The sequence below is a fragment of the Apium graveolens genome, chromosome 7 (assembly GCF_009905375.1).
Source record: "Apium graveolens cultivar Ventura chromosome 7, ASM990537v1, whole genome shotgun sequence".
In the NCBI taxonomy this organism is placed as follows: domain Eukaryota; kingdom Viridiplantae; phylum Streptophyta; class Magnoliopsida; order Apiales; family Apiaceae; genus Apium; species Apium graveolens.
In genome coordinates this window covers 145,404,150-145,476,238 of record NC_133653.1, presented here as the reverse complement: position 1 = coordinate 145,476,238, position 72,089 = coordinate 145,404,150, and the positions used below count along the sequence as shown (strand labels likewise).

Here is a 72,089-nt window from a genome sequence, read left to right as displayed (position 1 = left end):
CGGCTCTGTGGTGTATTTTATATTTGCAACGAGGTTGCTGTTTTGAGAAAACATTTTGATTACTTGCCCAACGTTCAGGAAGTAAGTCCATCTATTTGAGTCGGCATAAGCAACATGGGCTCAGTGGGCGTCCATGAAAGTATAAGTGGCTCAGTGGGAGTCCATCAATGCGTAAGTGGCTGAGTGGCAGTCCAACATAGGTCCTATTACGGCCAGGGTGATGACCAGTGGGGAATTTGTCCATCTACTAGTAGAAAAGGTTACTTATTGGTATCTTTGCCTGATCAACAAGATATCAGGTTTATGCCAAAATTCTTTTCTTCCAAATTCATTGGATATTGCAACTCTTTTCATACTTTTCATGACACAGGTTTTCAGGGAATGTATGAGATATATATATATGGGTGTATATATATATCGGGACTTAAATGAAGTATCTCGTAACTTCATTTCTTTTGAATGATATTTCAAAGATTGAATCTATTCAAATCTTATCTTGTAGTCTCATCTATGTGATGAACTTTTGAAACTGATTATAGCTTGAACCGTGGTAGTTCGAGTAGTATTCGGAAAAGATATAAGTATATTGGAGTATCTTGTAACTTCATATTTTCAACTTATATCTAGTAAATGATTATCTTATGCATGCCAAAGATTTTCAGAAAAATGTTGAGACAAGGTTAGATATATGAGATCACCTTGCAACGATATTTTTATACAGTTATAAACTTGAACTCTGTGTATATTATGCATAAAAGAGGACTTCCAAGATTTTAAAAAGTATATGTACATATATACCGAATATTTTGCGACTTCGTCGCGTTAAGATATCAAACTTGGTTCATTTCTTTTTGACCAAGACATTCATGAGTACTATGTGAATGCTCATATATAGTTAATTATTATACATATTATTTCGGTGGGCTTGTTGCTCACCCTTGCTTTCTTCTTTCATCACACAACAACAGATAGAAAAGATGAACAGGACCAAGCTCCCAATTCGCAAGCGGTTAGGAAATGTTCCGTAGTTTTCTGGAGTCGCTGATGCCGCAGTAGCTGAGGTAGGAATTACCAATAGGCTAGGCTTTCAACTTTTGGTGTTCCAGACTTATGTATCTATATGAATTGTAATAATGGCAAGGAAATGTAAATTTATTCAGAAACCCTTTCGAGGTATAACGACTTATAATTGTGGAATGAACTGACTTGTGTTATTTTTGGCATTCATCTCTGAGACTATAACTTGTGGTGTGTGTGTGTATATTGTGGGGTCAGTACGCAGTAGTTGATTATTTATTAAGATTAAGTGTTATTAAGGGAAATGGAACTCGTGACAACCCGGATCCCCGACCCCGGATTTGGGGGTGTTACACTGTTCTACAACAGCTCATGGCCAGTTTGGGATATGAGACAAGTTTGGGAAAGCTTGGATATTTGAAAAGAACAAATATCAGGAAGGAATGGAGTTTTTTCTTCGATTGTATCACTAAGGCATTCGCCAATAAGTGCTCCAACTTTGATGCCATTCCAATCATGAGTCAACAAATTAGGTATGCTCTTATTCATCAAACTCACTTTGATTTTGCAAGTGCTGTGTTAGGTTTCATAGGGGATAGGATGACAGAGGATAGGAATTTAGTATACTTTGCTAGATTCTGTCAGCTTATATATTCTTTTTGTTGTGCTGATGAGCCCCAACCTACCACTGATTTAATTCAACCCTTTAAGATTGCAAAAAAGGCTTTTAATGACTTGCTAAATGCTGACACAAAGAAACAAGTGGTTAGACCCTTACAGATACCTCGTTTAGTGAAATAGATACTGGTAAATGCTGATCCTCAAACCTACACATCTGTTTACCCTGATGTTCAACCCACCAACACATCCCAGCCACTATAACAGCCATCAGAACATACCACATCTACACAAATACCTCAAACTTCTCAACCTCAACCTGCTCAACCCTCAATCAGGACATATTTCAAACCATCACAGTCATCTCAACCTTCAGCACATCCAGTGCAGCCTTCTTCTGCTAGAGCAACAGCATCAAGATCTAAGAAAGTTTCACAGCAGAAAAGAAGGAGGATCATCTTGAGAGATGAATCAGATGATGAGGCACAGGTTCAACCTATAGAACCTGTTGTTTCTGCAGCTGAGAAAGTCTCTTCTCAGAAAGCTACAGAGACTGGGAGTTCTAGGTCCCTGAAAAGGCCTAGAACAATTAATTCTGATGATGCAGCTCATATAGTCTCTTCAAAAGCAAAAAGATTTTAAAACATTAGCAAAAAGGCCTGCAGATTCTGGTAAAGGAATGGAAGCAGCAGCTAAGGAAGGGGGTTAGGAATCTCTGATCTCACAAGACCCTGTTGAAGCTCACAATTCTCCAAGTGCTGATCCAGACCTTCATGCAACTCATTACACTCCACTTCATGAGCCAGAAACAACTCATATTCCCACACCTCTAGTATCTCCAGTACATGCTGATAACCAGGGGCCAAGTGATGAAATTGACATCCATAACTTGCAAGTGCCTCAGGTTTTGTATCTAGAAGCTCCACCAACTACACAACTTTCTCAGCACACTCCTCCAGCCACTCCAGTGCTAAATTCTGATGATCTTGGAGATGAATCTCAAATTGCTTCTCATACAGTCATTTTATCAGAAGATGATGATAGTGAAGATTCTGCCACTTCTGCTGCACTGCCTGCTGTAAATTCTGATGAAGCTGATGTTAATGTAGATGCTGATGCAGCTGGTCCTTCTGGACATGCTCCTCTACCACCAGCTTCTAAGGCTGTTTTTATCGAGAAGTTTGTAGAAAGGGCTCCTCCAGTTCCTTGGAGTGAGACTAAAAGAGGGCAAGAGTGGATCCAAGACTGGAATAATGTTGAATTTGTCCCTAATGCAGCCGTTCTTTCTGAGCATCTGACAAAGGCTGGTGAGATGTTTGCCAATGATGATTTCAAGAAATATCTTAGAGTTACAGCACTGAGTACAAGGCACCTTCAAGGTCAACACTCAGCAACTCACACCCAGCTGGACAAAATTCGAAATACATTGCTAGAGGATGCAGAGAAGATCAAAGTAGAGAAGCAGAGGTTTTTCAAGCTTAACTTTGACTGTTTAGCAAATATTGAAAAGTCTCAAGACAAGCAGCAAGCTCAAATTTCTCAAATTCTATAAAATCAAGCTGCTCAACAAGTTCAGCTTAATGAACTTCAAAATTCTGTGGAATTGCTTGTCTCCCTACTTCTTCCTGATGATGCCAAAAAGGGGGATAAAGTAATTAAGTCCAAATGCAAGTCTACTACATCACAGAAATGCTTCTTTGATGAAGAGATCTCAAAGAAGCTGTTTCTTAAAGAAAATCCAGGGATGGATCTTGAAATGCTTGAAGAAGAAGCTAGACTGAAAGCTGCAATTGATAAGTCACAATCTAAGTCTAAAGTTTCTGCAACAGCAAAAACACCTCCACAGGCTAAAGGCATTGTGATTAAATAAAGAACAAGTGTTGAGGCATCTAAAGCCAAATCACAAGTGGAGTATGATCCAAAGTTTAAGGGCAAAGGTAAAGTTGATGAACCTGTAAGGGTTTACATGCCAACTATGGATGGACAAATAGATGTTGATGAAGATACTGATCTAATTTTGAAGAATAAGAAAGATTCTCAAACAACCTCTGACAGAGCTCAAGTTTTTGAAAGTCAGGAGTTAGTAAATTCAGATGCTACAAGGAAGCAAGCAACCTCTGACACAGCTCAAGTTAGATTGACATCAGAAGATAAGGGAATAACCTCTGATATTTCTCATATTAAACCTTCAACTACTCTACCAGGATTCACCCAAGCTAAACAATCTGCTCAAACTCTAAAGAGTACATCAAGAGGTTTTCAGAGTAGATTGCTTCTAGGAAAGGAGGCAAGAGATAAAACTGGTTTGGGAAATGCTGATGAAAGAAGAGTAAGCAACACAACTCTAGATCCTACATCTCTGTCTGAACCAGGAATAGGCACAACTCCTGAAAGATTAGATCAATTGGAGTCTGTACAAATGATTTACCACTCTGCACTGAAAGAACAGGTTATGTTATATTTCATGACAGATGGGAGGGTATTCCAGATTAGGAAGGATGTTATTAACTTGAAGTACTATGAAGAATTGGAACATGTGTTATATTTGCTTCAAGTAAAGAACAAGTCTACAGGTGATGCTGCCAAATTCTTAAGGTCTAATATTGAGAGACAGAAGAAACTTTCCAGGATAAAATCTGACAGCTCATACTATCCTAAGTACAGGGCTCATAATGGAAAAATTGTTGAAATGAAGTCTAACACTGCAAAGATTGTTACTACCTTTCTGGGTTATAGGGCTGTTGAATTCAACATAGAATCAGAAAAAGCCTATTATATCAGAATTAGTGAGGATATAAGAAAGGCAAAGATCAATGATCTCAGAGCTGCTATCTTTCAGACAAGTGAAGATACAGCTGAGCTAAAAGAAGCCAAAAGGTGGATGTTGAATGAACTTGCATATGCTGAGAGATGTCTTTTGAAGAATTATCTCAGGACAACTCCTGATGCTAAAGAGATCACATAATGAAGCCAAGTTAGGGACTGCAACTGCTAAATTCTGAAGAACATACAGGCTAAAGCTGATATCAGACTTTAAGGATGGTAAAAGCTACAAGTACTGTACGTTGTAGTTTCTTAGTCAAATTCTCATGTGCATTTATACTTAATGTTTTTGACATCATCAAATATATATTGAACTTGTATATTATGCTAATTTACAAGTTGGGGGAGATTGTTAGATATATTTGAGATGTCATGTCTAATATGTTTCATGTTTAGTTTTCAGATCTTAACAGAGAGGAAATATCAGTACTTACTGAAATCAGCACTCACTGAAAGTCAGAACTTAAGGATATCAGTACTTCAATTATCAGGAGATAATTATCAGAAGATGGATATTAGAACTTAAGTGCGGGAGGTCGAACAGTTAAGGAAAGGCTGATTAAAAGGAAAGAAGATCAAGACTAAATAAAGAAGAGATATGCATAGAGAAGATTTCTATGGAAGATAGAAGACTTGGAAAAGATGATATATAATTGATATATTTTAGGATACAGAATCATATTCAATATCAATTAGCGATTATCATGTAACCGTGTAGTATATAAACACAGACATAGGGTTTATACTATATGTGTTATCATAATCGAAGTTATTATTTATTGTAACCCTAGCAGCTCTCGTGATAATTTGTTCATCACTGATAGAGGATAATTCCATATTGTAATAGAGTTTATTTTGTTGAATAAAATCTTTTTTCTATTACTTGAATTCTTTAATTCGATTTGATTGTGATAAACACTGTATTCAACCCTCTTCTACAGTATGTGTGTGACCTAACATTGTTTAATATCAAAGGTGGTATTAGTATAGATGATTGATGTTGACTTCAGTATGGGTGTTGTGAGCATCAAGGTTTGTATTGATATCTATTTTGATATGACAGCAAAATAAGTATTAATTTCAAGAGTTCGGTTTTGAGTAAAGTTTATTATTCAATCCATAATCATTGTTTCATGTTATTGTGGTTTACGATATTTCCGTAAACACTATTTTACGAGTTTTATTCTCGACAAGATTCAAAGTATTGCTGAAGCATTTCGCTCAAAATTATCAAAGGTGCTTTTGAATACAATTAAGGAATCAATTATGGGATTCCTCAACTAAATTTTTCTGTTTCAGCAATTATGTTTTTAAAATGATCTGCGCTATTGCAGATGTCGGGTTTATATCAAAACGACCCTATATTTACTATAATGATCTTGCTGAGTATTTATTCCGCTCATACTTGCCTATTTTTAAATCTAACCTCCAATGAGGATTAGCTTGCGTTGTTTAGCTGCGTAATTCGAGGAAGCAAAGAAGAAGCTTTTGGAAGGTGGTTGGTCCAGGGTTTACAAACTAGTGTAAGTTTTATTGTGTAAAGTTGTTTATATTATATTATATTATAGTTGTGTATTTTATTTGGGCCTAGTATACTTCATTTAGAAGTTATACTAGTGGGTTTAGTTTTGAGTTGGAATTTATTGAAAAGAGTTTTAAAAGAAAGTGAAAAATTTATTGATGAAATTTGGAATTCTTGTTTCTAGAACTGTAACCTTAAAAGATCTTGGATTAGTTTGGGGTCATTTATGATAAATATCTTCCGCTGGCATTTAATTATTGATTAAACAGGTTAATTTGGATTGAAGTTTTATAGTGACGACCAAATCCTTTGACCCCGGATTTGGGGGCGTTACAAAAATACTATTGAATGGAGTATTTAATGAAGTTAAAATCCCATATTTGTCATATATATTAATTCAACCAGTCTTATTCTCTTAATTATAATTGTTAGTTTAATTCTTATTTATAAAACAACCTCAATTTGTTATTCGTCTTAGCATTGAATAATAGCCATATCATTGTAGCATAAGTGCATAAATTACAAAGTTAACCTAAATCAGCCTCTGTGGGAAAGAATCTGATTTATATCTTATACTACTTGTGAACACGTATACTTGCATGAATTTTAGCGCGTGTTTAGCGATTAACAAGTTTTTGGCGCTGCTGCCGGGGACTCGGTGTTAATTTTTAGTTTATGTTTGTCATCAGTGGTCGTTAAAGTTCATTGACTAGGACATTGTTACTTATCTGTTTCCTTGTCTTATTTCAGGTACTCTAGCAAGTGTGTAAGCATACGCGTTCGCGGTCTCATAAGAGAACTCTAGATAACGCCGAGGAAGAAGTTGTAGTGGTTCAAAGGGAAGTTTTTGAGGACGAAGAGAAGGTAGAATAAGAAGAGAAAGTCGAGGAACCAGCTTTAGTAGTGATGGAAGATCAAGCAGAAATTCCTAAGGCTTTGATGGAATATTCTCAGCCTAAGATCAATGATATTCAGTCAAGCATCATCAGACCAGCCATTTCGGCTAACGCTTTTGAGATCAAGTCAAGCACGATTCAGATGATACAGAACTCAGTTCAGTTTAGGGGTTCTCCTACAGAATAACCCAACATGCACATCAGGGATTTCATCGAGATCTGCGACACTTTCAAGTTCAATGGTGTGACTGAAGATGCCATAAAGCTGCGACTCTTCCCATTCTCTCTAAGGGATAAAGTAAAGTGTTGGTTACATTCTCTACCACTAGGGTCTATCACCGCATGGGAGGATCTGGCTCAAAAGTTTCCCACTAAATTCTTCCCTATGGCGAAGACTGTTGCAACCAAGAATGCTCAACAAACTGGAGAATCTCTGTGTGAGGCTTGGGATCGATATAAGGAGATGCTAAGGAAGTGCCCATGTTATGACCGGTATTTATAAAACTTATCTATATATAATTGTGTGTTTATAATTGAGATTTAAATTATGTTGAATTATAAATGTGGATGATCTATATATTGAGTGCCTATAATTAAGTGTTTAATGTATTAGTTTATATAAAAAAAATTTGAAAGGAAAATCTTATTATTTAGTATTTTTAAATGTAATCAAAAGTATTTCATTCTATATGAAAAATCGATTTTTAAAATCTCTTAACAACAAATTTTCAAATTTTATATCATGAAATTTCTAAGATCATAAGCTATTTTATAATATTTATTTTGTGATTTATGGAAGTGTATTTATTTTTATAGCAATTGTTTTATATAAATTAGTTGATTTTTAATTTGCAATTTACTTAGTTGCCCATGAATGCATTTTGCTCCCAAACACAAGTTAAGGGTAAACTTGGAAATTCCAACCCCACTAACTACTACTTTACTAGCCAAATTACTACCTTATCCTTGCATGCAAAATGACACAAGCTTGCTTGAGGGTTTCTCTTGTCAATTCTCACTTCCACTCACTTTCTAGTCAAATTAAAACCATAAAAATTAAGTACAAGTTGTCATAATCATACTCACTTCACTCCACTCCACCCTCACCTCTAATCTCCCTCTCCCTCTCTCGACCCTCTCTTTCTCTCGGCCTTCACTCTCGGCCGAAGCCCCCCACCCCCCCTCTTTCTTCATTTTTCATTCAAACATCCATCTTCCATTTAAGTAATATTACTTCCCATATCTTGTTCTTTAATAATCCAAAGAGTTTATGGTGAAAAATCTATGTTTTGATGTTGAATGGTAGTGTTTTGTTAAAATCAAAGTGAACACCCATGATTCTTGTGAATCTAAGGCTTTCACCATGAGATATATTATCATAGGGTTGAGAATGGCTAGACATGAGTGTGTCACACTCATAAAAATGTTGTTTTCACCCTAATCCATTCGGCCATGACTTGTTAGGAGCCGAATGGATGGTGTTCTTGTTACCTTGTTGATTTTTGTGTGTTTATGTGATAATAGCTTGGTTTTGGAAATATAAACTTGATAAAACTCTTTGCATGCTAAGTGATCACATTAGTAATGGTTAATGCTAGGCTTGCATGTTGATTCTATGATGAAATTTATATGGAAACCATATTGTTTTTGGCTTGTAAGTTCGAAAGCATGCATGCATAGGTTCAACTCATGATCTTCGAAAGTTCTTGATTATTTGAATTGAATTTTGTTAATAATCTCTAATTTCAGTTAAGTTAGGATATTAATTATGATATGTGCTCCTTGTTATGTGTTTTTGATTCGTATACATATATGGAGGATTTAAGTTGTTATTTTCGAAATTGAGATGACTTGTAATTAGTATATTATTTTGACTCTTGTTTTGCTATATTGCACTCTAGGTAAGGATGATCTCCACTAAGACAATGTTGTGTGTGGGAGTGTTAGTTCAGTAGGTTTCCTTGGTTGAGGTTTGGTTTGGGTTATGATTGATGTTTGGTTTGGTTTGTCGAGTGGGAAACATGGTGGAAAGGGGTACATTAGATTCTGTAGAATTTCAGTTTGCTCCCATGAGGTTTAGAGTGAGATTTGACCTTGTCATTGTAATGCACTTTGAGGCCCAAGTCACAGAAGCAATTACTAGGGGTATACTTCAGATTTTAGGTGTTTGTTAGAGGTCTGTAGGTTGTTTGGTTAGGTGCACGAGTGAAAACACTAAATCTGTCCAGCAGGGAACATTTACCGCAACCTAGAAATGGGGAGTTGTGACCATGTCATGGGTAGGCCCTCACTAGTCCTTGGTGGCCGTAGTTAGAGGGAGTGTTTGAGGTGTTTTTGCAGCCATAGTTAATAGTAATTGAGTTAGGATCATGTGTCACAAGTTAGTGCAAAACAGGACACTTTTCTATCCAGAAAATAGGAGAACATTGGACTTTAAGCTTAGGCCTAGGTAGGCCCATGCTAGGCCTTTGAGTCACACCAAGTTTGGGAGTTACCTTATGATCAAAAGAGTCTAGTATAGAAGTTTGGGAGGTAAACTTGAGGAGTAATGATGTCAATTGTTCTCATAAACCCATTGGTGTCATCCTGAAATCACTATAATAAGCACATTCACTCAACATTTAGTTTTAGAGCACTTATGAGTGAGGCCTAGGTTGACCATCATAGTTATAGGATAGTATAAGGTCAGTAGAGTGTAGGGCCTAGGTCAGGGTTAATAGGAACTTGATGGTTTAGAAAAGGCACTTCGAGTTCCGAGGTCAATATTAGGAGTTTTGACTAGTTTAGCATAACTAAGTGATTTGAGTAAGTGGAGTGAGATCATCCAAGCTTAGTAATGCAATATAGTGTGTTGATGTATTATTATATATTTAAATGTGTTATGTGAGCATATGTGGCTATGTGACCTAGTATGCTTATAAGATAATTGTAAGCATGTATGTGTATATTGGCCTAAGTGCCAATGTGCTTACTTTCAGTTTATAAATAATTTGAGTTGGTGAGAATATATTATAATGAGGTTATTATTATTATTATTTTGTGTAGGCTCTCGAGACGAGGGTAAATTTCCATTAAAATCGAGTAAAGCTCCCAGTTGCTCCCACCTACCAGTCAAGTCAAGCCTTTATCAAGGCAAGTGTTTCAACCTATCTTTTTGTGTTTACACTGCGAGTATGTGTTAACCTAGATTTTATATATGATGCGAGTATTCTAATTCACCTTGATACACATGTATACATGACCCAAGTGGTTTTAAATATATCTTTCATATTGCATGCAAATGCCATGAACCCTCAAGTATCTATTGCAAGTAGTTTAACTTTACTTGGAGATTGCTATGCAAGTAATTCAAAAGTCATACCATGCTAGTATACCAAAATAATTGTGATGCTTAACCCTGTGTAAGTTGTATTTAGTAACCTTATCTTGACACCTAATAGTCAGTTATTCCTCAAAGTTTTTCATATATGCTTCATAACTCCATTCTTATCCTTAAACCATGAGACCCTATTATAATTTGAATTGATACTCACCTTCTTTATATTTTAAATACATATGTCTTATCTGGAACCACTACATTGAACCTAGTTTGACTTAGTTCCTTTATACTATCCAATAACCCTGTTAAACCATAATACCAAATCCCTTATGAATAGAAACTTTGCAATTCCATTCGATAAGTTATCAGTCTAATCGATCATGGCCTTAAAGTTTATTGAACCTATTCCATGTGCTTCGAAGTTGATCTAGAACCCTCGATAAAGACGTTCGCTGTTTAAGAAATTTACGGTCACTTGACATCGGTTTTTAAAATAAAAAGTTAAAAGTGGATTTTCAGTCCCAAAGGGGGACTAATTTTTTCTTTAGATAGTGCATTTGGACTGAGATGCAAGTCCTTTCCGCTTTTAAATTATAGGCTTAAAGGTTGCCTAGGGATCCCATTAATGTTCTAGAACCCAGCGAGGTTCGGGATTACTTTGCGGCTTATCACCGGCTGTAATCCGTAGCGTCATAAAATGATTTTTGATAAAGAAATGGTTTTTAATTATTTTGTTACAAATAAATGATGCCATCACCCTGAAAGTTTATCTCTTTTTATTATATTATTGGATCTTTCATTTCCACTGTTATCCTTTCATTTTTGTTTATGTATTATATACCACTTGTTGATCATTTGGCTCACTACTAGCTTTCAACCTGATATTTCAGCTAGCAGATATGGTTAGATTCAAGCAGACCGCGCGTATGACATTTGATGTCGATTCGTATGTTCGAGCTCAGGTAGATTAGTGATCGTTTTGCGTAACGACTCGATATTGAAATCAGGTTGTAATAGTTAATAGTATTGGGTTGTTCCAAACCCTAAACTGGTAAGATCTTGGATTCAGTGTATTTATTTTCCCTTTGTTAACTATTGTAATTATTCGTATAGTTTTATTTTGTTAAAGTTGGGGTGTGACAGGTTTTGGTATCAGAGCTATGGTTTAGAGTCCCTGGACATCCCTAATAGGTTATATACTATATACATAGGTTATAGAATATTATGCGAGAGTGTGAGTATAGGTTAGGCGAATCCATTGTTAATAATTCTCTTATCTATGCCCTGTTTTGCAGCAAAGGGCGCATTCCTCATTATCCTTTGAACGGTCTGACACAATTGCTTTCTTCGTGTATGCTGAGTTGAGGTGTGAGTTCGACAGGCTTCAGGGCAAGTACGATCGGCTGTTAGAGCGACTGAAGAACGTGTATCCTGACAGCCGAAATTATGTAGGAAAGCCTAATGAGCAGATGAGTGCATGAATTGAGACTTTAGTTTAGTACATTAACACTAAGCTTGATGAGATGCCATCACACCGAGACCGTACCAGCCAGTATACTATCCAGATGATTGCGGATGAGCTCCAGAGTATTGTGAAGACACTTCATGAAGAGAAGACTACCGGACCCCGTTCTGATGGAGTGGAGCCTTAGTTCTTTCCATTATCCACTTTTCATGATGTTGTGTTGGATTTTGTAGAAATCCCTGTTGTTTTCCTTTAAATTAAGCATGTTATCCCTAAATTCAGACTTTATTTTGATCTTGATGTACCTTGACCTTAATTTCGATGATTATGCACTATCGTTCTATTTGCTTTCAATTGTTCATATGCCTTATATGCATCACCCTTATTGTTTAATTTGAAACCCGATCATATATGTGAATATAATGACTTGTGACACCCTAACCTTGAATTATCTGCATTGTTCATACCTCTTTTAATATAACTTTCATTTTAGGATCATGCCACCTAAAAAGAAGAACCCGACAACAACTTCTACCATAGATCCTAATATTCTTTGATTGTTGGAAACCTTACAACATCAAACAAATGTTATAGCTCAACAACAAAGAACTCTTCAACAACAATTTGAAAACCAAGATAACCATGAACCAGACCAACCACCTGATCCACCAGTACCACCTTGATAAATTGTCACTTTCAAAGCTTTTCAGAATGTGAATCCACCTACATTTCATGATACCACTGACCCAGTAATAGCTAACACATGGATTAAGGAAATGGAAAGAGCTTTTGAATTGGTTCAACTAGGAGAAGATCAGAAGACGACATATGCTCCTTACTTTCTAAAAGGTGAAGTCATCTATTGGTGGGATTCAGTGAAAGCTATGGAGGCAAATCAGCCGGTTTCGTGGGAAAGGTTTAAGAAGTTATTTCTGGAAAAGTATTACTTAAGTACATGCAGAATCAGATGGAGCTTAAATTTATTGAATTGAAGCAAGGAAGTTTGTCTGTATTGGAGTACGAGAAGAAGTTTACGAAGCTGTTAAGGTTTGTGACGAAGTATGTGAACACTGAGGAGGAAAAAGCAAAAAGGTTCCAACAAGGATTAGAGCCTTGGATCAGAGATAGAGTGGCCATGTTTGAGCTTGATACTTATGCTGGAGTAGTACAGAAAGTTGCTCTGATTGAGAGTAATGGGATGCCGTCAAGGAAAGAAAAGGATAACAAGAAGAGAAAGATTCCATTTTATGGAGAGAAGACTAAAGCTAGAAGCTCACAAGAAAGGAGTGTGAAAAGGGTTGGATTCCAAAAAGGTGGAAATTTTCAGAAGAAGGGAAATTTGAATAAGAGACAAGATCCTAAGGGGAACAACCAGTCAATCCAAGGACAAGTTAGAGAAAATAGATTTCAGAGACCAGAGTGCAAACATTGTGGAAAAAGACACCCAAGAGTGTGTAATAAGCTGAACATGACATGTTATAGATGCAACCAGAAGGGACACTTAGCTAATGTATGTAAGGTACCGAAGCCGGGAGTTACATGCTATAAGTATGGAAAGGCTGGATATATAGCTAGGGAATGCAAGTCAACTGGACCAGTCAAGGCTTTGATGAATGTGGCAAGTACTAGTGCACACGTGCCAGCTGAGGTATTGGCATTACCTCCACCATCTACAATAACAACTCCATAAGCAATAACAAGGACATTTGATTTAAAGATGAAGGACGTTGTTCAGAATTCTGAGGTGATAGCGGGTAAACTTTTAATGAATAATGTTGAAGCTAAGGTATTGATTGATTCTGGAGCTACGAGATCTTTTATATCAGATACTTTTGTTGATAAACTTAAATGTGATAAAATGACCTTGAACGAGGTAATAGATGTGGTAATTGTGAACCAAGAAAAGATTCATGTGAGTCAATTATGTCCTAAGTGTGAGATAGATATTTCGGGGCATAAATATTCAACAGACTTGATACTTTTCAAGTTAGGGGAGTTTGATATAATCTTAGGCATGGATTGGTTAGGAGAGAATAATGATCAAATAAATTTTAAATCTAAGAAAGTGTATTTAAAGATGGAGAATGGAGAGAAAGTAATATTTAAGGGTCAAAGGAAAGAGCGACTGTTTCTTACAATCGTCCAAGCTAAGAAACTGCTTATGAAAGGTTGCCAATCATTCCTAGCCTATGTAGTAGATTCAGAAAGAGAGAGCCTCAGCATGGAAGATATTCCCGTAGTCAATGAATTTCCATATGTGTTTCCAGATGAACTACCAGGTTTACCGCCCGATCGACAAATTGAGTTTGAGATCAACCTTGCTCCAGGCACGGAACCAGTTTCGAAGGCACCTTATAGAATGGCACCAACAGAAATGAAAGAGTTGGCAAACTAGCTGCAAGAATTGTTAGACAAAGGAGTGATATGGCCAAGTACATCGCCATGGGGAGCACTTGTTTTATTTGTAAAGAAGAAGGATGGAAGCATGAGGTTATACATAAACTATCAGGAGTTGAATAAGATGACGATTAAGAACCGTTACCCGCTACGAAGGATAGATGATTTATTTGATCAGCTGAAAGGAGCTAAGTGTTTTTCCAAGATTGATTTAAGATCAGGATACCATCAATTAAAGATCAAAGCAGACGACATCCTGAAGACAGTATTCAGGACAAGATACGGATATTATGAATTCTTGGTGATGCCTTTTGGGTTGACTAATGCCCCTGCAGCATTTATGGATCTGATGAACCAGGTATTTAAAAAGTATTTGGACAAATTTGTAGTGGTATTCATTGATGATATTCTTATATATTCAAAATCAGAAGAAGAAGATATGCAGCATCTATGGATAGCATTGGAGATACTCCGACAAGAGAAGTTGTATGCCAAGTTTTCTAAATGTGAGTTCTGGTTAAAGGAAGTTCAATTTTTGGGACATGTTATTGGAAGTGAAAGAGTCAAATTGGATCCGGCAAAGATTGAGGCAATTATGAGTTGGGAGAGACCAAAGACACCTACGGAAGTGTGAAGTTTTCTAGGATTGGAGGGATACTATAGAAGATTTGTTAAAGATTTCTCAAAAATTGCCACGCCATTGACTAAGTTGACTAGGAAGAATCAGAACTTTGAATGGAGCAGAATGTGAAGATAGTTTTCAAGAATTGAAGCAGAGGTTGGTTACTGCTCCGGTGTTAGTATCACCAGACAATCAAGGAGACTTTGTGATTTTTAGTAATGCCTCACATAAAGGTCTGGGTTGTGTGCTAATGCAACACAACAAGGTGATTGTGTATGCATCAAGACAGCTGAAACCACATGAATTGAAGTATCCTATACATGATTTGGAATTAGCATCTATAGTATATGCACTTAAGATTTGGAGACATTACCTTTACGGAGAAAGGTGTGAGATCTACACGGATCATAAGAGTTTAAAGTATATTTTCACTCAGAAGGGGCTCAACATGAGGCAAAGGAGATGGTTGGAGTTAATTAAGGACTATGATTGCTCGATAAATTATCATCCGGGAAAGGCGAACGTGGTAGCTAATGCTTTGAGTAGGAAAGAGAGGTTGAATATGGTAGCAATACCAAAGGAATTATCTGAATAAATTAAGAGATTTGAATTAGAACTTTGTGTTTGCGGAAAAGTTGAAGAGATTTGTCATACTATGAATTTTCAGCCAACATTGTTGGAAAAGATAAGGAAATGTCAGGAAGAAGTGATAAAACAGGAGAATAATCAACTGACCGGAGAAGTGATTTGTACTCAAAGGGATTAACAAAGTATACTAAGGTTTTCCTAAAGAATTTGGATTCCTCATGTGACTGAATTGAAGAATGAGATATTGCAAGAAGCTCACAATTCTAGATTTTCAATCCATCCGGGAAGCACCAAGATGTACCAGGACTTGAAGCAGGACTTTTGGTGGCCAAGTATGAAGCGAGAAGTAGCAGAATGAGTTGCGAAGTGCTATACTTGTCAGAAAGTGAAGGCGAAACATCAAAGACCAAGTGGATTAATTCAGCCCTTAAAGATTCTAGAATGGAAGTGGGAAAACATTGGCATGGACTTTATGGTAGGATTACCACGAACGAAATCCGGACATGACGCTATATGGGTGTTGATCGCCTTACGAAGTCGGCACATTTTCTTCCAATTAATGAAAGGTCTTCATTGGAAAGATTGGTCCATCTGTATGTGCGTGAAATCGTATTACAACATGGCGTGCCTGTATTGATAGTTTCAGATAGAGATCCACGATTTAACTCAAGATTATGGAAGCAATTTTAAGAAAATCTTGGCATAAAGTTAAACATGAGTATGGCATATCATCCGCAGACTGATGGTCAAAGCGAAAGGACAATTCAAACAATTGAAAACATGTTGCGTAGTTGTGTGATTGATTTTGCAGGAAGTTGGGACGACCACTTGCCATTGGTAGAGTTCTTCTATAAAAACAACTATCACTCCAGTATTGGCATGCCACCATACGAATCCTTATACGGATGGAAGTGCAGATCACCAACCAGTTGTGATGAAGTGAGAGAAGGAAAGATTCTAGGCCCGGAATTGGTGCAACAAATGCATGAGACAGTCAAATTGATTCAGAAGAGATTACTTGTTGCTTAAGATAGGCAAAGAAAGTATGCAGACCCTGCTCGTATGGACATCAGATTCCAAGTAGGTGAAGCCGTATTACTGAAGGTATCACTGAGGAAAGAATTGTCTAGATTTGGCAAGAAAGGGAAGTTAGCACCTAGATATATTGGTCCTTTTGAAATTTTGAGTCAAGTAGGGAAGGTGGCCTATGAGTTAGCTTTGCCGCCTCAGTATCAACATGTGCATAATGTGTTTCATATGTCATTGCTTAAGAAGTATAATCTTGATGCCAACCATGTGATAGAGTATGAACCTATAGAGATTCAGACAGACCTGTCATTTTTGGAGCAACCTGTCAAAATACTCGACTGGAAAGAGAAGAGTCTTAGAAATAAGTTGTTTAAATTGGTAGAGTACTTTGGAGAAATCCCAAGGTTGAGGAATCAACGTGGCAACTAGAGTCGGATATGCGTAGCCGGTATCCTCACTTATTCTCCTAGATTCTGAGGACGGAATCCTTTAAGGGGGAGAGGATGTTACGACAGGTATTTCTAAAACTTATCTATATATAATTGTGTGTTTATAATTAAGATTTAAATTATGTTGAATTATAAATGTGGATGATCTATATGTTGAGTGCCTATAAATTAAGTGTTTGATTTATTAGTTTATATAAAAAAAATTGAAAGGAAAATCTTATTATTTGGTATTTTAAATGATAATCAAAAGTATTTCATTCTATATGAAAAATTGATTTTTAAAATCTTTTAATAACAAATTTTCAAATTTTATATCATTAAATTTCTAAGATCATAAACTATTTTATAATATTTATTTTGTGATTTATGGAAGTGTATTTATTTTTATAGCAATTGTTTTATATAAATTAGTTGATTTTTAATTTGCAATTTACTTAGTTGCCGATGCATGCATTCTTCTCCCAAACACAAGTTAAGGGCAAACTTGGTAATTCCAACCCCACTAACTACTACTTTACTAGCCAAATTACTACCTTATCCTTGCATGCAAAATGACACAAGCTTGCTTGAGGGTTACTCTTGTCAATTATCACTTCCACTCACTTTCTAATCAAATCAAAACCATAAAAATCAAGTACAAGTTGTCATATTCACACTCACTTCACTCCACCCTCACCTCTCTTCTCCCTCTCCCTCTCTCGGCCCTCTCTCTCTCTCTTGGCCTTCACTCTCGGCCGAAGCCCCCCACCCCCCCCCTTTCTTTATTTTTCATTCAAACATCCATCTTCCATTTAAGTAATCTTACTTCTTATATCTTGTTCTTTAATAATCCAAAAATTTTAGGGTGAAAAATCTAGGTTTTGATCTTGTATGGTAGTGTTTTGTTAAACTCAAAGTGAAAACCCTTGATTCTTGTGAATCTAAGGCTTTCACCATGAGATATAATATCATAGGGTTGAGAATGGCTAGACATGAGTGTGTCACACTCATGGAAATGTTGTTTTCACCATAATCCATTCGGCTATGACTTGTTAGGAGCCGAATGGATGGTGTTCTTGTTACCTTGTTGATTTTTATGTGTTTATGTGATAATAGCTTGGTTTTGGAAATAAAAACTTGATAAAACTCTTTGCATGCTAAATGATCACATTAGTTATGGTTAACTCTAGTCTTGCATGTTGATTTTATGATGAAATTTTTATGAAAACCATATTTTTTTGGCTTGTAAGTTCGAAAGCATGCATGCATAGGTTCAACTCATGATCTTCGAAAGTTCTTGATTATTTGGATTGATTTTTGTTAATAATCTCTAATTTCAGTTAATTTAGGATATTACTTATGATATGTGCTCCTTGTTATGTGTTTTTGATTCGTATATATACGGAGGATTTAAGTTATTATTTTCGAAATTGAGATGACTTGTAATTAGTATATTATTTTGACTCTTGTTTTGCTATATTACACTCTAAGTAAGGATGATCTCCACTAAGCCAGTGTTATGTGTGGGAGTGTTAGTTCAGTAGGTTTCCTTGGTTGAGGTTTGGTTTGGGTTTTGATTGATGTTTGGTTTGGTTTATCAAGTGGGAAATATGGTGGAAAGGGGTACATTAGATTCTGTAGAATTTCAGTGTGGTCCCATGAGGTTTAGAGTGAGATTTGACCTTGTCATTGTAATGCACTTTGAGGCCCAAGTCACCAGAATCTAGTACTAGGGGTATACTTCTGATTTTGGGTGTTTGTTAGAGGTTTTTAGGTTTTTTGGTTAGGTATACGAGTGAAAAAACTAAATCTGTCTAACATGGGACAGTTTTACCGCAACCTATAAATGGGGAGTTTTGACCATGTAATGGGTAGGCCATCACTAGGCCTTGGTTGGCCCTAGTTAGAGGGAGTGTTTGAGGTGTTTTTACAGTCATAGTTCATAGGAATTGAGTTAGGATCATGTGTCGCAAGTTAGTTCAAAACAGGTCACTTTTCTGTCCAGAAAATAGGGGAACATTGGACATTAAGCTTATGCATAGGTAGGCCCAATCTAGGCCTTTCAGTCACACCAAGTTTGGGAGTTACCTTATAATCTGAAGAGTCTAGTGTAGAAGTTTGGGAGGTAAACTTGAGGAGTAAGGGTGTCAATTGTTCTCATAAACCTATTGGTGTCATCCTGAAATCACTATAATGAGCACATTCACTTGACATTTAGTTTTAGAGCACTTATGAGTGAGGCCTAGGTTGACCATCATAGTTGTAGGATAGTATAAGGACAGTAGAGTGTAGGTCCTTGGTCAGGGTCAATAGGAACTTGATGGTTTAGAAAAGGCACTTCGAGTTTCGAGGTCAATATTAGGAGTTTTGACTAGTTTAGCATAATTAAGTGATTTGAGTAAATGGAGTGCGATCATCCAAGATTAGTAATGCAATATAGTGTGTTGATGTATTATTGTATATATAAATGTGTTATGCGAGCATATGTGGCTATGCGATCTAGTATGCTTATAAGATAATTGTAAGCATGTATCTGTATATAGGCCTCAGTGCCAATGTGCTTACTTTCGGTTTATAAATAGGTTGAGTTGGTGAGAATATATTATAATGAAGTTATTATTATTATTTTATGTGGGCTCTCTAGATGAGGGTAAACTTTCCATTAAAGTCGAGTAAAGCTCCCAGTTGCTCCCACCTGCCAGTCAAGTCAAACCTTTATCAAGGCAAGTGTTTCAACCTATCTTTTTGTGTTTACACTGCAAGTGTGTGTTAACCTAGCTTTTATATATAATGCGAGTATTATAATTCACCTTGATATACATGTATACATGACCCAAGTGGTTTCAAATCTATCTTTTATATTGCATGTAAATGCCATGAACCCTCAAGTATCTATTGTAAGTAGTTTAACTTTACTTGGAGATTGCTATGCAAGTAATTCAGAAGTCATACCATGCTAGTATACCAAAATAATTGTGATGCTTAACCCTATATAAGTTGTATTTGGTAACCTTATCTTGACACCTAATAGTCAGTTATTCCTCAAAGTTGTTCACATATGCTTGATAACTCCATTCTTATCCTTAAACTATGAGACCCTATTATACTTTGAACTGATACTCACCTTCTTTATATTTTAAATACCTATGTCTTATCTGGAACCACTAAATTGAACCTAGTTTGATTTAGTTCCTTTATACTATCCAATAACCCTGTTAAACCACAATACCAAATCACATTTGAATAGAAACTTTATAATTCCATTCGATAAGTTATCAGTCTAATTGATTATGCCCTTAAAGTTTACTGAACTTATTCCATGTGCTTCGAAGTCGATCTAGAACCCTCGATAAAGACGTTCATTGTTTAAGAAATTAACCGTCACTTGGCATCGGTTTTTAAAATAAAAAGTTAAAAGTGGATTTCCAGTCCCAAAGGGGGACAAATGTTTTCTTTAGATGGTGGATCTGGACTGAGACGCAAGTCCTTTCCGCTTTTAAATTATAGGCTTAAAGGTTGCCTAGGGATCCCATTAATGTTCTAGAACCCAGTGAGGTTCGGGATTATTTCGCGGCTGATCACCGGCTGTAATTCGTAGCGTCATAAAATGGTTTTTGATAAAGAAATGGTTTTTAATTGTTTTTTTACAAATAAATGATGCCATCACCCTGAAAGTTTATCTTTTTTTATTATATTATTGGATCTTTCATTTCCACTGTTATCTTTTCATTTTTGTTTATGTATTATATAGCACTTGTTGAGCATTTGGCTCACTACTTGCTTTCAACCTAATATTTCAGCTAGTAGATATGGTTAGATTCAAGCAGACCGCGCGTAAGACTTGTGATGCCGATTTATATGTTCGAGCTCAGGTAGATTAGTGATCGTTTTGCGTGAGGGCTCGATATTGAAATCAGTTTGTAATAGTTAATATTATTGGGTTGTTCCAAACCCTAAGCTATAAGATCTTGGATTCGGTGTATTTATTTTCCTTTTGTTAACTTTTGTAATTATTAGTGTAGTTTTCTTTTGTTAAAGTTGGGGTGTGATAGCCCACACCACGGCATGCCTGATTGGATGATTATAAATTATTTCTACAATGGACTGGGTGCTACTTCTAGACCCATGCTCGATATAGCATCAGGAGGAGCCTTGTGGGCTAAGAGCTACAATGAAGCTTATGAATTGATTGAACTGATGGCTGCCAATGAATACCAGAATCCTTCTCAGAGACTGACTCAGGGAAAAGTAGCAGGAATTCTGGAGGTGGATGCATCAACTGTTATAGCTGCCCAACTTAAGGTTTTAACGATGAAGGTGGACATTTTGACTAATTATGGAGTTAATCAAATCACTAGTGTCTGTGAGCTTTGTGCTGGTACCCATGAGACTGATCAGTGTGCTATATATAGTGAATTAGCTCAGTTCATGAGCAACTTTCAATGTTCGCAGCAACCTGTGCCAACCACTTATCCTCCCAACAACCGTTATCATCCTAATTTCAGCTGGAGCAACGCTCACAATGCGGTTTAACAGCCTTATCAGCAGTACCCAGCTAAGCAGTACAACCCCCTGGTTTTCAGCAACCATAATATACATCAAGGCAGCAACTTCGGCTGCAACAAGCTAATGAAAATTCTGAATTAGAGGAGTTGAAGCTTATGTGCAAGAGTCAAGTTGTTTTCATCAAGACCTTGGAGAATCAAATTGGACAAATTTCCAATGCTTTGCTAAATCGTCAACCTGGTACACTACCTAGTAACACTGAAGTGCCAGGAAAGAGGGAAGTTAAGGAGCAGGTGAAGGCAATCACTTTGAGGTCTGGAAAGGTTGCGAATCCCAAACAAACTCAAGTTTTGAATGAAGAAGCTGGGGCTGAAGAAGAAGTAGAGCAACAGGAAGCAGAAGTGGAACCAAGGAAGAATACTGTTGAGCACACTCCTCCAGATGGTAATATAGGGGAGAAACAAATCTATCCTCCACCACCTTTTCCTAAGCGGCTATAGAAGAAAAAGATGGATAAGCAATTTGAGAAGTTTCTAGAGGTATTCAAGAAACTTCATATCAACATACCTTTCGCTGAGGCTCTTGAGCAGATGCCTAGTTACGCTAGGTTTATGAAAGGTATTCTCTCTCGGAAAGTGAAGCTAGATGATTTAGAGACTGTCACTCTCACGGAAGAATACGGTGTTGTGCTGCAATAGAAGTTGCCTCCGAAGCTTAAAGATCCAGGAAGCTTCACTCTTCCATGCACTATTGGAAAAGTGTCTTTTGACAGATGCTTATGTGACTTGGCAGCTAGCATCAATCTGATGCCTTTGTCAATCTTCAAGAAGTTAAACTTTCCTCATCCAAAACTGACTTATATGACTTTACAGTTGGCCGACCGTTCTATTATATATCCGTGAGGTATTGTGGAGGATGTCTTTATCAAGGTTGATAAACTCATCTTTCCTGCTAATTTCATAATTCTTGATTTCAAGGAGGATAAGAAGATTCCCATAATTTTGGGAAGACCTTTCTTGGTGACTGGCCGAACCTTGATAGATGTGCAGAAGGGTGAGCTTACAATGTGAGTGTTGGATCAGGATATAACTTTTAATATGTTAAATGCTATGAAGTTTCCTACGGAAAATGAGGAGTGCTTAAAAGTGGAGCTAGTCTATTATGTGGTTACTTCAGAACTTGATCAATTGCTAAGGTCTGATGCCTTAGAGAAGGCCTTATTGGGGAATTCAGACAATAAAGATGATGAAAGTGAAGAACAATTGTAATATCTGAATGCTTCTCCATGGAAGAGGAAGATTGATATTCCTTTTGAATCTCTTGGAATGGAGGAATGGAACAAAACTCCTAAATGCCTCAATCCGTCTATTGAGGAAGTTCCTACTCTTGAGCTTAAGCCTTTACCTGAACATTTGAGGTATGCATTTTTAGGTGATGCATCTACTTTTCCTGTTATTATTGCATCTGAACTTTCAAGTAGCGACGAGGAGAAGTTTTTGAGGATTCTAAGAGAGTTCAAATTGGCAATTGGATGGACCATAGCAGATATTAAGGGAATTAGCCCTTCTTATTGTATGCATAAAATTCTTCTAGAAGAAGGTAGCAAGCCTACGGTTGAGCAGCAAAGAAGATTTAATCTGATCATGAAGGAAGTAGTAAAGAAGGAAATTCTTAAATGGCTGGATGCATGGATTATTTATCCCATTTATGACAGTTTTTTGGGTGAGTCCAGGTCAGTGTGTACCAAAGAAAGGAGGTATCACAGTTGTTGCTAATGAGAAGAATGAGCTCATTCCTCCTCGAACAGTCATGGGATGGAGAGTTTGTATGGACTATAGGAAGCTGAACAAGGCCACGAGGAAGGATCACTTCCCTCTGCCTTTCATTGGCCGGATACTTGACCAATTGGTTGGTCACGAGTACTACTGTCTTATGGATGGATATTCGGGTTACAATCAGATTTGTATCACTCCAAAAGATCAGGAGAAGACTACCTTCACTTGTTTATTTGGTACTTTCGCCTTCAGAAGAGTTTCTTTTGGTCTGTCTGGTGCACCAGCCACATTTCAGAGATGTATGATGGCCATCTTTTCTGATATGATTGGCCAGAATGTGGAGGTGTTCATGGACGACTTCTCTGTATTTGGCAATTCTTTTGATGAATGCTTGCAGAATCTTAGACATGTTCTCAAGAGATGTGTTGAGACCAATCTGGTTCTTAATTGGGAAAAATGTCACTTTATGGTACGATAGGGCATTATTCTTGGGCACAAGGTTTCTAGTAAGGGTCATGAGATGGACAAAGCTAAGGTGGGGGTCATTGGAAATCTTCCTCCACCTATTTCTGTTAAGGGAATTCACAGTTTTCTTGGTCTTGCGGGTTTCTATAGGCATTTCATCAAGGACTTCTCTAAGATTTCAAAGCCTTTATGCAGTTTACTAGAGAAAGATGTCCCTTTCAAGTTTGATGATGAGTGCCTTGCCGCTTTTGAGACACTGAAAAAGAGTTTAATCACGACACATGTCATAACTGCACCTGACTGGAATGAACCTTTTGAGATTATGTGCGATGCAAGTGACTATATAGTTGGAGCAGTTCTTGGGCAGAGAAAGAACAACATATTTCATGTGGTCTAATACGCTAGTAAGACCTTGAATGGTGTTCAAATGAATTATATTACTACGGAGAAAGAACTCTTGGCTATTGTCTATGGTTTTGAAAAATTTTGATCTTATCTACTTGGGACTAAAGTGACAATTTTCACTGATTACACTGCAATTCGATATCTTGTCTAAAAAAAGGACTCGAAAACTAGATTGATTAGATGGGTTCTTTTGCTTCAAGAATTTGAATTAGAGATCAAGGATAGAAAGGGAACTGAAAATCAAATAGTTGATCATCTATCTCGATTAGAAAACCCTAATGTTACTTCACTGGACAAGACATTGATAAATGAGTCTTTTCCCGATGAGCAGCTGTTTGGAATACAAGAGAAAGAACCGTGGTTTGCAGATATTGTGAACTACCTTGTGAATAACATCATACCTCCCGACTTATCGTACGCTCAAAGGAAGAAGTTTCTGCATGAAGTGAAGTGGTATATGTGGGATGAAAAATTTTTTTGACAAGGAGCTGACCAAATCATCAGGAGATGTATTCCTTACAGCAAAATGGGCGGGATCTTGCGAGATTGCCACTCAACGGCTTATGGAGGACACTATGATGGAGAAAAGACAGCAGCTCGTATTCTTCAAGCAGGTTTCTTTTGGCAGACCTTGTTTAAATATACTCATCAGTTTGTTTTGAAATGTGATCGATGTCAATGTGTGGGTAATATGTCTAAGAGTGATGAGATACCTCTTAATGTGCTTCTTGAGTTTGAAGTCTTCAATGTTTGGGGAATTGACTTCATGGGGCCATTTATTTCATCTTGTAACAATCAGTATATCTTGCTGGCGGTTGATTATGTGTCGAAATGGGTTGAAGTTAAGGCGTTGCCAACAAACGATATGAAGGTGGTGCTTAATTTTCTTCACAAGCAGATATTCACAAGGTTTGGAACTCCAAGAGTCATAATCAGTGATGAGGGGTCGCATTTTTGCAATCGCAAGTTCACCGCTATGATGCAAAGGTATAATATGAATCATCGCATTGCTACGTCTTATCATCCTCAGATAAATGGTCAAGCCGAGGTGTCTAACAAAGAGATCAAGTGCATCTTGGAAAAAGTTGTATGTCCATCGAGAAAAGATTGGTCTTTGAAGCTTGATGAAGCTGTTTGGGCGTATCGAACAGCATACAAGACTCCATTGGGAATGTCGCCATTTCAGTTTATTTATGGTAAGGGGTGTCATTTGCTTGTGGAGCTCGAGCATAAGGCGTATTGGGCTTTGAAGAAGTTGAATCATGACTTGGATGCAGCTGGAAAGAAGAGGATGCTTCAATTGAATGAACTCGATGAGTTTCGACTTCAAGCTTATGATAATAACAAAATGTATAAGGAGAAGGTCAAGAGGTGGCACGATAGGGGTCTAGTGCTCAAATCGTTTATGCCAGGGCAGCAAGTTCTTTTGTTTAACTCTCGTCTCTGTCTTTTTCCTGGAAAGTTGAAGTCAAGGTGGTCAGGGCCCTTCATAATCAAAACTATGTTTCCAAATGGAGCGGTGGAAATTTTTGAGAATGATCCGGGCCAAGAATTCAAGGTAAATGGTCAGAGGTTGAAGCATTACTATGGTGACACGGTAAATCGTGAGATGATTACTGCCGTTTTGTTGTCCATTTGATCTCGAGTTTCTACGTCGAGCTAATGACGTAAAAAAGTGCTTCTTGGGAGGCAACCCAAGTTTGTTATACATTAGTAGGTAGAGGAATCAAGAAGAAAGAAGAAAAACACAAAAAAATTAGAAAAAAGAAAAAAATTCAGGGTCAACTTAGCGCGCCCGCGCTAAGCTAGCGCGCCCACGCTAAACTAGCGCGCCCACGCTAAACTAGCGCGCGGCCGCGCCGATTTGGGAGAAGGTAAGCGCGCCCGCGCTGGCTCACGCTGTAGTCATGTCTTCCTCTATTTATGCTTTTATTACCCTTGGCCTAGCCTTCAAGACCAAAAGTGTTGCAGGTGCCAACTCTGGGTCAACCGATGTTGAAGGGGGTGTTAAATCTTCTGCACCATAAAATATTGTGAATTCATGTATGTATCCCTTAGATATTGAGCATTTGGTTCAGGATATCCCGGATGGTGAGGATCATCCTCCCAAGAAGAAGAAGAAGAATAAGAAGAACCCGGGTTCCAAGCCTTCTAGGGGTAAAACTTTTATTGTTAAGAAAGTTACTTATAACTCTGAAGTGAAGGAATGGGGCCAGATGGGGAGCCGGTTAAAGTTGGCACCAAATCTCTTATTGATTTTGCTAACTTCATGTCAGATATCCCACCTGATAAGGACTAGATGAGATGGAGGGGTTCGGGTTGGCTGCTACTTTTAAGAAGGTGATTGGGCATTGGGGTCAGGTATGCTGATCTTTAATTTTATTTATGAGACCCGAGTAGTTTCTTATTTTTGGCTTTTATAGTTTTTGTTTGCTTTATTGTAGATGGGAAGTGTTATAGCTATATGCTCTAATATAGCTTTTAATGAGTTAAGGCAAGCTAACAAGAGAACAGATGGTGAGAAAGGTCGGGCTGATAACCTGATGAGCTTGATGAGGCCTGAGAGGCGTTCAAGACTGTTGAAGCTGGGTTGAAGGGGCTGGTGAAGACGTAGAAAGACCGGGCTGACAATATGGAGAAGGATCTGGAGGAGCTTAAGGCTGAGTTAGCTATTAAGAAAGATCTTGACAAGGATGCCATCATTGTCGAGTATAAGGGAAGCGAATAGTATAACATTGTTATTGCTCAAGTCGGGGCTCCAAATGTGTAGAGAGCCTGGATTGTGGCCGAGAAGCATGTTAAGACTGATCATGTGGCTTCATGGTTGAGTTTTATTTAGGAGTTCCTTGTTGCAAAAGCTGCTATCGAGCAACGCAAAGGAGAGCTGGAGCCCTATGATGGTCCCAGTCCCAGCTTCCTTTAGATTGGTCTCAGCTTTGCAAAGCTTTATGGGCTATGCCCTTACAATTATTTATTTCTTCGTACTTTGGTTATTCTGGATGTCGTGTGACAATTGGTCTCAGCTTTGCAAAGCTTTATGGGCTATGCCCTTACAATTATTTATTTCTTCGTACTTTGGTTATTCTGGATGTCGTGTGACATTTGACTTTAACCGAATTAGTTTCCACTCAAGATTGTTATTTTATAGATTTCGCTTGGTTTGTCTTTATTAAGTATTTGAGTAGAAATGTTTGTTTTTTCTTAGAAAATATTTGAAGTACAAATTCTTGCTTCCAACTTGGGTTCGTGGTAATAGTCGGGTTGGTGTTTTGCTTTTCTATGCTTTTTGGACTTAGAAAATATTCTAAGTAAAAGTTTGCTTTCAACCCAGTTCTACAAACATAGCCAGGTTGTTGTTTTGATTTTTTATGCTTTTTGGGCTTAAAAATATTTTAAGTGCAAATGTTTGCTTTCATTCCGGTTATACAAATATAGACGGGTTGTTGTTTTGCTTTATTATGCTTTTTGGGCTTAAAAAATATTCTAAGTGTAAATGTTTGCTTTCAACCCGGTTATACAAACATAGTCGGGTTGTTGTTTGATTGTTTATGCTTTTTGGACTTAGAAAATATTATAAGTATAAATGTTTATTTTCAAACTAGTTATACAAACATAACCGAGTTTTTGTTTTGCTTTTTTGTGCTTTTTGGGCTTAGAAAATATTCTAAGTGTAAATGTTTACTTTCAACCCGGTTATACAAACTTTGTCGGGTTTTTGTTGGCTTTTTTATGCTTTTTGAACTTAGAAAATATTTTAAGTATAAATTTTTACTTTTAACCCGGTTCTACAAACATAGCCGGGTTGTGGTTTTGCTTTTTTATTTTTTGGCTGCTGCCCGGGTATCCTTGTGTTGGGCCTTATAGAGATGCTTTAAAACAAATAGTAAATGAAAAATACTTCTCAATAATTTTAATTTTTTATACAAGAGATGGAATCATGAAGAGGTTGATTGCCATAGGCTACAAGTTTATGGTTGATTTGTAAATTGTTACTGGTAGAACTTTCAAAGCCTTTGTCCATGCCACGTGTTAAAAACCTCAGATTTATCCATATTCATTAGCTTATAATTCCCTGGTCTTAAGACTTCTTTCACCTTGTATGGCCCTTCCCACTTAGGCATCATCTTTCTAGTGTTGGTAGGATCCGAGGTTTTTGTGGCTCGAAGTACCAGGTCTCCAACTTGAAAGTTTTTTACCCTGGACCTCTTGCTGAAGTGCTCCTTTGTCTTTTCCTTGTACTTTTACATCCTTGCTATAGCTTGGTCCCGGACTTCATCAATGATTTCCATGTTTGTCCTTAGCATCTCCTCATTAGCTATTTCATCAAAGTTTATTGGTCGGTGAGAAGGGGATCCCGCTTTGATTGGCAGCATTGCTTCTATCCAGTAAGCTAGCTTGAACGGAGTTTCTCCTGTGCTTGTCCGGGGACTGGTCTTGTAGGCCCATAGTACGTTAGCCAACTCTTCTGGCCATTTTCTCTTGCTTTCTCGAATTCTCTTCTCGATGTCCCGGAGGAGGATTTTGTTTATGGCTTCTACTTGTATGTTCCCCTGAGGGTATGTGAATGATGACTTTTGTGTTTGATTCCCCGCTTTTGAAGATAGGATTCGAATTCTGACCCAACAAATTGTGGTCCATTGTTTGATACCAGGACCCTCGGGATCCCGAACCTCATCAAAATATTGTCCATCAATTTTATATAGTCTTGCTGGTTGATTGTCCTCATTGCCTTTACTTCTACCCATTTAGTCATGTAGTCGATGAAAACTAAGAGATACCTCATGTCTCCTATGGCTGGGGGAAAAGGTCCCCCAAACAGTGAAGGGGATTGGAGATAGGACTGAGAAGGGTAGGACTGGGTTGAGTCGGGACACGTTGCTGAATAGTTGGAACTGTTTGCATTTTTTAAGAACTCAACAGCATCTTGGTGAATGATGGGCCAGTACTAACCTTGCCTTATAATTTTGTAAGCCAGGGCCGTTGTAGACATATGGTCTTCGTATATTCCCTCTTGAACTTCCATTAAATAGTAATTAGCTTCTGTCGGGCCAACAAATTTCAGGATTGGGAAGGAGAAGGTCTGGCGATAGAGTGGTCCTTCTTCAAGAAAGAACTTAGTTGCCTTAGCCTTTAATCTTTGAGCTTTTCCTTTGTCTTCTGGAAGCTGTCCCTTTTCCAAGTAGTTGATGAATGGAGTCATCCAGTTCGGGGTGTTTTCTATCTCCAAGACTTCATCAGTGTCTATAATTGGCTTTTAAAATTGTTCAAAATAAATGTAGTAGTTCAGGTCTGATGAGTTCTGGACTAGTTTGGATAGGGCATTAGCCTCTGATTTCTTTTCCCTACAGATTTTTTAGGATTTGGTGTCTCGGTATCAAGGTAAGGTAGCTCTGTACCAAAGCTTGGTACTAGGCCAATATATGATCTTTTTCTATGTATTCTCCATTTATTTGCTTGACTACGATCTGGGAGTCACTGTAGATATTTAGGTCCTGCACCCTGAGGGTCCTTGAAAGTTTCAGTCCTGCGACCAGAGCCTCATACTCTGCTTGGTTGTTTGTTATTGGGAAGCCAAAGGGTATAGCAGTTTGGATCATGAAGCCATCAGGGCTCTTCAGGATGAGTCCGACTCCTGAAATTTTATTTGTTGAAGATCTGTCGACTTTCAAAGTCCGGGCTCTCAGGTTAAGAGTTTGGTTGCTTCCTGGGTCAATGTTCATAGGTGTTGGCTTAGATTCTAGAAAGTTGTATTCAATGATGAAATCAGCAAGTGCCTGGGCCTTTATAGCAGTCCTGGGAATGAAGTTTAGATTGAATTGACTTAGCTCCACTGCCCAATTCACAAGCCTTCCCGAGATGTCTGGTTTATGTATTATCTTCCTCAAGGGCTGATCAGTAATGACCCAGATCTCCCTTCTTTAAAAGTAACGTATGAGCTTTCTTGATGCCGTAACCAAGGCAAAGGGAAATTTTTCCAAACTTCGGTAACTGGTCTTGGCATCCTTTAGTTTTTAGATTACATAATATACTGGTTATTATTTTCCATTTTCCTCTCGAATTAGTGTCGCTCGTATCTATCTTTGATACAAATCTCCTAAGTGCTGCTAGTGACCTTGCTAGCTTCTGCACATCCTTCTGGGTTTGGAGAGCCTTCATCTCTTGGATTGCCATTACTTTTTCAGGATTGGCTTCAATCCCCCGTTTTCTTATCATGAATCCAAGAAACTTGCATGCTCCCACTCCAAAGATGCATTTCTCTGGATTCAGCTTTAGTGCATGTTTCCTTAAATTATCGAAGTATTATTTAAGATCCCCAATATGACCGTTGTGGATTTTGTGAGCATATCATCAACATAGGATTCCAAGTTTCTTCCGAGCTGGGACTTAAAAAATTTATTCATTACCCTCTGGTAGGTTAAGCCTGCATTCATCAATCCAAAGGGTGGCATGATATATGTATAGACTGCTTTGTGGGTGATGAATGTTGTCTTTGGGATGTCTTTTGGAATTATATTGATTTGGTTGTACCCAGAGAAGGCATCCATGAAGCTTAACATGAGGTGCCCGAGGGTGGCATCTATTAGTTGATCTATGTTTAGCATAGGGAAGGGATCCTTTGGGCATGCGTCATTCTGGTCGGTGTAGTCCACACACATTTTTCATTTTCCATGGGGCTTCTTCATCATAACTATATTAGCCAGCCACTCCGGGTATTTGATTTCATATATAATATCTACTATGAGCAATTTCTCCACCTCTTCATCTATCACCTTCTGCCTCTCCGGGGCAAAAATTCCTTCTCTTTTGCTTAACCGGCTTCATGTCCGGGTTCACATCCAGGATGTGCATTATTATGGATTTATGCAACCCGGGCATGTCTTTTGAGCTCCAGGAAAATACATCAGCATACTCTCGGAGCAATGATATCAACTCTTCCTTAAAAACTGTTTCAAGCCCGGACCCTATCTTCACCTTCTTGGAAGGATTGCTTTCATCAATCAGGATCATTTTTTTTCTACTTCAGCCTCCACCTTTGTTTGGTCCTGGGTGAATACCATCTGTTGGATCCGGGCTTCAGCATTCTTTTTCATGTAGACTTGAGCGTGGGTCGATGCCCTTTCTTGGTTGCTTTCCTTTGGTTGATATGTTTCAAAGTTGGTTGCTTGCATAGTAGGATCGTCCTGGTCAGAAACCGGGTATGCTTCGACCACTACCATGACTTGGTTACTTTTTGGTTCTTTCAATCCTTGCTTGGTTGCTTTTGGATCCGGGTTGGATTTAATAACTTGAACTTCTTTTCCCAATTCTTCCCTTGAGCAGGGGAGATGCTTTTTATGGCTTTGATGTTTTCGGAGAACTATGGCCTTCCTCTTATTAACTTGGCGAGTTTGTGCCATGACCGGGGCTTGGATATAGCATCTTTCTGCGACTTCATAATCTCCTTTGACTTCTCCGACTTCAATTAGGGTTCAGAACTTGATTTTCAGGTGGGATATAGAGGTTTTTGCTTGCATCCTGGTTAGAGTCAGGCGCCCAACTATGCCATTGTAGGATGAAGGAGTATTGATCTTATAGAATTTTATAACATGGGTGACTTGGTTGGGAGTAGTTCCAAATAGAACAAGCAGGTCCAGGGTCCCCTGGATCGGGACCAAGTTGTTTCTAAATCCATAGAGTAGGTCCTCCCGGCATTCATTTAAGTGGACACTCCCCAGCTGCATACGATCCACAGTATGATTAAAGAGAATATTAATTGAGGAGTCGTTGTCTATCAGCATTCTCCTGACTTCTTTGTCGAAAATATCCGGAGTTACTACCAAAGCCTTATTATGATTAGGATTAACCCCTTCATAATCTTTGTTGCTAAAAGAGCTGATCATCTTCGGGAATGACTAAATAGAGAGGACCTCATCCCATGGGTCCGAGTTATGGGGGGATGATTGGGAGTCTCCCAGGACTACATTCACCATATTATTGCTCTTTTTTTATCCTTCTCCATTCTGATTAGTATCCCGAGATATTTATTAGCTCAGGTTCCCTTTCTTAATTTTCTCCTCGATGAAGTACTTGAGAGATAGGAAATTCTCCATCTTGTGGCCATGTGTTTCATGATAATCGCATTATCGATTGTAGGGTCGGCTCTCCGGGGAAGTCTGCATTGGTTTTGGTGGATAGTAGAATGGCTTATCTTTAATCTCCTTCAGGATTTCCCCTTGGTTCTGATTTAGTGGATTTCAATCTGGCTCCTAACTGGGCTCCCTGGCTTGCTTGGTTGGTCCTGGGTCATGCCTGGATTCCGTTCCAGGACCAAGTCTCTAGAATATAAAAGTTTTATGCACCATGTGAGTTTGCTGGCTTTGTTTGAATTTTTTGTCCTGATGGTAACCCCCTTTCGGTCGGTCATCAGAGTTCTTGCTCTTGGATCCCCCATTCTGGGTCATCCTCATAGCTTGGAGCACATCCGTCTCTTTGATGAAGTTGACAGCCCTGAAATAGCAGCATCCAGGCTTTGAGGTTCCTTATTTATCAGTTCCATAATGTACCTTTCGTTATGCTACGTGTCTAAGTTTTTCCAAAAAATGCTCAAAGCTTCCTGCTCATCTAAGTTAGAGATCTTATTGATTGCTTCCTGGAAATGCCTCAATAACCAATATACACCCAATGAGAAGGGATTTAGGGGTTATGCTCTCTTACACATAAATATACACACATAGCCACCTTGCATTCTTATCTATCTTCATCTTTCCAAAGTGAGTTCTTACTCTCAAACTGGAGGCGCCGTGGGGCATAAACCCCTCTACGATGTTATTTTGCAGACACCCCACCACAGCTACACCATAACCGTAAGAAGGGTCCAGGCACGACGTTAGAAGGAGCAGCCCGCACACTGGAGTTATCATCGCCAAAGACTATAAACTAGCACAACCATCCCGAATTCAACCATTTTCCAAATGAAAAGAGAGGAAAACACCAAGGCAGATGAGCTCTCCAAGCGAGTACAGAACTCTTCAGATATGAGCTCCTCAGTATATTTCGAAGAACTCTTGGCCCTAAGCATTGAAAAAGTTGAAATCTTGTGCGACAACAGCCCGGAGAACTGGAAGACCCCCTTCATAGCCAACTTGAAACATGGAACACTCCCAGGGGACAAAAACAAGGCTAGATATTTGAAGCACAAAGCAACTCATTTCTTCCTCAAAGATGACCAACTGTACAGAAGAACCTTCTCTGCTTCAACCCTCAAGTGTGTAGATCTGGATGAGACGGATTACTACCTCCTGGAGGTACATAAGGGAATCTGCAGAGACCAACTAGCCAAAAACTACTTGGCCTACAAGGTAATTTGGCAGGGATATTACTGGCCCATAATCCACACCGATGCTATTGTGTTGGTGAAAAAGTATAAACAATGCCAGATCTTTAGTAACGTACCAAAGCAGAGCCTGGATATCCCAGCTTTAGTTTTCTTCCCAATCCCTTTTGCCATATGGGGAATCGATATCATGGGTCCTTTCCCCCGGGCTAAAGGGGATCTCCGATACGTGCTTATTGCAATTGATTATATGATGAAATGGGCATAAGCTAAAGCAATGAGAACTGTCAATCAGCAAGATTGCATCAATTTTATGGATGCCATTGTGATGAGATTTGGGATCCTAGTGGTGTTAGTCTCAGATAACAAGCCCCAATTCATAGGCTCCAATTTTGAAGCATATCTCAAAGAGCTCGGAATAAAGCACAAAAGATCTTCAGTGACGGACCCCAAGGAAATGGACAAGTGGAAGTAACAAATAGAACAATCCCCCAGGGACTCAAAAAAAGGTTAGAAGAATCCAAAAAGATTTGTGCAGATAAACTCCCGAAAGTCTTATGGTCATACAGAACTACCCTAAGACCATGCACCGGGGAAACTCCTTTTAACTAGCTTACAGCTGGAGGCCAAGCTCCCAGTGGAAACCGGATCACCATCTCACTGAGTTATTCATTTTGATGAAGTTTACAAGCTGAGCTATCTAAATAACACAGAAGTTCCAAATACATGCCACGTTGCTCGGCTATAGAAATTCTACCAGTGATCAAAAGGTGCACATCCCAAAGTAATCACTTTATTAAATAAGAACTTCAGAGCTGTATTACATTTTTATTACCTAAATAAGAAATTCAAGTCTGTATCCTGAATTACCCCAGAATGTAACCGTTATCAAAATTTTATTAAAATGGAATATCATGTTTTAAGCTTCCCATAACTTAGAATTATTTCATGCCTGCATGTTGTGCAAGACATGCATGTATAATAACAAGACTAAGTCACTTTGACAACCCTGAGATTTAGTTGTATGATAATCTAAATCTGTATTATGTATTATATTTCTTGAGTCTGTAAAAAGGTTAGAAGATTAGACTGGTGTATTTTTCTATAAACAGTTTCAAACCTAAGACTAAACTCTGGAAGAAGATCAAGCAAAGATCATGCCTCAGAGAAAAGATGTAGAAACTTGGAGTTGAATAAATCTATTTTATGAATAATGTTTTAAGTCAAGATATCAACAAGTAACATATCTAGTTATATAGAGAAGTCATTCGAGAACTCCAGAATGACTTATCGAGAAGTCCAAAATGGTCTATAGAGAAGTCTCAGAGATATCAACAAGTCAAATGAAGATGTGAAGATTGGAGATATCGACAAGTCATTTCTGCATGTAGAGAACTCAGAGATATTGACAAGTCGAATGAAGATGTGAAGATTGGAGATATCGACAAGTCAATTTCTTATTAGAGATCTCAGAGATATCGACAAGTCAAAATGCATATAGAGATATTGTAATATCCGGGATATAACGTGTAATTATTTTTATCAATAAATGATTATTATATGATTTTTGGTGAATTATCTGATGATTGGTGTTGATATGTGGATATTTATATATGAAAAGTATAGGTATGTTAATTTTATTATGTCCAGAATAAAATATAGATAATTAAGGTATTTTTCTGGTAATTTTTTGAGTGTTATATGCTTTTATATTAATGTATGAATTTAATAATTATTTTCTGAATAATTACAAAACCATTTTATAAAGCCGGGAATCATCCAACTTCAACCATTTTTACATTTTTACGACCCGAAACTCTTCCGAAAACTCCTTCCTAACCTAATCTGATAATTCCGGACATTTCCCGTGTTTTGACTTTTTCGATCCGGATTACGGTTTGACCCGTGCGCGGCCCGGCGTAAGATTTTCGATACGAAAATCATTTCGATAAAGCAACAAAACCCGTATTATCAAAAGACAAGATAATATTACATTATTTTCGTATAAGGTGTTTTATAAGAAGCCCGGTTTCGATAATTATCCAATACGGGTACCAAATCCGATCGTTTTTGTAGTAACTTAACGGCTAAGTACCTAATTTATCGATCCAAAATGAACCAATATTCCATAAATATATATAGCCCTTTTATTTTTTTCATTTTATTCGTAAAATCATAATCAGTCAGTAAAATCCAGTGAAATACAGAGAAAACCCTAATTAAACGTTACGCTCTTGAAAATCAAACGCACAAATGAAGGTGTTATCGAACTTCGATTCGGGTGTTTCATATATCAAATCGAAGCTCTCGAAAATTTCTTTCCGAATAAACCATCACTTTTGGTGCAGAAATCAAGGTTAATTTCTTATTTATTTATTTTAATTTGAATAAATTAAGGATTAAAATATGAATTTTTTCTCTTGATGTTGTTTGTGTGATTTGATGTTAGAATCATGTAGATCATGAAATTCTGGTCAATTTGATATATTATATGATTGATTTTGAGCTTCATATCATAGAGAAATTTGGGATTGATTTTCGAATTTATAAACTAGGGTTTGAATTTCGTATGAATATTCATAATTCGAATTGGGGCTTTCTTTTATACTGATTCTGGGTGAAATATGATATCACCAATGAGTTCAGTAGGTTTCCATGAGTTGATTCATACTTTTCAATCGATTAGGGGAGTTCGATTTCGTGTAGACCGGAAAAGGGAAGACTCGTCGGCGACGGCGAGCTTCTTCAAGATTTTCCGGCTAGTTGCATGAATGCTTACCGAATTTGATTGTTTAAGTAAGTTTCTGGTAGAGTCCTCTCGAGTTCTGGAGATTATGGTAACAGTTTGAAGTCGATTGCTCGGATTCGCCGACGATAATTTTCAGATCGGCCCCTAAGGTTTTGGGAATGGTGACTTTAGGTCACCAAAGTTTCAGAATTAGCAAATCAACCCTGATACTTCTAAACACTTACACTTTTCACTATACGACTGAAGTTTGAAAAACTGACACTTTAACCCTTTTACAAATTATTTTTAAAATTTGTTTTTATCTATTTATTTTAATTCCAAAAATACTTTTAATGATTTGAAAATTCAGAAATAAATATTTTTTATCTAATTAATTAATTTAAATTCATAATTAATTAGTCAATTGGTCAATTAATTTAAATATTAATTGATTAATTAATTTAGTTATTTATTAATAATTTTAATTGATTATTTAGTTAGATTTAGTTATTCCTTTTGATTTGAAATTTCCTGAAAATAGTTTCGAACTTTAAATATTTTTTTAAATTATGTTCAAGTCTCGATAATTAATATTAAATCATTTTAAAGTCAGATTCGGGTATTCAAACCCTGTTATTAATTATAAAATGATTCGTAGATCCGTTTTAATTCCGAAAAATGTTCAGAAAAATTCGTATTAAATACCTGGAAAATCATTTTAACCCCGAATCTTCTTCGAATAATTATTTTAATTGAATATCTTACGTGTTACATATTATATGTGATCTGATTGATGCATAATATGACTGTATGTGCATTGTTTAACGGTTTTGTTTATAACTTTCAATCCGTACGTCGGATTTGGGTGAAACGAAGGGTAGATGAAAGCTTATGACGTCTATGTGACAATTAGAATGATATGAGATTGAGTATTGATAGATACATGTGATGCCTAGAAGTGTAAGTGAGGCATAGGAAAGAAGGCAAGTGATCTGTAAATAGAACTCAAGAGTAGAAAGAGAAGGCAAGTGATTGATAAATATAAGCAATGCATAGAAAGAGAAGGAAAGTGATTGATGAGTAAAACTGTTAGACAAATACAAGTAAAGTTAGAAATCATCTATAATAAGGAAAGTACTTCTGAACCTTCTTCAAGATATATTGCAAATATTTTCAAACTTTCTCATAACATGTTGCTCGTATTCAAAATAAATCATATTTTATATTGCAAGCGCTTTAAACTATTCAACCTTGAACCCTGATTCTTATTGATCTTGAGCCATAAGACTTATTCTTCATAAACCATTGAATGTTAAATCTCAGATACGAGCCAGACATATATGATACTACTCCACAAATACATATCTACCACATACCAACCCTTATGCCTTATTTAACAGAAGACCAATCCTTGTAACCCTTGAACTCTTGGTCTTCTACTTTCCGATTCTTTCCTTGATAGAAAACCAATCTTTTTCAATTCCTTGTTATACCTTCATTATATTATGAATCACCATATGCTTCAAGATAAATGTTGTTTATGATTCAGTTTATTGAATTGCATTGTTTATCATATTGTTATTTTGGAATTGGATTATTTTTGAATATGGACCAGATTCGTGGTCGGACCAGATTTGTGGTCATAATAGGCCAATGTGTGCCTTGGATCCAGTATATAGAGCAAAGTTGGGAGCCTTGATCGGGGTTAGTGCGTGATTGATCAGCAACCTAACCTTGATTTTAAAATAAAAGTGAATATCCAATTCTAATCATTGCTCATCCAGAAACTTGATTCTTTAGAATCATTTCAATTGATCATGGTTTAACCTCAATTATTGCTATTATGACTTGCTGAGCTAGTTAGCTCACTCTTGCAAATTTTTTTATGTTTTCAACAGTTGAAAAGGAAATTGTTGGTAACGAGGATTCCCTGTCCAATGTGCGAGCTAGGATTCCAGGTTAAGTTGGATCGAGCTAGCAGGAGCTTTATATTGTAGATGAGTTATGCAAGATTGTAAGAACGATATCATTATCAGTCATAAGTTGAACTAGTTAGTATTTGGTACGATGTAATAAAAGTTAAGGTTGTGGCCTATTTTCATACTTTAACCTGTTGTGATCCATGGTTGTGTAAAGAAGGGTCAATGCATATAATATTTTATATACAGGTTTATATATTGGGTGTGTGTTGTGAACCCCAAACTTCTGACCCGGGTTTGGAGGGCGTCACAGTTTTGCATCAGAGCCACATGTTATAAGTCACCGAAACAAGCCTAGATTATCGAGAATGGATAGGGGAATAAAATTAGGAAATATAAAGATAGAACATCGAAAGGTTGAGTGCGACTAAATAGTAGGTTTTGGTATGATTCGTGATGAGATTCGAGATTCTTATCTAGCGACGCGATTGTCAGATAGCGGCAATGACAAATTCTTTTATCCCAGGATCGTCTGATCATTCGGAGCCTTCAGTCGGAGGACCATCATCCGATTCACGCCCTGCTCTTCCATTGGTGTTATCCATGTCACCTCCTGTTGCGACGGTTGCACCTTTTCAATCTATTATCCCATCCCCTGATGTGAGACTACCTATTCGAGGATCCCCCACATACCGATTCTGGTTCTACCGGATATTTAGCTGTGGGTGCATCTTTTATGTCTACCCTACACCTTGTTCTGTACCATAAATATAAAACCCATCTTATGAAGTAATAACACTTATGAGGATGGATTCGAGAGCTACAGCATATGTTGAGTGCATGAGATATTAAGAAAAATGAGAAGGAACCTAGAGAGAGGATTCAGGTATTCTGAAGGATAGCCGCTACCAGGTCATATAATGCTACTAGTAAGTATGCCACCCAGGATTATCTTGTGGAGCGAGCTAGATGGATTTTAGAGGAGTTTGAAAAGATTGGATATCGAGAGTTTTCTTGGAATTCGATGATGATGTTATAACCAAAAGTGATATGTATAGTAGTAATGTGATGTGATATTAGCCGACTTTGTTTTATAAATAGATTTGATGATTATTGGATAGACCTGTTATACTTATTAATCATAAGATATGATAATGGGAGTGTTGCCAGTATGAAAGACTAGAAGTGAAGTTACGATTAAGATAAGATGCAACAGTAACTGAAGTTTTTATCGACTAATGAAGGCAAAATGGACCCAATAAGGGGTAGAAGATATATGGAAATAAATGGGCTCTTATCTGATTGTTTTCCTAATTAAATTCCTTGTGGTAGTTGAGAAGGATGACAACCAACTCATATAGTAATGACGACCAGGTGTAGGATTTTTAAAATTTTAAACAGTTTTCAAAAGAGATTTTCTTAACAAAATTTTTCTAAAAGTCCTTGGAACAAAATAAGTTTTAAAAACTTGGTTGTCAAACTACTACTTGAGTTTCTTGTTTGTTATAAGATTCAGATTATCCAGAAGAATACTTGTTCTGGAAATTAGTATGGTTAATTTAGAAGGCCAAATAGACCCGCTATTATGGAGAAGATTTAATTCTAACAGAAGAGTGTAAATCTTATTTGATAAGTTTAACGACAAAACCAATGTACGGAGAAACTATTCATCCAATTTTAGAGACGATTAGAGTTGAAAGAATACGTCGATTCATAAGAAGCCGGGTATGAGCAAAGAAGATTGAGAAAATTTCCATACTTTTCTAAAGGAATAATGTTATTAGCAAAGGAGTCGATATGTTGAATGATCAGTAGCGTAAGCGAAATTTGAAGGTAAATCTCGTAAAAGTACAAATATGATCGAATTATAAAAATATTGAACAGGGAAGCGCGACGCTAAAGATACAAGACCTAATAAATGGGAATTTATTTTAATGATTGATTTAAGAGGGCATTTCAGAGAACTTTTTAAAGTTAATATATGACTCAGAATATGATCTATTGATCGGACAGGCATTGAAGCTGTAAACAGATGAAATGTGGATGGTGACCAATGATATCATTCTTTTTGTAAGGCTATACATTCTTATGAATCTTGAATAAAGTATGAACTTCTTTCATGATCAGCTCTCTAAGGTGATAAGAAAATTGTTGAATCCCTTTCAAATCATTCCTCCTTCAAAATATTGCTTTCTGATTGAGACAAGCAGCGTTATGGTGTGATGTTTTGTCGAAATGATAAAGATTCTGGTGGGACGTCACCTAATCATGTACTGTATGCCATATAGTATGAAAGACTAGCCATCTTGAGTAAAAATATGGTTGTCTCACTCATATCCAAATCATCATTCATTCTTTCCTCTTCAATTATGATTTCTTGATTTATGGATCCTTCCGATTGTTTCCTTGTACTGTTATCCCTTACAAAAAGTTTCCAATCAGAATCATATACACAAATTCCCTTCTTGTGTAAGGTCCATTCTTTGAATGTTTCAAAAAGAAATGAAATGAACCCGTGTAGAAAATGGAGTTACATGATGAGTATGGATAATTGCAAGCCAATGAATGGTGGACATATACGTACAAAGAAGAATCATTATGCCAATAATGTGGTTGTCACGAAGACATCAAACCAGAAGCGGAAATCTGTACACATGATATGTTTGAAATTTGAGCTTTTGGCGTGAATTGAAGTAGTAGCGAACCGTATGAGGTAAATTAAATAGAGAAATAAGAAATTGAAGCTGCGTATATCGGATAAGGCAAACGATTGATTGGAAAGCAAAAGCGAATGAAGAAATTCTTAATAATAATCAGACAATCGATTAATACATTGTGAAGATGAAGCATACCTCAATCATGTGGGAGATACTTGTCATGAAGGTTCAAGATCGAAGAAATTCTAGTTACGAATAAACTTTGAGTATGTTCTTCTAGGAATGGTTGGGCTTTCCCACTCAAATAAGAGAGTTATGGTAAATTTGATGCTCAGATCTGAGTCAGCGAAGAAGATTCAGTATGGAAATACATAAGTAGAGATGAAGATATGGTGGTCTAACTGTAATAATTTTTAAGAAGTGATGCTTTAAAATCAATTAAATTCTTTCACAAGATTATAATAGTATTGGTTGAGACCATCTGTTGGTTATCAAAAGTTGAATAAGTTAACTAATAAGAACAAGTATATGTTGTCAAAGATAGATGAATTGTTAATTAGAGAGCTTGAATTGAATTATGAACTAGAAAAATTCTATAATAATTTGTAATTGTATTCATTAGTGATATTCTGTTATGATCAGAATATATGTGAAAAGGTACGGTGTAAGAAGAATTGTTCACTACAATCTTAAGTTGTACTGAAAATATGGGTTATACTGGTTAGTATTATGTATGGTGGTGAAATGGTAAGTTTAGAAGGCGGAAGTTGATTAATCTACTTCTGGGTTGATTGTTGGTTGCTTGATTGATTGTTGGTGTCCTCTTGAGTTCGACTGGTAGTCAATAATATAAAGGAGATGCTGCCCAAATTTTCGGAAAAATACCCTACTTTTAAAGATAGAAAGTATACTTCCGTGTGTTATTGATATTCTTGTTGATACTCCAAATAATTGTGATCTCGGTTCCTGAAAGAGGTTGTTACAACCAAACTGACTATATATAATTGGTCTTTGATTTCATTTAACTAGTCATTACTTGGTGCAATTGATCAATTAAGTGAGTTACTTGGCTAATTTTACCAATTAATAGTCAGTTAGATGAAAACTGATTCCAATTAGATTAAGTCAAATTTTGATGTGACTTTCAAATCTGAAATCAAAGCAATGGAGAATTTGGAGAAGGTAAGGACACTAGTAGAATTTAGAAATTGCTGCAAGTTTGTAAGGCTTTACTTGGATGAATATGCCCTTTTATAATGGACAAGATAAATAAAAAGTTATCTGTATGGACAAGTGAGAAGAATGTTTTCCGGAACTAAAGATTTAAGATAGAGCAAAGAGAAGGAAGGGAAGAAGGGAAAAAGGGAGGTGGAATAAAAAAGAGGTTAATAACTACACCAATATGGATTTTATGACAATCAAAGAGATTTTATCATCTGCAACAAAGTTTTATTAAAGGATGTCTTGTTTCTAAAGTGCTTTGATAATCACACGATAAATGATTTATCAAGTATTTCTATTTTGGATAAAATGTGAGATATAGTTTTAGTTCAGTTTTTGAGTAATGTTGATACTTAGGTTGTTGTTAAATATCAAAAGTGGTGTTAATATAGATGATTGATGTTTACTTCAGTATGAGATATTGTGAGCATCAAAGTTCGTATTGATATCTAATTTGATATGACAATAAAATGAGTATTAATATCAAGAGTTCGGTTTTGAATGAGCTATGAGAATGAAGAACGGAAATAGGTGTAACACCCCTAGATCCGGGGTCAGGGATCTGGGTTGTCACGAGTTCCAATTCCCTTAATAATACTTAACCTTAACAATCAACCAACTACTGCGTACTGTGACCCCACAATATACACACACACCACAAGTTATAGTCTCAGAGATGAAAACCAAAAATAACACAAATCATTTATTCCACAATTATAAACCATTTCACCTCAAAAGGGTTTCTAAATAATTTACATATTCTTTGCCATTATTACAATTCATAATATACATAAGTCTGGTTCATCAATAGTTGAAGCTTAGCCTATTGGTAGTTCCTACCTCAGCTACAGCGACATCAATGCTTCCAGAAAACTGCGGAACGTTTCCTAACCGCTTGCGAATTGGAAGTTTGGTCCTGTTCATCTTTTCTATCTATCTGATGTTGTGTGATGAGAGAAGAAAGCAAGGGTGAGCAACAAGCCCACCTAAATAATATGCATAATAATTAACAATATATGAGCATTCTCATAGTACTCATGAAAGTCTTGGTCAAGAAGAAATGAACCAAGTTTGACCTCTTAATGCGATGAAGTCGCAAAATATTCAGTATATATACTTATATACTTTTCAAAATCTTTGAAATCCTCTGCCATGTATAATATACACAGAGTTCCAGTTTATAACTGTATAAAAATATCGTTGCAAGGTGATCTCATATATCTAACCTTGTCTTAACGTTTTTCTGAAAATCTTTGTCATGCATAAGATAATCATTTACTAGATATAAGTTGAAAGGATGAAGTTACAAGATACTCCAATATACTTATATCCATTCTGAATACTACTTGAACTACCACCGTTCAAGGTATAAATAGTTCATCACATATATGGAGCTACAAGGCATAACTTGTATATAATCAATCTTTGAAATATCATTCAAAAGAAATGAAGTTACGAGATACTTCATTTGATGGAAACATCATTTTGAAAACTCGACCCTGCCAACACTCAACAATCGCCCAGCCGTAGCCTTTCTATCGAAGTGCTCTGGGTAGTGTTGCAGAAATATCCAACTGGATGATAAACTCATTACGGGAGTTTACCGTGCCAGGAAGACCACTTACGATGATCAGTCGTAGTAGTGCAACCCCACCATTTTCTACATGTAGAGGAGAACCTGTCGGATTTACTTGTCAACCGAACACTGGACTCCTAAGGAATGGACCGTCTTAGCGGAACTTCCAGGCCATTTGGGCCAATATAATTAGGCTGGGTCGACGCCACTCGACCACTTACGCCACTCCTAGTTCAGATAAAATCCATGACTCTGAAACGTAAAGCTCGTCCCCCCTTTCCCCAAGTAGAAACTTGTTGATACGGCTCCACCAAGAAGTCGTATCTAGTTGGAAAGGAAAACTCACCGATATTTTCCAGGCGATGCCTGTTAATGGATTAACTTGTTCCAAGAATTTTACTTCCCGAGTGTTGGGTAAGTAATCAAAAACTCTTTTATCAAAATAGCAACCTTGTTGCGAATATAAAACACACCACAGAGCTGGATCCCTCAGGTTTTGAGCGAGTATTTAAATCCCCTTCGAAAGGAGGATCTTAATATAAAAATGAGTTTTGGGATCCGCCCTAACTTTTAAAATCATTTTGAAGACTCGAAAACATTTTAAAGAATGTTTAGAGTAACGCTGATTTAATAAAATAAATCAGTCCCGATATGTTAGAAAGTATCTGAATATTATTACTTAATAATATTCCCATAAGGATGATCCTTATAAAAATAATCGAGGTAGGAGTTTTAAAACTCATACTTGAAATGAATACAATAACCAAAGATATACTTATACGAAAGTATGATCTTTATTTGAATAATCGAAAATAAGTTTGATTATCGAAACATTATTCTTTAATAAAATAAAGAATATTATTTAGTAAATAAGGGGAGTCATAAGTCCTCGAATGAATATTCAAAACTAATATTCATTAATATGAATAAACGGAGTCATAAGCCCTTGAATGAATATTCAAAATAATATTCATTAATAAAAATAAAGTTATCGAATAAACCTTATTCGATTCATAGTTTTAAAAACTATATCTATATCTATATATATATATAAATATATATATATATATTATACTCGGGAACATCGACTCCCGGTTTTAGAAAATGTTCACCTTTGGGTCCCCTATACTAAGGGTATACGCAATTACTGCTTATCTCTAGCATAGGTATTATGCAACTAATAAGCATTTGAATCAACAGATATATATCAAGATTACGAAACAGACATGCATATATACCATATCACATGCTCCAATATATCGCAAGATTTGCTAATTAACCATCATGCATCTATCACAAGATAATGCATATACATATGTATACATCACAACAACAGTATAACGGGTAGAAAACTTGCCTGAGCGACTGGGGGTGATAAATGGCTTGGGACGAGTCTGGTAACCTATAAACAACATATAAGTTGGAATTAAACCAAAGTCGCTTATGAATCTATACTTTAACCAATTAGACCCTAACGTTCGCTTTTGTGCTTAACAATTCACTTAAGTCGCTCGAGTACCCTCGGCTCCACCATTTTTAATAAATTAACCATTAAGGGTTTTAAGGAGATTCTTTTGTGAGTACCCTACCAACTGCCTAATCCACTTAACATAATTGTTTCATACCCCAGTTAGTCATTTAAAGTCCTTAACCAAGGTTTCAAAGTAAGGCGAGGGGTAAGGGTTTGGTCGCGAAACGCCGTTACTTAAAACGGTTGTTTCTCCTAAACCGTACATCGGATTCAAGCGAACCACATATCAAAACGAAGCTCGTAACATGAACTATCTAATCATGGCAATGGTCAAAACCTAACAGTGAGTTCATGGGTCCTGATGTTAAGAACAAAAATAGTCTAAAGTAAATCGGGCATTACGACGGCTATGTTTATGCGATTACCAAATTTTATCCTACTCCAAATCAACCACAAATCAATCACAATTCAACCATAAAACCAAACTCCATCCATACATAACTACAACAGCCCCAACACCTCAAGTTTTCCAATTTATATTATTCTCAAACATGAACTAAAACTATTCTTAAGTTTATTAACTAATAACCAAGATTTACAACTCCAAAAACATCACAAAACCAACTAATCTCTACATATTCAATCACCATGCTTCTCATGAACTATCCTACTCATAATAAGCTCTTAATATTCAATAACAATGCTAGGTTAAGAGATTATACCTTCCTTGGTGAGTAAGAGTAACTAAGGAGCTTGGAATCACCCTTGAAAGTCCATACCAAAGCTTAATCTAACCAAAACACAAGATCAAACAATTTAAATTTCTTGAAAATACTATTCACTCTCTTCTTAACTGATTTATTGAAAGAGATTATGAAGGAATTTGGAGCTTAAACTCCTAGGATAGCCATAACTAATCATAAAGAACCTTGGATAATTACCTTGCAATTTAACAATGGTTGGATCTTGGATTTTGAAATTTTCCTCTTTGAAAAAGAAGAAAAGCCGAGAGCTTCTCTTGAATAATGAGAGTCAACTTTGTTTTTCTGTTTTTTTATTTATTTGGCTTGGTTGATCCACTTTTGTTTTGATTTATTACCTTTTAACCATGGTGAATTTTGTGTGGTTTATAATGAACCAACCTTCCTTCCTTTTTGGTCATGCTTAGGTCATCATTCTTATGTCATCTTCCCATGCTTGTCCTCTTCTTATTGGTTTGATGACATCATCCTCACTAACCTCTTTGATTAGCTCCTAATTACTTGGCTAATGACCACTGATCTGTTTTACGGTTCGCTTAACTTTCGTTTTCGTTTATCGTTTGAGGGATCATACCCGGGATCTTATTACTTGGGTTCCCTTAACCTTTATCAATACATTATATTCCTTTTATGATCCTTTCTTATAATCCTTGAATTTAAATCCTTTTTATCTTGTTCCCTTATACTCAATTCTTTCGATATCTGATGGATTTTCGGGAAAAATCAAAGTGTTCGAATTTGTATTATGACGATCTTTACATACACTTATATCCCATATAAAGTACTAATAAGATCTCAGAATAACAATAGAAGAACCCCTACATAGTGTGGCATGGAAATTTTTCTTATTCAGCATAATCAGCAAAACACTATTCATAAGGGTTACTAAAAGTTCAAAAATTTTGGGGTTATTACAGTCTCCCCTCCTTAAAAGGATTTCGTCCCGGAATCAGGAAAAAATGAATAGGGATACTTTCTTAGCATTGCACTTTCTAACTCTCAAGTCAATCTTCCCACATTGTGGTTCTACCATCAAACTCTGACTAGTTTGATAGCCCTTCTCCAAAGCACTTGTTCCTTTTCAATCTATAACCCTTCCTGGTTGCTCCATATAGGTTACATCGGGTTGCATGTCTATGCGCTCATATGCCCCTATTTGTCTGGCATCCGAATTATACTTCCTTAATATTGATACGTGGAACACGTTATGAACTTGCTACATGTTCGGGGGTAGGGCTAGCTCATATGCTAACTTCCCAATACGTCTTAATACCTCAAAGGGTCCAACGATTCGTGGGCTTAGCTTTCCTTTCTTTCCGAACCTCATCCATCATTTCCAAGGGATACCTTTAACATTACTAGGTCCCCTATTTCCTATTCCTTGTCCTTTCGTGTCAAATCAACATACTTTTTATGTCCATCTTGGTCTACTACCAGCCGTCCTCTAATTAGATCTATTATATCCTTGGTCCTTTGGACCACTACTGGTATGAGCATCTTGCGCTCTGTAACATCATCCTATCATAAGGGAGATCGACATTGTCTTCCCTCAAGGATCTCATAAGGCGATATCTCAATACTGACATATGATCTATTGTCGTAAGAAAACTCAATCCGTGTTAAGTGACCATTTTAAATTCTTTCAAGTCTATTGCACAGACTCTCATCATAGCTTCCAGTATTATAGCTTTTGCTTCTCAATACCCATTCTTTTCCAGTTCGTAGTCATTACTATCTTCCGTACATTATACTATACCGGTTACACTTTTGCTCGTTAGCATTCTATAACCTTTTAATAATTGCGTCAACCTTAGTATCACGAACGCGTTAGATTCGGAATACCACCGCACTAACACTACTCCTTTCTAGCTGCTTCTATCTTTGAAAGCTTGATCCATCGTATAGAAGTAAAAGAATTTATTGAGAGATCACTATGATCATAAACACTTGTTATATCGCATAGTTAGTACAGAAGGTGGCCGGCCTTTAGTACTTGACAAGCAATTAAATAACATATGGTATCCTACTATGCTTCTATCACACAGATAGATAGTCATTCAGCAATACCTCCCCTTCTGGAAGGGTTGTTCTTCTCAGCTTATACAAAATGAAAAGGAGAGAAAAGAACGAATTGAAGAGAATTGTATATGAAGAGAAAAAATATATATATATATACTGCCACAAATATCTGGCTTGGAATCTACCTTTGAACTATAGAGGTTTGTCATAGGAGAACAAAACATATGTGTATATATATCAGCATCAAGTATTATCGCATCGCATTTCACATGCTTAAATATATATATTCTGTCCATCATTCTATGGACCCATGCTCTTGCTCGAGCTTATACATAATCACCTTTGAAACTCCCTCGACGTCGAAAATCGAATCTGGGATCTCATTCTAGACATCATCGTTACTAGAATTCTATGCTTGCACCGCAACCTTCCTCGTATAGTATTACGACTCTCTATTCATAAGAGGGAATAAATATATAATATGTAAATACTCCACTAGGTATTCTATCAATGATAACTTATATATCATCACGACCCCATTAGGGTTACTCAATCTCAACATCCATTCCAATACAACTCTCACGGTTGTAATCAGCTCATTACTCGCAGAATCATTGTTGCATTACTATGGTCCACCACTGACCTACTGTAGTCATTCATTTTCTATAAAATCTTAATAGCTAACCATACGGAGTCCATACATGTCGTATCGGATTCTTCTAAGGAGGCAACATAATCACCATTCCATGATTCATGAAGAACACTCCTGAACTTGGCGTACATATGACATGAAGCAGATAAAATTGCAGAAGAGTTTTAATAAAAGCAACGATAGCAGGTTAATACCATTATTAACCATAGGTCTTTATTAGGAGACATGAAGCTCAAAGGTTCATTTAGTCCTTTCGTAACATGGTCCTGGCTTATCTCAAGATATAACCTTATAAGATAGATAGCCCGCTCACGGCGATTTCATAAATTAAATCTTTACCAAACTACTATCACGGTTGAGTATCGCACAATCATCAGAAGGAATGTCAATCTTTCACACCATAATACAACCTTCACGGAATTAACCATTATCACTATATTCCTCTGGCACGAGCGCCGATAATTGTCCTCTAACACTTAAAGTGTTGGCCACCTCATTGGCCTTTCCTGATAGTAATAGTTCCTTATAATCAATGTCTTTTGAATGATCTCCAACTAAATTTTCTACCTCATTTCAAATCAATGCTTATGGGAAAATGCTTTTCTTAAGTCCTTGTGATAAAATAAGTAAAAAAAAAATTACCATTCTTTTTTTTCCATAAGTCGCTGCCTTAGTCTTTAAATGTAAACATTATCATGGCTGACTCTCGATCATACTTAGGACGTCTTTTATCTTGGGCCCTTCTTGCTTTAATAATTCTGACCTTCATTGGTTCAATCTATACTTCTTATGGTTTAACCCGTGCCCACCTGGCATTATTATAATTATGCCATATTTCCTTCATCAAAATTTCTATTCTTGAGAATTTTGAATACTACCTTTCTCCTTGTAAAACCTCTAAGGTTATCCTTAAATCCTTCATCAGGTACACCCTAGGCACAGGGCATATCAAGATACCATTTACTAATACCAGAAGTATTGTTTATATAGTTCTGAAAAATTTCTCCACTAATCCTTAAAGGTTGTTGTTACCTTAATCCTTTCCAATTTATACTGTCAAAACTCATACTATCCCTATTAAGGGTGCAATGCCAACCTTTATGCATTCCCCTAGGATTCATTCTAATTTACAGATGTTCTATCCTTAATTCCACCTTTAAAAAGGTACATGCATCCTTCCATGGATAAATCAAGTCATATGTCCTTGTTAGATTATCTTATTCAATCATTCCCACCCAGATAGTCTATACCAATTTCACAATAGCATCTTTATTCAAACTGAGGTCAACCCATATGGCCTTCAAAAGATAACAATGGTTACCCGCTTTTCTTTCCTAATTTGGTAATGACAACAGGGATGTTCTGGAAGATATTGGTTGTGTTCAACGTGAACTTCTTCTTAATAACTCCTCATTTACTTTTGTTGTTTATCTCAACAGTCATCTCAATGTTGGGATATCTTTCATACCTGGCGTTTCCCTTTCTGGGTATCATGCCATCGGTCTTACATATACTTCACATTCTTGAAGGTCACTTCCTTCATCCCATTTTCCTAATATCTTGTTATCCTGTCTCCTCAGTCCATCCGTTTTTTCTTATTAGCTCATCGATCTATCTCGAAGTGTCTTCCAATACTCCCAACTTAAAGGGGATACAATATACATATCCCTTATGCCTTAAACCATCAACTTTAACTCATGGTGAATTACCCCCATCCCGACAATTACATACTTTTCTATTTCTATTTGTATGAGTCTTTAGAGTTTCCTCATACCCAACTCCCTTATCATTCCTCAAACTTTATTGCCTTTATATTCCTTTTCACTTCAGTTTCTTTTATTTTCATTTCTATTACAACCATTTCATGAACCAACACAACATAAGCATTGATTTCAAACATCACGTCGTTCTAGAATTCTTGTCCTCCAGACGAATCTTGACAACTTTAACAACTTAGATTCATAACTCATCATACTCGTCCGCCTTTGTTCTGGCTCTAAAGCTTTTACACTATCTCTATAACCTTGGGAATTACTTTCCCGAAAACAATTGACTGAACTTTAATCAGTTTATTATAACCTCTGGCTTCGTGCCTTTCTTGGTCTTTCACCAGCGGGTGGCCTCTCTTTTAGAAGGGTAAGTGACAAAAACAGTCTTTTTCACTTCGTCAATTATTTAAAATCTCGAATGGTTCCTATATATCCTTTATCCAGGCTCTTGCCTCGACTGGGTCACCTTGTTCCTTGGAACTCTGAAAGCTTAGCGACTTAAAGGTCATGAAAGAATTTCCCACCGCATTGATTCCTCAGGGTGGTGGTTGGGGTAAAAGTATAAGTTTTTTTTAGGTAGGTCCATGAATTTCCCCATAGGAGTACCGTCCTGGTTCTCCCTATCTTGCTCGACTTCGGTTTTCTCAGTATGAAATGTTTTCTCATTCTCCCCATAATTGGGGTCATCCTACATGTTTTAAATCCTCATTTTCCACTTCATTAAGTTATGGGTTCCTTCTATCTTGATGGCATCCTCCCTGACTATCAGATTCAGGGTTTGCCCTAAATCTTATTCCTCGAACTATGGCTTTCACCTAATATCTCGTCCTTAAGCTCTTGAACGTTTGGAACCCAAATTCTATAGGAATACCTCATTATTCCCTTATCCTCTTTCTCGGTATTAATCTCTTCTCTATTTGTTGGCTCTCTGCCTTCATTCATCACTTTTTCTTGGCACAATATGATCTTTCCAATAATTCGGGCTGTATTGCAATCTCAAATAACTTTTCGGTACCGGCTCCGGTTACCTTCACTTCTATTTCCATTTTCTCAAAATCTCTTATCAACTCTCCCAAAGACATTTTCATCTTGAGTCTCTCCTTTATACTAAGGGCATTAGCCACCATTTTGGCTTTCCCTAGATGATAAAGAATCTCTTAATCGTAATCCTTGATTAGCTCTAACCACCTCCTCTAGCGCATGTTGAGCTCTTTCTGCGTGAAAATGCACTAGAGCACTTATGGCTTGTGTAAATCTCGCACTTCTCTCCATACAAGTAGTTCCTCCAATCTTTATGACAAAACTATTGCCACAAGCCCAAGCTCATGGGTGGGGATATCGAATTTTATATTCCCTTAATTATCTTGACGCGTACGCGATTACCTTGTTGTGTTGTATAAGAAGCACCCTAATTCCTTATGTGAAGCGTCACTACACATCACAAAATCTCCTTTTTCCATCCGGCAACGCCAACATAGGGGCCGTCACCAACCTTTTCTTTACTTCTTAAAAGCTGTTCTCGCATTTCTCTGTCCATTCGAACTTCTCAGTCTTACGAGTAAGCCGCGTTAAAGGGGCTACTATCTTTATAAACTTGAATGAACCTCCGGTAGTGACCGGCCAATCCTACCTCTGGTAGTCGCCCTAACCATGGTCATTAATTCCTCAGTGGTCCTTTATTCATTCTGGTTAGGATCCTCCACGGGATCCTCCTCAGCAACAATCCCTTCTAGGACAACGTCCTCAACCGCTATGTCCTCAATATGAACATCATCCGGTCCTGCGTTAGGACGCTCTATCGGATCCACAATCCGATCTCCAATTAGTAATAAAACATTATCGCGTTGTTGCTCCTCAACCTCAGGGTTCGGAGTCCCGCTACCATATACGATAACGAACTACGCTTCTATCACGATATTTATAAGGGTTCCCATAAGGGTTTTAACTGTCAGTACTACGTTAGCTAGCCCGACTATGAACTTGACAAGAGTTCTTATTATCTTAGTAAACTTATTATCTTAACGTCACATCATCTCTGAGGTTTATAACGCTTGGCTCTGATACCATTTCTGTAACACCCCCAGATCCGGGGTCAGGGATCCGGGTTGTCACGAGTTCCAATTCCCTTAATAATACTTAACCTTAACAATCAACCAACTACTGCGTACTGTGACCCCATAATATACACACACACCACAAGTTATAGTCTCAGAGATGAAAACCAAAAATAACACAAGTCATTTATTCCACAATTATAAACCATTTCACCTCAAAAGGGTTTCTGAATAATTTACATATTCTTTGCCATTATTACAATTCATAATATACATAATTCTGGTTCATCAATAGTTGAAGCCTAGCCTATTGGTAGTTCCTACCTCAGCTACGGCGGCATCAAGGCTTCCAGAAAACTGCGGAACGTTTCCTAACCGCTTGCGAATTGGAAGCTTGGTCCTGTTTATCTTTTCTATCTGATGTTGTGTGATGAGAGAAGAAAGCAAGGGTGAGCAACAAGCCCACCGAAATAATATGCATAATAATTAATAATATATGAGCATTCTCATAGTACTCATGAAAGTCTTGGTCAAGAAGATATGAACCAAGTTTGACCTCTTAATTCGACAAAGTCGCAAAATATTCAGTATATATACTTATATACTTTTCAAAATCTTTGAAATCCTCTGCCATGTATAATATACACAGAGTTCCAGTTTATAACTGTATAAAAATATCGTTGCAAGGTGATCTCATATATTTAACCTTGTCTCAACATTTTTCTGAAAATCTTTGTCATGCATAAGATAATCATTTACTAGATATAAGTTGAAAGGATGAAGTTACAAGATACTTCAATATACTTATATCCTTTCCGAATACTACTTGAACTACCACCGTTCAAGGTATAAATATTTCATCACATATATGGAGCTACAAGGCATAACTTGTATATAATCAATCTTTGAAATATCATTCAAAAGAAATGAAGTTACGAGATACTTCATTTGATGGAAACATCATTTTGAAAACTCGACCCTGCCAACACTCAACAATCGCCCAGCCGTAGCCTTTCTATCGAAGTGCTCTGGGTAGTGTTGCAGAAATATCCAACTGGATGATGAACTCATTACGGGAGTTTACCGCGCCAGGAAGACCACTTACGATGATCAGTCGTAGTAGTGCAACCCCACCATTTTCTACATGTAGAGGAGAACCTGTCGGATTTACTTGTCAACTGAACACTGGACTCCTAAGGAATGGACCGTCTTAGCGGAACTTCCAGGCCATTTGGGCCAATATAATTAGGCTGGGTCGGCGCCACGCGACCACTTACGCCACTCCTAGTTCAGATGAAATCCATGACTCTGAAACGTAAAGCTCACCCCCCTTTCCCCAAGTAGAAACTTGTTGATACGGCTCCACCAAGAAGTCGTATCTAGTTGGAAAGGAAAACTCACCGATATTTCCCAGGCGATGCCTGTTAATGGATTAACTTGTTCCAAGAATTTTACTTCCCGAGTGTTGGGTAAGTAATCAAAAACTCTTTTATCAAAATAGCAACCTTGTTGCGAATATAAAACACACCACAGAGCTGGATCCCTCAGGTTTTGAGCGAGTATTTAAATCCCCTTCAAAAGGAGGATCTTAAATATAAAAATGAGTTTTGGGATCGGCCCTAACTTTTAAAATCATTTTGAAGACTCGAAAACATTTTAAAGAATGTTTAGAGTAACGCTGATTTAATAAAATAAATCAGTCCCGATATGTTAGAAAGTATTTGAATATTATTACTTAAATAATATTCCCATAAGGATGATCCTTATAAAAATAATCGAGGTAGGAGTTTTAAAACTCATACTTGAAATGAATACAATAACCAAAGATATAGTTATACGAAAGTATGATCTTTATTTGAATAATCAAAAAAAAGTTTGATTATCGAAACATTATTCTTTAATAAAATAAAGAATATTATTTAGTAAATAAGCGAAGTCATAAGTCCTCGAATGAATATTCAAAAATAATATTCATTAATATGAATAAACGGAGTCATAAGCCCTTGAATGAATATTCAAAATAATATTCATTAATAAAAATAAAGTTATCGAATAAACCTTATTCGATTCATAGTTTTGAAAACTATATCTATATCTATATATATATAAATATATATATATATATATTATACTCGGGAACATCGACTCCCGGTTTTAGAAAATGTTCACCTTTGGGTCCCCTATACTAAGGGTATACGCAATTACTGCTTATCTCTAGCATAGGTATTATGCAACTAATAAGCATTTGAATCAACAGATATATATCAAGATTACGAAACAGACATGCATATATACCATATCACATGCTCCAATATATCGCAAGATTTGCTAATTAACCATCATGCATCTATCACAAGATAATGCATATACATATGTATACATCACAACAACAGTATAACGGGTAGAAAACTTGCCTGAGCGACTGGGGGTGATAAATGGCTTAGGACGAGTCTGGTAACCTATAAACAACATATAAGTTGGAATTAAACCAAAGTCGCTTATGAATCTATACTTTAACCAATTAGACCCTAACGTTCGCTTTTGTGCTTAACGATTCACTTAAGTCGCTCGAGTACCCTCGGCTCCACCATTTTTAATAAATTAACCATTAAGGGTTTTAAGGAGATTCTTTTGTGAGTACCCTACCAACTGCCTAATCCACTTAACATAATTGTTTCATACCCCAATTAGTCATTTAAAGTCCTTAACCAAGGTTTCAAAGTAAGGCGAGGGGTAAGGGTTCGGTCGCGAAACGCCGTTACTTAAAACGGTCGTTTCTCCTAAACCGTACATCGGATTCAAGAGAACCACATATCAAAACGAAGCTCGTAACATGAAATATCTAATCATGGCAATGGTCAAAACCTAACAGTGAGTTCATGGGTCCTGATGTTAAGAACAAAAAAAGTCTAAAGTAAATCGGGCATTACGACGGCTATGTTTACGCGATTACCAAATTTTATCCTAATCCAAATCAACCACAAATCAATCACAATTCAACCATACAACCAAACTCCATCCATACATCACTACAACAGCCCCAACACCTCAAGTTTTACAATTTATATTATTCTCAAACATGAACTAAAACTATTCTTAAGTTCATTAACTAATAACCAAGATTTACAACTCCAAAAACATCACAAAACCAACTAATCTCTACATATTCAATCACCATGCTTCTCATGAACTATCCTACTCATAATAAGCTCTTAATATTCAATAACAATGCTAGGTTAAGAGATTATACCTTCCTTGGTGAGTAAGAGTAACTAAGGAGCTTGGAATCACCCTTGAAAGTCCTTACCAAAGCTTAATCTAACCAAAACACAAGATCAAACAATTTAAATTTCTTGAAAACACTATTCACTCTCTTCTTAAATGATTTATTAAAAGAGATTGTGAAGGAATTTGGAGCTTAAACTCCTAGGATAGCCATAACTAATCATAAGGAACCTTGGATAATTACCTTGCAATTTAACAATGGTTGGATCTTGGATTTTGAAATTTTCCTCTTTGAAAAAGAAGAAAAGCCGAGAGCTTCTCTTGAATAATGAGAGTCAACTTTGTTTTTGTGTTTTTTTATTTATTTGGCTTGGTTGATCCACTTTTGTTTTGATTTATTACCTTTTAACCATGGTGAATTTTGTGTGGTTTATAATCAACCAACCTTCCTTCCTTTTTGGTCATGCTTAGGTCATCATTCTTATGTCATCTTCCCATGCTTGTCCTCTTCTTATTGGTTTGATGACATCATCCTCACTAACCTCTTTGATTAGCTCCTAATTACTTGGCTAATGACCGCTGATCTGTTATACGGTTCGCTTAACTTTCGTTTTCGTTTATCGTTTGAGGGATCATACCCGGGATCTTATTACTTGGGTTCCCTTAACCTTTATCAATACATTATATTCCTTTTATGATCCTTTCTTATAATCCTTGAATTTAAATCCTTTTTATCCTGTTCCCTTATACTCAATTCTTTCGGTATCTGGTGGATTTTCGGGAAAAATCAAAGTGTTCGAATTTGGATTCTGACGATCTTTACATACACTTATATCCCATATAAAGTACTAATAAGATCTCAGAATAACAATAGAAGAACCCCTACATAGTGTGGCATGAAAAGTTTTCTTATTCAGCATAATCAGCAAAACACTATTCATAAGGGTTACTAAAAGTTCAAAAATTTTGGGGTTATTATAATAGGAAAGAAAGTGGAATAAAAAAGGTGATAAAGAAACTTTATAAAATGCCATGATATAGGTAAGATATGGGTAATATGAGGGGCATAAGTAAGGTGAAAAATTTAGGAAACCTTTGTAAATTGAGATAGGGAATGCATCCCAAGAGTACGATTAAGTACCAAGGGCTAAAAGAAAATATCTAGTGAACAGACATGAAGAGAAAATGGGAGAAAACATGTAAATAAATGTTATACCTACCCAAGAGTTAAGGCGGGACATCAAAGACTGGATAGATACATTTTGCCAAGAGACGTCGTAGTGAAGTCACCTGAGAACCAAATGTGAGGAAAGCGTAACTGCATCATTATTGTTAGGTTATCTAAACCTTCTCATTCTCTTTTATTAATAAACAGTTTGTCCAATAAGTGGGTTAGTTGCTTCCTGAAGAAATGGTGGTACGTCATCAGATTCAGAAATTGATTGTAAATGATCAATATTGTTTGATTTGAGATTTGACGGGAGTATTCAAAATACGATTAATTATGTTGAACCAGAATAGTATATACCACTCTTAGATGAACGAACATCAGATAAGACAAAACTAAAAGATAGGAATTTGGTTAAACCTCGATAATTCAAGAGATTCAAGCTACTCCGAGAATATGATACAAGACCTAGATGGCAAAGAAGACTTTCTGGTAGTATGGCACAAAAAAAGAATAAACATTATATGTGACTAGACGTCAAGGAAAGCATTGTAGTCAGTTTCGTATGAGAACTTCTTAAAACCAAAACAAATAATAATATGGGTTAGAATATGCTAGTAATGCCTCTAGGTTAGTGTATTTTCTTCAAAGCAGTAAGAGATTTTCGCTCAGTAAATATACTCGATTGTGATTCAAGGAAAATAAGATATGGTGATAAGTTTGTGCATCAATCATATTCAGTCAAGTAATTCCAAAGTAATTTCGAGAACGTTCGAAATCTAATAAGCCCTGGTTGCAATATATCATTCGCAGATAAACAAGAAGATTAACGGGACGATTAAAGAGCCTCGAATGCGATTGAAAGCGATTACAAACTAGGTTAATTAAATAAAGAAACATGTGGGAATGAGGTCCAACAACCAGTAACTATTGCAAATGTACATGAGCATGAATTACTAGAATTAGAAAGAAAAGAAAATTAATAGGTATTATGCCGGTCCTTTTGAAACAGTAAAATAGGCATGATAAGTGTAAATGAGTTAGCTTCACCGGCACATGTATAGCAGATTCATAGGGTGTTTATACGTGTATATCCAGGAAGAGTAATTTAGCTCCATTATATATAAAATGGAGGCTTGAATTGAGTTATATGAGCAACTAATAGAATATGATGTCAGCAAGAGGATGTTGAGTAATGATTGATGCTGCGAGTAAAAGTTTATGAAAAGTTGTAAGATTGAGGAATCAACCTGAGAAAAATGGATGTGAGATACTTGAATGTGACATTATCTGATCCTTAGTATGATTCTGAGGAAAGAATCCTTTTAAGGGGGAAGGATGTAATATCCGGGACATATCGTGTAATTATTTTTATCAATAAATGATTATTATGTGATTTTTGGTGAATTACCTGATGATTGGTGTTGATATGTGGATATTTATATGTGATAAAGTATAGGTATGTTAATTTTATTATGTCCACAATAAAATATAGATAATTAAGGTATTTTTCTGGTAATTTTTGGAGTGTTATATGATTTTATATTAATTTATGAATTTATTAATTATTTTATGAATAATGACAAAACCATTTTATAAAGCCGGGAATCGTCTAACTTCAACCGTTTTTACGTTTTTACGACCCGAAACTCTTCCAAAAACTCCTTCTTAACCTAATCTGATAATTCCGGACATTTCCCGTGTTTTGACTTTTTCGATCTGGATTACGGTTTGACCCGTGCGCGGCCCGGCGTAAGATTTTCGATACGATAATCATTTCGATAAAGCAACAAAACCTGTATTCTCAAAAAACGAGATAATATTACATTATTTCCATATAAGGTATTTTATAAGAAGCCCGATTTGAATAATTATCCAATACGGGTACCAAATCGGATCGTTTTTATAGTTACTTAGCGGCTAAGTAACTAATTTATCGATCCAAAACGAACCAATATTCCATAAATATATATAGCCCTTTTATTATTTCATTTTATTTGTATAATCATAATCAGTCAGTAAAATCCAGTGAAATACAGAGAAAACCCTAATTAAACGTTACGTTCTTCAAAATCAAACACACAAATGAAGGCGTTATCGAACTCCAATTTGGGCGTGCCATATATCAAATCGAAGCTCTCGAAAAGTTCTTTCTGAATAAACCATCACTTTTGGTGCTGAAATCAAGGTTAATTTCTTATTTATTTATTTTAATTTGATATAATTAAGGATTAAAATATGAATATTTGTTCTTGATGTTGTTTGTGTGATTTGATGCTAGAATCATGTAGATCATAAAATTCTGGTCAATTTGATATATTATATGATTGATTTTAAGCTTCATATCATAGAGAAATTTGGGATTGATTTTCGAATTTATAAACTAGGGTTTGAATTTCATATGAATATTCTTAATTCGAATTGGGGCTTTCTTTTATACTGATTCTGGGTGAAATATGATATCACCAATGAGTTCAGTAGGTTTACATGAGTTGATTCATACTTTTCAATCGATTAGGGGAGTTCGATTTCGTATAGACCGGAAAAGGGAAGACTCTTCGGCGATGGCGAGCTTCTTCAAGATTTTCCAGCTAGTTGCTTGAATGCTTACCGAATTTGATTGTTTAAGTAAGTTTCTGGTAGAGTCCTCTCGACAACTGGATATTATGGTAACCGCGTGAAGTCGATTGCTCGGATTCCGGCGGATTAGGGGTTCGCCGACGATAATTTTCAGATTGGCCCCCTAAGGTTTTGGGAATGGTGACTTTAAGTCACCAGAGTTCCATAATTAGCAAATCAACCATAATACTTTAAAAACTTACACTTTTCACTGTACGACTGAAGTTTGAAAAACTGACACTTTAACCCTTTGACAAATTATTTTTAAATTTGTTTTTATCTATTTAATTTAATTCCAAAAATACTTTTAATGATTTGAAAATTCGGAAATAAATCTGATTATCTAATTAATTAATTTTAATTCATAATTATTTAGTTACTTATGATGCCTAGCGGTGTAAACGAGGCATAGGAAAGAAATCCAGTGATCCGTAAGTAGAACTGAAGCGTAGAAAGAGAAGGCAAGTGATTCGTAAATAGAAGCAAGTCATAGAAAGAGAAGGAAAGTGACTGATGAATAAAATTGTTAGAAGAATACAAGTAAAGTTGAAAATCATCCGTGATAAGGCAAGTACTTCTGAACCTTCTTCAAGATATATTGCAAAAAATTTTAAACTTTCTCATAACATGTTGCTAGTATTCAAAATAAATCATATTTTATATTGCAAGCGCTTAAACTATTCAACCTTGAACCCTGATTCTTATTGATCTTGAGCCATAAGTCTTATTCTTCATAAACCATTGATTGTTAAATCTCATATACGAGCCAGACATATACGATACTACTCCACAAATACATATCTACGACATACCAACCATTATGCCTTGTTTAACAGAAGACCAATCCTTGTAACCCTTGGTCTTCTACTTTCTGATTCTTTCCTTGATTGAAAACCAATCTTTTCAATTCCTTGTTATACCTTCATTATATTATGAATCACCATATGCTTCAAGATAAATGGTGTTTATGATTCAGTTTATTGAATTACATTGTTTATCATATTGTTATTTTGGAATTGGATTGTTTTTAAATATGGACCAGATTCGTGGTCGGACCAGATTCGTGGTCATAATAGGCCAATGTGCGCCTTGGATCCAGTATATAGAGCAAAGATGGGAGCCTTGCTCAGGGTTAGTACGTGACTGATCAGCAGTCTAACATTGGTTTTAAAATAAAAGTGAATATCCAATTCTAATCATTGCTCATCCAGAAACTTGATCCTTTAGAATCATTTCAATTGATCATGGTTTAACCTCAGTTATTGCTATTATGACTAGCTGAGCTAGTTAGCTCACTCTTTCAAATTTTTTTATGTTTCAACAGTTGAAAAGGAAATTGTTGGTAACGAGGATTCCCTGTCCAGTGTGCAAGCTAGGATTCCAGGTTAAGTTAGATCGAGCTAGCATGAGCTTTATATTGTAGATGAGTTATGCAAGATTGTAAGAACGATATCATTATCAGTCATAAGTTGAACTAGTTAGATTTGGTATGATGTAATAAAAGTTAAGGTTTTGGCTTGTTTTCATACTTTAACCTGTTGCGATCTGTGGTTGTGTCAAGAAGGGTCAATGCATATAATATTTTATATACAGGTTTATATATTGGGTGTGTGTTATAAACCCCAAACTTTTGACCTGGGTTTGGAGGACGTCACAGATATCAGAGATATCGACAAGTCATTTATACATGTAGAGATCTAGAGACCTCGACAAGTCAAATACACCTATAGACAACTCGGAGAACTCGACAAGTCAATTACACTTATTGAGAACTCAGAGATCTCGATAAGTTATTATGCTTACCAAGATGTCACCTCTCTATAGAACAAACTGGAGTTCTCGACATGAAGCTCAAATACAATAATACAGACAAGTTAAAGATTCGAGATTATTAATAAACAAATGATCGTTTGGGATGAGGACGGCTACTAACTTGATTCGCTGCCATTAGCCTCCCTTTTGAACGTTTGGTCTGAGGAACTTGACTCGCTGTCTGTAGTCCTATGACCACTGCCCGCCTAGCCTTCTCTCTTGGTAAGTCTGTAACTTGCTGCACAGACCCTTGACCTTCACTCCCTGTTAAAACACAAATCTCAACATTTCAAATCTTTACCATTACCAATCAGCACGTATTTCTCACTTACTATACCCTGATATTAGACAAATCTCAATGACAACATAGAACATCAACATCAACAAGTAAATCATACAAGTGCAAAAAATTGTACAAGTCTTTATGGAAAAGCCTAAAGAAGGAATTACTAAAGAAGGATATTGGTGTCTCAGTATGAGGGTTTTATGGCAAAGCCTAAAGAAGGAATTACTAAAGTCTTTGAAAGGTTTAAAAAATTGATAAATGACTTGCAAATTCATGATAAGTATTATGAATGTGAGGAGGTGAAGCTAAAGTTCTTGATATCTCTTCCTAACCACCTTGAACAAAAGATATCAGCCATAAGAGAAATAAGGGACTTGAGCAGAATGACATTGGAGGTGCTGTATGGAATCTTGAAGACATATGAACTTGAAATGTTACATAGAAAGTCATTAAGGTCAAAACAAGGACATGTAGTCGATGTGTTATCAATGATAGTGAAGCAAGTGAAGATGAACAAGATGCACAAACTCCAGCCATTCAAGTTGTGGAGCAAAAGAACAAAGGACCCCAAAAACAAGTTATTTTGAAGCTAAAGGAAGATGAGTACTATACCCTTGATGATCTAGATAAGATGGATCGATCTATGGCATACTTGGCTAGAAAATTTTCTAATATTAGGGTCAAAAAGCCAAGATTTTTGAAGAATAAGGAATAGTCTTCCAAAAGCAACAATTGGAAACTGAAAGCTCGGTATAACTTAACTAGCAAAGGTGGCTACAAGACTGGATCTGTTGACAGATCAAAGATAAGGTGTTTCAACTGTGATGAGTTGGGTCACTTTGTAGTGAGTGCAGGAAGCCAAAGAAAGTGAAGAAGGATAGAGCCTGTCTGGAATTGGAAGCAAGGTATGAAGCTCTCTTAAAGAAACAACAGGGAAAAGCTTATATTGCTGAAGGAAAGAGTTGGGATGACCCTGATGAAGATGATGAAAGAGAAGAATTTGGAAATTATGTTTTCATGACTCTTGAGTATGGAGAATGATCCACTTCAAAATCAGAGGTACCAACTCTAACCACTATTGATTTAGCTGCAAGTGAATATAAAGAAACTATTGAAAAGATGAGTGTAGAGATTTTTCATATCCACACAAGCATGGTGGCAGCTACTGAGAAAATGAGTAGGCTGTCAAAGATAAATCAGAAGCTTGAGATTGAGAAACAAGATTTAGAACTGCAGCATGTTGAGCTTGAAACTGTCAAGCAAGAAAATGAATATTTGAAGAACAAGCTGAAGTGTGCTAGTGAAATAGAAGCTGTGTTGAGGGAAAAGATAGAGAAGAATGAGGTGAAACTGAAATCTTTCAGGAATGCATCTCAGCTAGTTGGTCAGTACCATGAGAAGAACAAACCATGTGCTAATATAGATATTAGTTTGGACTATGATGTTTTGAACTATAATAAGAAAAGTGAAGGTGAAAAAGGTAAAGCAATTGCAAATCAAGATGTCCCAGTTTTGCTGAGAAAGGTTGATGCACCTTTGTTCAAAGTATGTGAAGTCAATTTCAGTGAAGTTGAGTTGGTTATCAAGCAAGAGCTTGTAGATGGGGACAATGAGAAGAAATGCACAGAAACAGCTCCAACTCCTAAAACTGAAAAAAAGCCCATGGTAGATTAAGTTTCTAAAAAGCCAATCAAGGAAATCAAGATTGAGAATACAGGAAATAGAAAGAAGAACATGAATGAGAAAATTGGAGTGAACAAAAGCAATAACTTTGCATTTGTTGCAGATGCTCCCAGGAAATAATATCAGAAGTATGGCTCTACAAATCACCTAACTCATCTTTGCAAAAAGGCTGTTAGTGAGCTAAAAGTGGGAGCCAGCAGATACAATGAAGCAAAAGATGAAGATCTTTATTCCTTCTGTGATAAATTTGATTGCATTCCCTGTAACATGAAAGTAATGACAAGCTGTCATAGACTGAGAGTTAATCTCAAAGATGCAAGAATTGAGTCTACAACCAAGAAGGAAACTGAAAATCAAAATTTGAACACTATTCTTTCTAAATCATCAAATTCTACTTCTGCATATTCTTTTAACAAGAAGAAAGTACCCAAAACTGTTTGGGTAGCTAAACACACTTAATTCTCATTGTGTGCAGGGCAAAGAGAAGAAGGTCATATGGATCATACGCAGTGGATGCTCCAGGAATATGACAGGTGATAAGCCCTACTATCACAATTTGAGGAGATGGCAGGCCCATTGGTGACTTTTGGAGACAATGGCAAAGGATTCAAAATGGGATATCGCAATTTAGTTTCTGGAAATGTTGTCATTGAAGAGGTAGCACTGGTAGCTAGTCTTGAGGTGAATCTCCTGAGTGTCAGTCAATTCACAGATAAAGGATTCAATGTTTCATTTGACGAAGGAGAATGCTCAATAATCAAAAAAAGACTGGTGAAGTTGCTTTGAAAGGAGCAAGAAATGGAAGCTTGTTTATTGCAGACTTATTCTCAGCAAATAAGGATAGAATATGTTGCTTCTACACCAAGGCATCTATTGAGAAAAGCAAGTTGTGGCAATCAATGCCATGGTGAAAAAGGAGTTAGTGAGAGACATGCCAAATCTGGAATTTGCTCAAGATGAAGTTTGTGAGTCTTGTCAAAAAGGCAAGATGAAAAGGTCTAGTCACAAAAGTAAAGCTGTAAATTCTATAAGTGCACATTTGCAACTTATTCATATGGACCTATTTGGACCAGTTAATGTCTTATCAATTTCAAGGAATAAATATGCACTTGTGATGATGGATGACTACTCAAGGTACACATGGGTAGAATTTATTTATTCAAAGGATGAAACTCTACACATTATTATTCAACATATCAAGAAAATTGAGAAGCGGGCTGAAGATCAGAATTGTGTAAAAAGATTAAGGAGTGACAATGGACAAAATTCAGAAATGCAGCCTTAACTGAATTCTGCAAGGACAAAGGCATTGTTCAAGAGTTCTCAGCAGCAAGGACACCTCAGCAAAATGGGGGTAGTTGAAAGGAAAAACAAAACCTTGGTTGAGGCTGCTAAAAAAATGCTGCAAGATGCCAATTTGCCAACAAGTTTTTGGGAAGAAGCTGTCAACATTGCATGCTATACTCAAAACAAATATCTCATCAACAAAAATCTTGGAAAATCACCCTACTCAATCTTATCAAAAAGGAATCCTACTGTGAAGCATCTGAATGTGTTTGGAAGCAAGTGATATGTTCTAGAAGATAACTCTGAATATGTGGAAAAATTAGACTCTAAAGTTTTTGAAGCAATTTTTCGGGGATATTCATTAAAAAGAACTGTCTACAAAGTCTATGTGATTGAATAAAAGAAAATTACGGAAAGCACAGATATGACTTTTGATGATGACAAGTGTCCTGGCTTGGAATGCCTTGATGAAAATGAAGCTGAAGCCCTTATGTTTGAAAATCTCAACATTGATAGTGATTCTGAAGATGAAGCTGAGATCAACACAAATAACAAATTGGATGAAGATTCAACTGAGCAAGTGAATTATGAGAATGGAAACTCATCTTAAACACCTGAATTTGATAGCAGAAACTCGGGGGGGGGGGGGGGCAAGAGAAGAAAGTTATGCTAGTCATGCCAATGGTGAAGAAAATGTAGAGAATTCAAGTCAACAAAATCATACCAGAAAGTGCGATAGAAGTCACACTAGAGATGCAATTATTGGTGATCCAAATATTGGTGTGAGGACTAGGAGTGCAAATACCAATGAATGTTTACATTCATGCTTTCTTTCACAAATTGAGCCTAAGAAAACGGAAGAAGCTCTACTTGATCCTGATTGAATATCTGCGATGCAAGAAGAGCCAAATCAGTTTGAAAGAAATAAAGTTTAGAAGTTGGTTCCTCCACCAAAGAACAGAAGTATAATTGGAACAAAGTGGGTGTACAGGAACAAGATGGATGAAAATGGAATTGTAACAAGAAACAAAGAAAGATTGGTTGGAAAAGGCTACTCACGGGAAGAATGAATTGATTATGATAAAACTTTTGCTCCAGTTGCAAGACTTGAAGCAATAAGGATCTTTCTTGCATTTGTTGCACACTCAAACTTTAAAGTGTATCAAATGGATGTAAAGAGTGCATTCCTTAATGGTGAGTTGGAAGAAGAAGTTTAAGTGCAACAACCACCTGGCTTTAAAGATCCAGAATTTCCAAACTTTATATACAAATTACTCAATGCTCTCTATGGATTAAAGCAAGCACCTGGAACTTGGTATGACACACTATCAGAATTTTTACTAAAGCATGGATTTACTAGAGGAATAATTGACAAGACTCCCTCCTACAAACCGTATGGTGGTGATATGATCCTAGTTCAGATTAATGTGGATGATATCATTTTTGGTTCTACTAATAAAAAGTTATGTCAAAGATTCTCAAAACTCATGCAGAGTGAATATGAAATGAGCATGATGGGAGAATTAAGTTACTTTATTGGACTTCAAGTCAGTCAAAAAAGTGATGGAATCTTCATCAGCCAAACCAAGTATGTTAAAAATTTATTGAAGAAATTTGGAATGGTTGATTGTTCACAAGCATCAACACCTATGTCTACAGTTACAAAGTTGGATGAAGATAAGAAAGGAAAAAGTGTAGACATTTCAGGTTATGGAGGAATGATTGGATCTTTGTTGTATTTGACTGCTAGTAGACCATAAATTATGTTTGCAACATGTTTGTGTGCAAGATTTCAAGCCAATCCAAAGGAATCACATTTGATGGCTGTGAAGAGAATTTTCAGATACTTGAAGGGGACACCAAACTTGGGATTATGGTATCCTAAGGGAACTAGATTTGAAGCTGTTGGATACACAGATGCATATTTTGCTGGATGCAGGGTTTACAGAAAGAGCACTAGTGGAAGCTATCAATTTCTTGGACAAAGACTTGTATCCTGGTTTAGAAAGAAAAACAATATGTGTCAACTTCCACACCTGAGGCTGAATACATAGCTGCTGGAAGTTGTTGTGCTTAAGTATTATAAATTAGAAATCAGCTAATGGACTATGGCCTAGTGTTACATAAAATTCCAATTATGTGTGACAATACTAGTGCAATATATATTTTTGCTAATCCAGTAAATCATTCTAGAACAAAGCACATTGATGTAAGGTACCATTTTATTAGAGAATATGCTGCAAATAGTACTATTGAGCTTATCTTTATTCCAACAGAAAAATAATTAGCTAACATTTTTACTAAACCTTTGGATGAAGCAACTTTCACTGGAATTGTTGGTGAAATTGGAATGTTAAATTCTTCATCCTAAAGGCAAGAAGTTAGCTAATATGTTGCAGCTGATTAATTTCTAGTGAATCAAAACTAATTTGATTTAATTGGAAATTAACTGGAATATGAGTTTTAAAAATTTCAGAAAGCTCTGTATATTTATTTTTCAAAATTCAAAATTTAGCTTGGAATTTTTCAAATTCTAAGAAAACTGTTTAACTGTTAATTTACATTCTCAATATGTAAAATTAGCATAAGGCAGAATCAAAAACAACAAAAGTATATAGAGAACTGAGTTCTCGATAAGTCTAATTGACTTCTAGACAAGTCACTTTGAGACTTCTCGATAGAGTTCTCGGTAAGTCTTTTTCTAGACTTCCCGAAGGACTTCTCGATGAGCTTTATTATGATTTCTCGATAAGTCTTGTAGAGATCTCAATAATTCATTTTCAGACTTCTCGATAGAGTTCTCTACAAGTATCAATATTAGACTTCTCGATAACTCAGAACTGAAATAATTTAACTCAATAAATTATTTTAGTAAAATACTTTTGATATAAAATCATTCTAATTTTATTTTGATTTATTTAAATAAAAATTAGAAAAATTCAGTCCATTTAGGACAAACTGGGTATTTATTTGACATCTCGATAAGTCACTATTTAGTTCTCGATAAAAGTGAGGAAAGCTACATATCGATATGTATATGTTCTCTCATGTGACTTCTCGATAAGCAAATCCTAACCATTTATTTCTAATTCTCGACATGTCACTTACCTTTTTCTATAAATACCCAGACATCTTGACATAACCCCTCTTTACGCTTTCGAGATCTCAAGTGACCTAATGTTTGCAAATCTTAACCGTTCTTTCTCAATTCAAACTCTTTCTCTCTCATATTTCTTACCCACTAAACCTCAAACACTTTATATAGCATCCAACACTGTTAGAGCTTTTATCCCAAAGGAGGGCACCAACTATCTTGCATTCACAGATGCTAACCAGGCTCCTGATAGCTTCAAGAGTTTTGTTAAGTTTCTATCTGAGACATTCTTTGCAGGTGCTCTACCTGCAAATCTAATTTTTTATCTGGATGTTCTCATTGACTTCTGGAACTCATCTGTGATCAGGACAGTTGTTTATAAGAACCAAGCTGTATCAATGGTGGTGAACTGCTCTATTCAAGGCCAACAAGTGGAATGTACTGAGAATGATGTCAACCTGGCTTTGGGCATTCCTACTGACAACATGGTGGAGGTCCCTACTCAAGAAGAGATAGTTGAGTTCATGGAATTTATCAACTATAGTGAGAAGATCAATCTGGAAAGCTTGAACAAGAAGCATCTGAGGAGGGAATGGCCAATCCTGTTTGACTCAATTGTGAGGGCTTTCACCTGCAGAAAGACAGGGTATGACAACATCTCAAGTGTGGTCCAGAAGCTGGTGTTCTCCATGGCTCACAACAGAGACATAAATGGGGGGTTCTGATTCTGCAGGAATTTATCACGAGGCTCACAATGCCTTTGGCTACAAAAGGTAAGAAAATTTTCGTTCCTAGATTTATCATGTCTACTTTAAACCATAAAGTTCAACACATTCATTTACTTAATGGTATAGATAGAACACAAATAGGCAATTATAATTAGGTGTCCAAAATTCTATTTGGCTCACTTATTACAAAAAATAAGGTACCTATAAGTCTTAGAATCACGCTATTTATGTTGGAGAGATTCAGGACTTACCCTTACCCTATGCCTGACATGATGTCTAATGTCCAAACTAGTACAGTGATGGCTCTTGTCCTTGTGGAAGAACAAACACAGGAACACCAACAGGGGCCTTTTCAAACTGAGACCCTTCCTTATTTACCATTAGAAGCTAGGAAACAACCACTTCATCTGCTCAAAAGGGTGAAGTGGGTAAAAAGAAGCGAAAGCAGGCACCCTTGACAGTTATAAATGAGAGTGGTGAGGACCAAACACAAATGGAGTCTAACCTGGTCAAAAAACCAAAGAAGGTAAAGAAATCGGAGCCGACCATCCTCCCAAAATGATGTAGTTGAAAAAGAGGGTTTAAAACAGACTCTAAAGGCATCCTCTCAACAAGGTGTCTCTATTGAACAAAGCACTATCCCTAGTGCATCTTGTAAAGAGTCTGTACCACAACTTGAACACATTCAACTGTATGAAAAAAGAAATAAGGATGGCACACACTCTGAGAGCACATCTTTTGAAGCTCCCTCATCTATTCAGGGAGAGCTTCCAACACTCAATTTTCAAATCACCAATCTAATCTCTCCAATTTCTTCTATATACAATGAAACACTTGTATCCACTTCACAAGTGTTGTTAACATCAAGTGACATGGTTCATGAAACTATGCTCACCACCCAGGCACCGCATTCTGTTGGGGAGAAGCTACACTCTGGGGTAGACCTTGATGACACCAACAAAAACACAGGGGTTTTATCAATTTTAATTGAAGACCCTGTGGTTGTCACAAACGCACCTCCATGTGCAAATAAATCTTCATAGATTGAAAGGTTTGACGGTAGTACTCCCAAGGGGGAGCTATCTAAATTCACTCCAGTTAAATTGGAGGTTCCTCATGTAGGGACAAATCCCCTCAAAACCCTGGCGTAGATTGCTCTATCAATTGAATATAGGAGTCCAATTGTCAATGATCCAACTATTGGGGAGACAAGTACATCACTTTTAGGTTCCAGTTCTTTGCAAGAAGAACAAGGATTTGAGGCAATGGTATATGACAGTCACCCGATCAAATCCCCTCCAATTCAAATGGAGGTTCCCACTCTTGGTGAACAACACACTGTCACAACCATAGTTTCTATTGTGAGTTCAACTGTGATTCAAATCACAGGGTTACCAACCACTTCTCAACCCTCTACCTCAACTCAAACAGATGTACCATCTACCTCTAACCCTACTCAACAACCCTCACACCTCATCTCACAGTGGCTGCAGGATGCTTAAACTCAACCAATAACCATGAATGATCTTCTAGTGGACCAACTCTCTGCCCTTGCTAATTTACACAATAGTTGCTCACTACTGATATGTCCAATCAGGATTATCAGGCTATCTTGCTCACTTACAAAACAGATGTTGAAGAACAGCAACAAAAGATTGTCAATAAAGCTGAACAAGATGGAAATGTTGATGCTTGGCTAGACAAAGACTTTAGTTTGGAGATGGATGAGGTTTTGTCTAGGTTTAGAGAAGAGTACATAACTATCCTAGGAAGCAATGCCAAAACTCTCAGTCCACATGAAGTTTTTGATGCTATTACAGAAGTCTACAAGGCACAGCTCAAATCTTTTCACTGTATTGGTAAAGCACTACAACAGACTCTAAATAGTCATCAAGACAGAATAAGGAGATTGTTAAAAGATAAACCGGATGACCTTGTTCCAACCCTGTAATAACCCCAAAAAATTTGGACTTCTTGTAAACCTTATGAATAGTAATTTTGTTGATTATGCTAAATAAGAAAACTTTTCATGCCACACTATGTATCAGTTCTTTTATTGATATTCTGAGATCTTATTAGTATTCTATATGGTATATAAGTGTATATAAAGATCGCTAGAATCCAAATTCGAACACTTTGATTTTTCCCGAAAATCCACCAGAAACCGAAAGAACTGTGTATAAGGTAACATGATTAAAAGGATTTAAATTCAAGGATTATAAGAGAGGATCATAAAAGGAATATAAAATATTGAGAAAGGTTTAGGGGAACCCAAGTAATAAGATCTCGGATATGATCCCTCAAACGATAAACGAGTCGTAAAATAATTAAACGACAAGTAATGCAAGAGAGATTAGTGCAAGGATTAAGGATGATGATCAAGCAATTAAGCAAGGATTAGCATAAAAGATGCTTCCACCACCAAGTAATGACAAGTGGCAAATGATAAAGTCACCAAGGTGATGTCATGCTTAATCACACTACACTCACTTTAATCATCCAATTAACCACCCAAATATCTCATTCAACTTCCATTTTCCACCACAAACACAATCAACAAAGAAAAACACCCTCCCAAGAACATTGTTTTCGGCTTTCTTCATTCCAAGGAAGAAAAATTTCAAGAATTCAAGCTCCACTTCATAAACAAATCCAAGGTAAATTTTTTAGCTTCTTGATGATTAGATAAGCATATCCTAGGAGTTTAAGCTTCCAATTCTTCATGAATCTCTTCCAATAAATCAATGAAGAAGATGGTGAATAGTAACTTTCAAGAAATAACTTTAGTTTTCTTGATTTTTTATGAAAGTTTAAGGTTATACAAGCAAGGATCAAGGTTCTTTTAGGCATTCAAAGCTCTTGTGTTGTGTAAGGAAGCTTCAAGAAGGTATAAAACATCAAATCCTAACTTTACTTTGAGTATTAGGAATGGTTTTTATTGTTATAGTAAATGAGAAGCATGATGCTTGTGTGTTTAAAGTTTGGATTGGATTTGTAGTGATTTGGATGATGAAATCTTGTTTATAGTTAATGAAACTTAAGTATAGTTAGTAGTTCATGTTTGTGGTTGAATGAATTGGAAAATCTTGAGATTTGGGACTGATGTAGTAAGGTTTTGATGAGGGTTGGTTATATTTTTGGTTGTGAGTTGAATTGTGGTTGTTTGGAGTGGTTTAAAACTTGGTAATCGCGTAAACATAATCGTCGTAATGCCCGTTTTCATACAACTGCTTGTTCTTAGTGTTCGAGATAGAGAGCTAACTGTCTAATCTGTAACTTTGCCATGTTTAGCTATAATGTGTCGTAAGCTTCGTTTTGATATCTGGTTCGCTTGAATCTGATGTACGGTTTAGGAGAAACGACTGTTTTTAATAACGGCGTTTCGCGAACAAACCATTACCCCTCTCCTTACTTTGAAACCTTGGTTAAGGTCCTTAATGACTATTTAGAGTATGAAACAATTATGTAAGGTTAATAGGTCAGTTGGTAGAGTATTCGCGAAAGAGTCGCCTTAAAATTCGTAACGGTTAATTTATTAAAAATGGTGGAGCCGAGGGTAATCGAGCGATTTATGTGAATCGTTAAACGCAAAAGTCGTTAAACGCAAAAGCGAACGTTAGGGTCTAATTGGTTAAAGACTAGTTTCTTAAGAGATCGTGGTTTAATTCCAACTTATATGTTATTTATAGGTTACCAGACTCGCCTCAGGCCTTTTACCACCCCCAGTCGCTCAGGCAAGTTTTCTACCCGTTATACTGTTGTTGTGATGTAAATATATTGATGCATTATTTTGCGATAAGTGCATGATTGTTATTAGCAAATCTTGTGATATATTGGAGCATGTTGATATGACATATATGCATGCCTGTTTCGTAATCTTGATACCTTGTTATCAATTTAATTGATTATAACTGCATAATACATATGCTAGAGAGAAGCAGTAGTTGCGTATACCCTTAGTATAGGAGACCCAAAGGTGAACATTTTTCTAAAGCAGGAGTCGATGTTCTCGAGTATAATATATGTATATTTATATATATATATAGTTTTCTATAACTATTAATCGGATAAGGTATATCCGATTATTTTGAATAATAATCAAACTTATTTTCGATTATTCAAATAAAGATCGTACTTTCGTATAAATATATCTTTTGTTATTTATTATTCAT

At 36.5% G+C, this 72,089-nt stretch overlaps 2 protein-coding genes across 2 annotated transcripts; one reads left to right on the top strand and one right to left on the bottom strand.

Annotated features, from left to right (window-relative positions):
• Positions 1 to 28,116: 28,116 nt before the first annotated feature.
• On the bottom strand, positions 28,117 to 28,620 carry LOC141674088 (uncharacterized). Its single transcript, XM_074480812.1, has one exon. It carries the CDS (start codon positions 28,618 to 28,620, stop codon positions 28,117 to 28,119), a length of 504 nt encoding a protein of 167 aa, XP_074336913.1.
• A 4,206-nt stretch (positions 28,621 to 32,826) lies between these two features.
• Positions 32,827 to 33,456, top strand: LOC141674087 (uncharacterized). Its single transcript, XM_074480811.1, has one exon. The coding sequence runs from the start codon at positions 32,827 to 32,829 to the stop codon at positions 33,454 to 33,456; it is 630 nt and encodes a 209-aa protein (XP_074336912.1).
• Positions 33,457 to 72,089: the final 38,633 nt, after the last annotated feature.

Bases quoted from the DNA above. Each gene is read 5' to 3' on its own strand.
- LOC141674087 (XM_074480811.1), top strand. From the start codon at position 32,827: ATGAAAAGAGAGGAAAACACCAAGGCAGATGAGCTCTCCAAGCGAGTA.
- LOC141674088 (XM_074480812.1), bottom strand. From the start codon at position 28,620: ATGGGTAGAAGTAAAGGCAATGAGGACAATCAACCAGCAAGACTATAT.